This window comes from Triticum aestivum, chromosome 2A (assembly GCF_018294505.1).
Source record: "Triticum aestivum cultivar Chinese Spring chromosome 2A, IWGSC CS RefSeq v2.1, whole genome shotgun sequence".
NCBI classification, from domain to species: Eukaryota; Viridiplantae; Streptophyta; class Magnoliopsida; order Poales; family Poaceae; genus Triticum; species Triticum aestivum.
In genome coordinates this window covers 306,709,462-306,781,550 of record NC_057797.1, presented here as the reverse complement: position 1 = coordinate 306,781,550, position 72,089 = coordinate 306,709,462, and the positions used below count along the sequence as shown (strand labels likewise).

Below are 72,089 nucleotides of genomic sequence, written 5' to 3'. Positions count from 1 at the left end.
TACAAGAAGGCAGGAAAGAGAGCTCCTCGGAAAGTTTTATGGTACATTCCGATCACTCCCTATCTGCAGCAGTATTTCGTAGATCCTAAGGAAGCAAAGCTCATGCGCTGGCACGCGGAGAGGAAGAAGCCCGACGATGGAGATGATCCAAAGCTGAGACACCTTGTAGATGGTAGCCAATGGAGAGCATTCAACGCCGGATATGAATTTGTTGCAGAGGATCCAAGGAATATCGTGCTTGGTACAAGAACCGATGGCATGAATCCGTTTGGAAACCAGAAGACCAACCACAACACGTGGTCGTGTTTGTATGGATGTACAACCTCCCCCCATGGAAGTGCATGAAGACAAAGTACATACACATGAGCATGCTAATTCAAGGGCCGAAACAACTGGGAAATAGTATTAACCTGTATATGAGGCTTCTGCATGAGGAGCTAGACAAGTTATGGAAAACACTAGCATGGACAAGAGACGCCAGCAAAGGAGAGTATTTCCATATGAGAGCCGCGCTGATGGCGACGGTGCATGACTATCTCGGTTATGGGTACACCTCAGGCCAGGTGTTCCACGGATACTGCGGATGCATGAGGTGCATGGATGATACAACGTCTCAGCAGCTTATGCCAACGAAAGATGGCGGGTTCGGGAAAATCGTGTACATGGGGCATCGTAGATGGCTCGAGAAGAATGACCCATGGAGAAAGTGTGGAGATCTATTCAATGGGTTGGATGAGCATCGAGGACCTCCATGTAACAGGAGCGGCACCGAAATCGATGAGTTGTTGAGAAACTGGGAACAATGCCCCGCGTCGGGAAATATCAAAAAGGCATTGGAGCCGCTGCTGAAGGTATGGAAAACGAGGTATGTTTTATGGGACTTGGAGTACTGGCCCAATCACGACACGCCTCATTGCCTTGATCAAATGCATATCACTAAGAATGTCCTCGAGAGCTTGCTTGGCACACTAATGAAAATGCCGGAGAAGACCAAGGATGGGCCAAAGGCAAGGAATGACTTGGAATATTTGAAGACCAGGAAAGATCTCCACTGTGAAAAGCTGACAGAGGAGACAGAGATGGAGATGGGGGAGGGGAAAGGGGCAGAAAAGTCAACAAGAAGGAGGAGAATTATTGCCCCCATTCTTGCTTCACCTTAAGTGCGAAGGAGATCGACCAATTCATCAAGTTCCTTATGGGAATCAAAGTCAATTCCGGTTACTGTAGGAAGATAAGTTGATTTCTAGACCCCAAGAAGAAAAGGTTCAGCGGGAAGAAGTCTCATGACTATCATGTGATGACAATGCAGATACTCCTGGTTGCCATTAGAGGGATAATGGAGAAGCATGTACATGACACGCTTACTGGTCTCTGCAACTGGGAGCTTGACTATGCTAGAATGCACGATGTGACGATGTTCTTGTCAGATGGGCCAAGGACGTGGTAATAGAAAACAAGTATTTCACCACCATGTCCATACCCGACGCGAAGAGCACTCCAGTGAACGTTAATGTCATCGCCAAAAAAGAGCCATGTGTACATGCTAAGCACATGACACAATGCTTCTTCATAACCGACCCGACCAATCCAAGCCATGTTGTCGTGAGGAGATCCAACAGGAGCATCATCAAAATGGATGGATTCGCCAACGAGGAAGACTACGACCAATACGGCAACCCGATGAGGGAAGATGACGATGAGTTGAAGGATATGTGAAAAGAAGAATCAATACTACATTACCTAAGAAAATTGTACTCCATGGTTACGGAAAAGTCATATGGAGGGGATTAATTACTCAGCAACGAAAAAGAAAGGGAAGAAGCTCAATGTGAAACGTCGTCGATGCAGCTGATCAGAAACCATCATTTATATATATGTATCTATTTTGTGTACGCACTTAAGTAACCGTTATCGGTCAACTGATATGTTACCACCACATGCATGGTTCCGGTGATATTTGCGCAGTGTGGGAGAGAGGGAGACACCGTTGTCGGGAGAAAAACAAAAAAAATAAAAGGGAGAAAGCAATACAAAAGAAAAATAAAAGTAAACAGAAAAGAAAAGGAAAATAATAAAAGACAAGAAAACTAAAAACTAGAAAAGGAAAATAATAAAAAGAAAAATAGCAGTAGCGCTTGTCTGTGGACCGGAGGTATAGCTAAGTATCTTAGAATTTTAAAAATAAAAATTGAAACAGTTAGCAGTAGCACTAGTTTAGGACCAGCGCAGCTATAGCGCTTGTTTGCTAACAAGCCCTACCGCTATTGTGAGTTAACCCCCCCCCCCCGCACCGCGCAGTCTCAAAATTTCAACAAGTCTTATTCCCCCCATCTCCACCTCGCCCATGCGCCCGCTGTCGACGCCCTCGACTTCCCTGCCGTCGCCCCTGCGCCTGCCCTCGACCTCGCCAGCCATCGCCCCTATGCTCGCCCTCGACCTAGCCGTCGCTGCCCTCGACCTCGACACCACCGCCCTCTCCATCACCCCGTAAGCCTCTCACTCTCCTGTCCCCTGCCCTCCTCTCCCTCTCTCTCTGCTCTCTGCTCTCTGTCTAATTTGAATTTAGCTTAGCTAAGTGTTGGATGTATGAACCCTAGCTAGGAGATGTAGCAGAGAGAGAGCGATTTAGTTTAGGGAAATTTAGCAAATTTAGTTTAGTGCAATTTAGTTTAGGGAGATTTAGTTTAGGGCAATTTAGTTTAGGAAATTTAGTATACTACAATTTAGTTTAGGGCAATTTTGTTTAGGGAAATTTAGTTTAGGGTATATAAAATACCTATAAATAAAAACAGTAGAAAATTGGTTTTTGTAGGTATGAAAAACAGTATCTAAAATTTATAAAAAAGATAGCTAATTAGTTTTTGTAGGTATATAAATTAGCTATCAAAAAATAGTAGCAAAATTTTATGAAAAACATTAGCTAATTAGGGCAATAGCAAATATAGCTAGGGCCATCTTTTTAGCAAATGAGCAAATTTAGCTAGGGCAAATTTGTTTAGGGCATTAGCTAATGTTATAGCTAATTAAATAGGGTTAGTGGCAGAGAGAGAGAGAGAGATCATTTAGGAAAAAATAGTAGCAAATAAAACCCTAGATGATGTTTTAGGAGCATATAGCCTATACAATGTTGTTGTTTTTAACACTTGGCTAATTTGAGAAGTCCTGGAAATCTGTCATATGATGTTTCCATGTTCTCTTGAGATAGCATCAAATCTGTTATATGAACTTGTGACATTGTCGAAAAATATCTGAGTGGCCTATGTTTTGCCAAAATGTTGATTCATTTCCGTTCTGGCATATTTCGGGCTCTCCATATGTCTACTTTTTAGCAAAGTTTGTGCTGAAAATTTCCGTGATTTTCGGCATGACTTGTGCTGGAAACTAGGACATATGGAGTACTCGGGATTTGCCGGAAGGGGAATGAATCAACATTTCGATCAAATATAGGCCCCCTTTTCTCTTCATTATATATTTAATTTATAATTGTTGAATAGGAGACATGTCTACCGACGCCAAAGTCGTGGGTTCTGCTCGCCTTGCAGACCCCATCGATGCAGCAAATCAGTATTTCGATTACCTGGACGAACACCAGATGGGGTTGCATGGTGGCAGCAGTGGCACCAACCTCGACACCGACCCCGACACCGGCACTAGCACTAGCACCGGCAACGACACCACCCCTGAGACCGGCAACGATGCTGTCGTAGCCGTTAAAGCACCGAAGAAGAAGAGGATACGAAGACCAAACGAACTTGGCATCGGACAATTTGTGGTCAGGAAGATGCACCTCAAGAAGTTAGAGCCAACGACGCTGGAGGAAGCGTGCTTTTGATGGGGCAATCAACTTGGATGCATCCTCAGGGAAACCGTCAACATCAATGATGAGAGGTTGAAGCTCATACCACATATGGAGCACATGCTCCTAAAGAAGTTGCACAATAGGTTCTTGTTCCCCGGCCGGGATGAAGTCAAATATAAAGATCCGTGGGACGATGTCGCCATGATGAAGATAAAAGATAGGGTGATGGTGACGTTCACTAATGGATTGTCCTCCTGGAAAGTTCGGGTGAAAAAAGTGATTGCGAAGAATGAATTGTGGTCCAAGATTCATGCTGATAATCCATCAATAACGGAAGAGGACTTTGAAAAATTAAAGGAGAATTGCGGTAAAGAAGAAGTCAAGGCAAAGTCGGAGAAAATGAAGATGCTTCACGCCAGGAACATGCCTCCCTACCACCTCGAAAGCCGTGGTTACAAGGGTAAGAGGCACGTATGGTCCAAGGAGGATGCCAAACATGAAATTCACGGAATCCCAGACCCCTTTGTGGATTCACTGACCCGCTGGAGCATGACAGGATCAGGGCCCGGTACAAGTGGGACAAAGTCAAAAGAACTTTTACACGGACCTGAACACGAGGGAGTTCATGATACTTCTCGTAATTTTTATATTACCACATTATAATATTAGCTTCCAATCAATTCAACTTTAAGTTTTGTCACATTAGTAAACCATCCATGTTCCTTTTGCAGAAAGAGCGCCACAAAAGGCAACCGAAAGCGACGAGTCGTCGAAATTGTCGGTGAGGCCCAACTAGGACACCCCATTCAACCGGGCCCTAAACATACTGAAAAAGGTCCCGGTGGACATGTCGCCGTCCTATGGACGTGTGCACGGCGTCGGAGATGGAACCTCGTGGAAGACGTGCTACCGCAACGAGCCAGAGGAAATAAGGAAGAGACGGTTGGTCGTAAATCAGCAGACCATCAACGAGAAGGTCGCGAGTGCGCTCAATAAGACCAAAGCCGAGACCAAAGAAGAGTTGGTCAGGCTAGTTAATGTAGCGGTTACTGACGTGGTGCAATGCTTGATTCCGGCAATTTTCGATTGGTCGAAGAACAATCCAAATGCACGGCCGAAGGGCATTCCCCTTCCCAACTTTGTCGGGGTCAATTCGGCGAAAATCACGACACCAGCACCTGCTCAAGCAACCGCAAAAGGTCCCGCTCTTGTCCATAGCAGCCCGACCTCTATCTCTTGCATGCTCGGCGGGCATTCATCACTGGCTGAGCTCGACGCCCTCACCGTAATTATGCGTCATACCCTTTTCACCAGCATGTCTATAGTCTTCCATTTTAGTTGCCTTTTGGATGTTTGACATCGCAAACATGTCTCCTTCGTAGGCCGACGACACCCCGTGCACCCTACTCTACAACATCAAGGGCCAGATGGTGGTCGTGGGAAAGGCAATGACCGTGAAGCCGAAGGACCGCATGTTCCACAACCGAGATATGCCCAATGGCATCTTCAAGGTTAATGTGGCTAGTGTCTTAGCGGGCTTCGAGGATTTGCCTCCTCCTGTACTAGTCGATGACGACGAGACCCCTACGATGATTGGCGCATGCAAGACCTGGTTCTTGCCTTGGCCGAAGTCTCTTCTTTGCTCGAGGCGCCCAGTATCACGGCAACGCCACTTTCTTGAGAAGGTATGAAAACCACCACACCTACCAAATTACCTGCACCTGTCGTGGTGGGTGATAGCGGACGACGTGAGGGAGAGCCTCCATTAGTGCCAGATCATGTCGCCCCCGTTGTTGAAGAAGAAAATGTTGTTGATGATGATGACCAAGACAAGCATTTCAATACCTCCTATGATGATGGAGGATTGATGGCTCAGGACGACGAAGCATCAGGCTAAGAGCGTGGATATGATGACTTGCTGCTTCCCGATTTGCCGGAGCCGGAACATCCTAAGGCGGAATGCAAAAAGTCCCTCTTCAAGCGATCCTCGCAGCACACGCCTCTAGAGGCCGCATGTACCCAGCAACCCCCCGAGGGCCATCCATTGATTAGCCCGACGACACTGGGGCTGGTGGTTAGGGAAGTTATGCTGGGATCACAACCGCCACCCACCAAGAAGCAAAGGACGAGGCCAGACAGGAAAGGCCCTAAAGGCGCCCGAGCTGCTTCAAGTAGCCAGCCGCCTCTGAAGCCCCGGGAGGTAGACAGAATACCTATCGAAGGTGCAAACGTTTCCAAGTCTTCGGCGAACCAATCCTACCTGCCAAAGCACTATAGCACATACTGAACAATGATCTAAAGAGACTCCATGAAGATGTGCTGGCCAAAGAGAAAAGCCTTCTCATCTCAGAAAAACCAGGATACCCGCTGTATGTCAACTACTTCATCAGGATGGAGAATATACAATATATCTGTGTCGCGGACCTGTTCTATATGCACGAGAGCTTCTTGGCAGCTTGCAAAGAGCACCATGACAATGTGAGCAAGTACGTCGGCGACTTCATGATCGCTAATAAGGACAAGGAAGCGATTCTCTTGCCTTATCCTCCCATGTAAGTTATCCGCACATATCCTTTCATAATTGTTATTCATTCCTTTGCAACCATGGAGGCTAATTTGAGGTGTACTTAATTTGTGCAGCGGGGGGGGGGGGGGGGCGTCGTCCTCATCGTTCTATAGCCGGAATACTCCCAAGGAATGTACATGGACTCACCGAAGAACCTCAAGAAAAAGGATTACAAGCACATAAAGAGTGTTGTCGATAGTGCCATGTTAACCTTCAGGCTGTCTGGTGGATACATCAAGGTGAGAAAGTACATGAATCACGGGCTGGCTTTCAGTCATAAGACCGTCTTCTGCTACATCCAGCAACCACACACCAGTATGGTTGATGGATTCTACCTCATTTATCACCTGCTCGAGTACAGAAGGGATAATCAACGCCTTTGCATGTGAGCTACTACCAATGATGCCAAGATTGTTAGCTGGGCCACAAGCATAGGAAAGACACCAGATCATCGAATCAGAGCTGAGTTTTGTCACGTACAATGTGAACTTGCCCAAGTGATCATGAAGCAGGGCCTCGAACCAATAGGGATATTCTACAATGGGCCAATCACACGGGAAGATGTTCGAGCACTGCTACTCGCTCAGCGCCTGGACCTGAATCCTTCGAAGAAGCTCGGGTACTTCCTCCTTGCATATGAATATGGGATAACCGACATGGAGTACTGATTGTCGATGACAATGTGTCACTACTGCCTTTCTATGGCAAAACTTTGAATTTATGCACTGTGAAACTATGTGATGTAACTAAACCATGGTCCTGAACTAGAGTAGATCACTCTAGTTAATCAGTGTGGGTATGAGGAACTTCGTCATTTATGTTTACTATTGGTTTCTTGTATTTTGCTAATTATGCCTCTTTGTTTTCTTAAGTACATTATGTTGGATATTATCGTTCAATTCATCAACTCACGATGCAGGTACATAGATTAGAGATGGCGAAGGACTACTACGTCGTGTACATTGGGAGGGTTCCAGGAGTCTACGACCACTGGTCAGCCGCTCAGGCCTTTGTGTACATGTACACGGGTGCTAGCCACAGAGGGTTCAACAGCAGAGCCGAAGCGGATAATAGTTACTTGAGGTGGACACTCCAGCATGAGCAGGGGCGGGACCGCTGGTACTACATAGTCGCGCTTTGGCTCATGTTGATCGCTCTTCTCTTCGACATCATGGTTTATATAGAGATGATGAAACTTGTGTGTGTGCCATGACCATGTAGTTGCACTTATTCGAGACATGACATGATCGCACTTGTGTATCACTATTTTCGAGATGTGATGATATTTGTGTTGAATGATGATGATGGTATGATGAGACTAGAAATACATCAGAGGGGGTGTAAATCTGTGAAAGCATGAATACTAGCAGTAGCACTGGAAATGATCTACTAGCAGCGCTGGATTAGCATCAGCGCTTCATTTGTACAAGCACTACAGTTAAGTAGTAGCAGTAGCACTGGTCAGGGCGGTACTACTGCGAACCATACTTACCAGTAGCACTGCCCATACCAGCACTACTGCTACAACTTAGCTGTAGCACGATAGCAGTAGCGCTGGACCCAACGCTACTGCTATGCATATTTCAAGCGCTACTACTAGGATTTTCCTTAGTAGTGAAACACTGGGTGTGACACTCCCACCGATGGTGCGCTTCGGCAAAATCCTAACACACGCCATGCAGCAGTGACAACTGTGGACAGGGTGTGCGGCCGCCTATTATGACCAGCGGGTCACGCGTGCCGTTAATATGGAGCAGTGGGAGTGAGGTGGGCGGTGGTCGAAGGGCTGGCTCGCCTCCCGGTGAGCCTGTGCGGCGGACTGCTGGCACGCCTATCGTCATGTCACACAGCCACTAGCATGCCCCATGGTGAGTGCTAGCGAACACGGGCATGCCCCGGCCTCCCGGTCTGTCTACTAGCATGCGTCTCGTCAGCTCATGCATGCTCGTACGACACACGGGACGCGTGCCCGACATGTATTATATTGATTTTCCTTTTTGATGATTAATTTTGCCACGTTATTGCACGACACTTATGATATTGGTTGATAATTATTTATAATTTCCTATATGTAAGAAGATTATATCAAAACTTGTCTCAAATTTCAAAAAAATATCATAGTCTATTTGGTATCCATATGACACCATGATAAGTTTCAGGAATTTCAACTTAGTTTTGGATTTATTGGATTTTCACATCAAGATTCTAGATGTTAGAAATTTCTTGCATGGGGACTAAACATGCACCCAGGGACATGTACACCTATGATTTTGCATTCCATTTTCATGCACTATCACCGGTCTCATGTAGATCAAATTTTATTTTTGCACATTTAAATCCCTGGGAAATCAATCAATGTATAAAAAGCGGAAATATGCTATCTATTTTTTTCAATTTTTAACACTAAACTCCTTTGGTCACATGTTCGCTGCAGAAAAAGATTGACATGCATATTTGGGCCACTTGTACACGGTGGTCCTAGGACACTCACTCGCATGGGCCCACGAGGTTGTCGTCCAGCACTATGACATGCGATGAGAGAGGTTAATTTGACCAATAAGGTGGCCGGGGGCAATACTATGCGTCATATAGGACACCCACTCGAGTGCGATGCTTCCATCCGTGGGCCCGCGAGGTTGTCCTACATCACTTTGACCCAGCAAGGAGGTCCCTTTTTGGGTTGTGTTGCGGTAGGAGTATATAGTATGTGTCGAAGAGGGGACGAGGGGGCCGGGACATCACATATATACTACACACACATCATGAATCGATCTCACTCTCTGTGGTGACTTTTCGGTTTCCGAGGCAGGTTCCGCAAACAAGTTGTGCATATTGGGTATTAAAAACATCACCAACACATTGGACCACGCGTAGACGATGGTTGTCACTCATTCTCCTGCGACTCTTCCCACCATGGGCCTGCGAGGTCGTCGTCTATCTAATATATGACACAAAAAGAAAGGTCATTTGATGAACAAGGAGGATTATTTTCGGGTCATGTTATGGCACGTACGTAGGAGTATATATTACACGTCGAAGAGGGGAGGGAGCAACATATTTATACTATGTGTCATGAACCTCTGTTCATGTGGGGACATAAAGGTTTCCAAGGCAGGTGCCACATCAAAGCTCTGCATATATATATTTGGTATTCAAACATCACAACCACATATCTCCATGTTTCGCCCACAAGCAAGCGATGGCGGTTGTCCTCTAGCACTCACTCACGGGGTTATCGGCGAGAAGCTTCGTCCATCTATGTGTGCCCGCTTGGTCAACCACTTCGACCGACAACGGTAGATGTTAATTTGACTTATAATTAGGAGGGGATTAAATTTTGGTTCGTCTTATACGGTTTGGTACATGCAACTATACTTCGCGCGCATGTGTACGCACGAATCCCTCCCACCGGGTTGAAGTGGGGGGGCGCAAGCACGTGACGCATCATGAACCAGATCTGTGTGGGGACTGTGCGTTTTTCGACGCATGCATGCACCACATGAAAATTGTGTGCTTATGGTATTCAAACATATATGCATGCATCACACATGTCCATACATATGTTTGGGGCACATACATGAAAGTGGTTGTCTTTGGACACTCTCCCTCGCTTGTTTATCATCGACGGCCTATATATTCGTGGGCCCATGTGGACGTCTCCATCACTTCGACTAACAACACGAGAGAGGTTACCAGGGTGGATTCTTCTCCTCTTGGTTCGCGTTACCGTATAGTCGTACGCCGATCATGGTGAGATTCGAGACCTAAGTTCGAGGGCTCGCATACACATGAATCAAAGTTGTGCATTGGGTATACTGAAACACTACATGACACTTCATACATATGTTTGTGCCATCTGCACGCAATGGTTGTCTTCAGGCACTCCCTCGCGTGGTTATCGGTGACAAGCTAGCCTATTTTGTGGGGCCGTGTGCGGAACGTCAGTCCATGACTTTGACCCCACAAACAAGAGAGGTTATACGACCAACGTGGTGATTTTTCTTGGTCAGTCTTACGATAAGCCTTTGTGAGATACCCCCTCCGACTGATTCAAAGTGTGTGGGGGCGGGGCACATTACTACTTCATACTAGATGACCCTCCATGGGGTCGGGGATGTCCGGTTAATTTGCGATGCACATGTGCCACATCAAATTTGTGATTTGGTTATTTAAATAATATAGCACATCGTTTCACACACACACGCACGCATACACACACACACACACACATCGGGCCACCCACAGGTGTGGTCGGTAAGTGGTCTCACCAACCTAACGCCAGAAGAACAAATCTATCGGCCCGCATATGGTCCACATTTGATCGGAAGCAAAGGGGGAGCGGGGGTTGATGTACTCCTTTCGGTTTTGTGTTATGGTGCGGTGAGATGTCAGACCTATCTATTTGGGGACATGCGTTCATAGCTAGGATTCCCCTCCCAGCAACACGAAGTGTGTGTCTGTGTGTGTCTGAAAGATTGTTACGATAAAGAAATTAGCGACAAAAAACAACAAGATCTTTGTCTGCACAATGAACAAGACATCAGGTCACTAAGGGATGGAACTAACTTTTATACCTTGTCTTTTTAATTCTTTTGCGCCATTTCAAATCTGGAGAAGATATTTATGCATATCCTTGTTTTCAGGCCTTTCGAAAGCAGTTCACTAATGATTACCTCTCAAACCACCTGTATGGTTAGGAGGCGAGGAAGGTTTTCATACAACACGCATGGTTCAATATTGAAGTGTTCCTAAAGAGGACCAAGGATGGGCAGCCAATTATCCACACGCACTGGCCTAAAGTTGGAAAGACCTTCGACATCAGTGAAGGCTCAATATTCGTGTCGCGGGATTTCCGCGGCCACCTATGGGACCGGGCGGCCCCTAGTTGGTTCGGTGGGGGGATGACGCGTTGCACAAAGAGTAGACCAGCGTACGACCGCATGGCAGAGAGCACACAATCAATTTACCCAGGTTCGGGCCACCGGGAGGCGTAAGACCCTACTCCTACTTTAAATGATTGATGGAAGACTGGATGTGGTGGTGCGTAGTACACTTGCCCGGCAAGGTTAGCCCGAGGCGACTACGTGTATGTGGTGGCTTGAGGTTGTCAACTTTTCAACCTTCTAACACCTCCTACAAGTGCCATGGGCCTCCTTTTATAGATTAAGGGGTCACCACAGTGTCAAAGTGGTCATTATCCACTGATATGATAGCAAATAGTGTTATCATACCTAACTCGACGGGCTGACAGGGTGCATTAAATGCACCATGTAGTGTCACATTACTAGGACCCCAGCAAGGCCACCGGGGTATCTCGCCAGCTTCACTCTTGCTCTCTTGACACGTCGCAGGATGGGTGCCATCTGTAGGTTTGTTTGTAGGAAATGGCTGCGATGTGGCGAATGGCCGCCACTTAATCACCTTGCGGCTTGACACCGCACTGATTGATGACGTGGGTCGTGCTTTGAGCGGTAGGTGGGGCGGTTCTGCCCCCGCGGACCCCGGTAGGCTCTGACAGGGGGGCTTAGTTGCTTGCTTTGGGTGGTGGCCTCGCCCCTTGCTAGGCTCCTCGGGCTCAATTCTTGGTCCATCTGAGTTGCATGTTGGTTCTTCGATTCTCTTGGTTTTCCAATCTATGACTTAAGCTCGTGCTTCAATCTTGATCTTGTGCCTCTGCACGGTTGGTCAACAGACCCAGGGTATGTTGCACCGACAATTTGCCTTCCGCTTTAGTAGTTTTCCATATGAGATTCACTTGTCCATATACCATCTATGATGCTGATTTCAAAAGGTTATAGATGTTGCATGTGAAATTTGGTGCTGGTGTAGTTGTGTAATGGGTAGCTGAGTGCTGAAGCTATATGATGGTGTACTCTAATGTATTTCAATTATGAAATACTACTTCCTTAATATGGAAATGAAATAAATTTTGTGCTTAATATGGCATGTTAATTAGAGTAATAAATGGATTATCAATAATAGGGCGATTAGCCTCCTAATTGGGTTTTTCTATTGCAAACGGCTATTGAGAAAACACCATGGGCGATGGCCTCAGGCAACACACATAGTTTCTAGGAATAAACCATGTTAGATCAATGAACAATCACACATGACACCCTCTTGAATTTTTTTTTGCGTTAGGCCACCTTTCGCAAACATTTACGACATAAAAAGTGTGTGTTGGACAGCCTTTGCAACACAGTTTCTTCTACGCACCCTGTGTGATGCATTCAACAATGCAAATGATAAAATTGTTAATATCGTGTGCAATGGCAACGCGATCACAAACAATTTACTGGGGAAAATTGTGTGTGATGTACCTGTGAATTGAAACATTTTCCCTGGAATGACTATGTGGGATGTATATACGAACAAAAACGTACTTCTTGGATTAACTGTGTGGGATGTACATACAAACAGAAACGGATTCCTTGGATTCACTGTGTGGAATGTACATACATACGAAAATGTTTAGCGGCGACTGACTAGGTGGGATGTCCTTACGACCGGAAACGATTTGGCATGTATAATTGGTTTTTTAGCACAACTGTATGTATAGTCGTATTTGATCGCTCGTCCATCGCACATGACCTCATTTGCCGAGCGTGTGTGCCAGGAGGGCATAGTCCCGACGGTTTCTGGGTCGTGTGGGACGGACCCCCCTATCACAGTCACTCACTAGGAAACAGTTCAGTATGCTTTAGTAGAAACTAGGGGATCTGTAGATAAAGAAACAACTAAGTTAGTTTTAGTAGAGAGCTTTTTGTCACGAGAAAGTTATTTGTCGCTAGGAAATCGATGACTAGACCGGCATTCACTATTGCAATTTTATATGAGGGCGAGGCATAAGCTAACATACTTTCTTTTCTTGGATCATATTCACTTATGATTGGAACTCTAGCAAACATCCGTAACTATGAAATATCATTAAGGTAAAACCCAACCATAGCATTAAAGTATCAAGTCCTCTTTATTCGCATATGTCATAGCCACTTATCCGTGTTTGTGTTTCTATCACTCATACAACACAGACAATAAGAAAACAATAAACATATTGCAAACCCTATAGAGGGGATCCCTCACGCTTGTGCGATACAGAGAGCACCATAGGACAACACCAATAATAAAACATGCAACTCAACCCAATCACAATCATTAATAAACCCATAGGACAAAACGGATCTACTCAAACAACATAGGATAGCCATACATCATTGGGAAATAATATATAGCGTTGGGCATCATGTTCAAGTAGAGATTACAACGGGAAGAAGGGGTGTGACACCGCTGCATAGAGGGGGAGAGAGTTGGTGATGATGGCGGAAAAGTTGTTGGTGTAGATTGTCATTGCGATGATGGCCCGGCGGCGTTCCGGCGCCACAGGGAGAGAGGGGGGGAGAACCCCCTTCTTCTTCTTCTTCCTTGACCTCTCCCCTAGATGGGAGAAGGGTTTCCCCTCTAGCCCTTGGCTTCAATGGCGGAGGAGGGGCGGGAGCCGCTCCGAGATTGGATCTCTCTCTCTCTCTCTCTCTCTCTCTCTCTCTCCCTCTCTCTCTCTCTCTATTTCCTTCTGTTTCTGTGCTCCCAGATAATGGCCTTTCACCGTTTCTTAAATTCCCGGAGATTCGTAACTCGGATTGGGATGAAATTCTAACACGGTTTGTATCAGGATATTAACCTTCTTGCGCCAGAAGAAGGGCACCAACCGCCTTACGGGGTGGCCACAAGGACTGCGGTGGCCCTCTGTCCTTGTGGGCCCCTCGTGCATCGTCTTGTGTTGATTCTTTTTCCCAAAAATCACATATATTCCAAAAAAATCTTTGTAAGTTTTTATCGTGTTTGGACTTTGTTTCATATGGATTTTCTGCGAAACAAAAAACATGCAATAAACAGGAACTGGCACTGGACACTGGATCAATATGTTAGTCCCAAAACTAGTATAAACAGTTGCCAAAAGTATGTAAAAGTTGTCGAACACTGACATGGAGAAATAAAAAATTATAGATATAGCGGAGACGTATCAGCATCCCCAAGCTTAATTCCTTCTCGTCCTCGAGTACGTAAATGATAAAAAAGTTAATTTGTGATGTGGAATGCTACCTATCATAATCTTGATCATATAATCTAATCATGGCATGAATATTAAGACATGAGAGATTCAAAGCAATAGTCTATCATTTGACATTAAGACAACAATAATTCAAGCATACTAATAAAGCAATCATGTCTTCTTAAAATAACATGGCCAAAGAAAGTTATCCCTACAAAATTATATAGTCTAGCTATGCTCCATCTTCATCACACAAAGTATTAAATCATGCACAACCCCGATGACAAGCCAAGCAATTGTTTCATACTTTTGATGTTCTCAAACTTTTTCAACTTTCACGCAATACATGAGCATGAGCCATGGATATATCACTATAGGTGGAATAGAATATGATGGTGGAGGTTGTGTGGAGAAGACAAAAAGGGAGAAAGTTTCACATCAACTAGGCAAATTAATGGGCTATGGAGATGCCCATCAGTCGATGTCAATACGAGGAGTAGGGATTGCCATGCAACAGATGCACAAGAGTTATAAGTGTATGAAAGCTCAAACTGAAAACTAAGTGGGTGTGCATCCAACTTGCTTGCTCATGAAGACCTCGGGCATTTGAGGAAGCCCATCATCGAAATATACGAGCCAAGTTCTATAATGAAAAATTCCCACTAGTATATGAAAGTGACAACATAGGAGACTCTCTCTACGAAGAACATGGTGCTACTTTGAAGCACAAGTGTGGTAAAAGGATAGTAGCATTTCACATTCTCTCTTTTTCTCTCATTTTTTTGTTTTTTTGGGCCCTCTCTTTTTTGGCCTCTTTGTTTTTTTTCAATCCGGAGTCTCATCCCGACTTGGGGAGGAATCATAGTCTCCATCATCCTTTCCTCAATGGGACAATGCTCTATTAAGGATGATCATCACACTTTTTTTTACTTACAACTCAATATTACAACTCGATACTAGAACAAAGATATGACTCTATATGAATGCCTCCAGCAGTTTACCGGGATGTGCAATGATCTACCGTAGAAATGACATAAAAATGGACAAGCCATGAAAATATCATGCTAGCTATCTTACGATCGTACAAAGCAATATGACAATGAGTGCTCAAGTCATGTATATGATGATGATGGAAGTTGCATGTCAATATATATCAGAATGGCCATGGAAAGGCCATGATAGGTAGGTATGGTGACTGTTTTGAGGAATATATAAGGAGGCTTATGTGTGATAGAGCGTATCGTATCATAGGGTTTGGATGCACCGACGAAGTTTGCACCAACTCTCGAGGTGAGAAAGGGCAATGCACGGTACCGAAGAAGCTAGCAAGGATGGAAGGGTGAGAGTGTGTATAATCCATGGACTAAACATTAGTCATAAAGAAGTCACATACTTATTGTAAAAGTCTAGAAGCTATCGAAACAAAGCATTAGACGCATGCTCCTAGGGGGATAGATTGGTAGGAAAAGACCATCGGTCGTCCCCGACCGCCACTCATAAGGAAGACAATCCATAAATAAATCATGCTTCGACTTCGTTACATAACGGTTCACCATACGTGGATGCTACCAGAATCACAAACTTCAACACAATTATTTCTATAATCCACAATTACCCACTAGCATGACTCACCACCTTTATATCGCAAAACTATTGCAAGGAATCAAACATATCATATTTAGTGATCTAGAAGTTTTATGTAGGACTTTATGACTAACCATGTGAAGGACCAATTCCTGTCAACTCTCCAAATAGATATAAGTGAAGAAAGAGAGTTCAATTCTTTCTACAAAAGATATGCCCATGCTCTAACAAGTATAAGTAAAGCAAAAGAGCATCTACAAATGGCGGTTTCTACGCATAGAGAAACATCCAATCCAAACTTCAAATGATATAAGCGAAGCACAAGAAGCATTCTACAAAGCCATACTCAAAAGATATAAGTGATGTGCAAAGAGCATTCTATAAATCAATGAAGGACTATCTCATACCAGCATGGTGCATTATTAAAAGAAAAATAAAAAGCACACGACTCTCCAAGATTTATGCATATCATGTGACGAATAAAAATATTGCTCTAAGTAAAATTACCGATGATCGTTAGAAGAAAGAGGGGATGCCCCGGAAGGCATCCCCAAGCTTAATTTCTTGGGAGTCCTAGAATATTACCTTGGGGTGCCTGAGGCATCCCCAAGCTTAGGCTCTTGCCACTCCTTATTCCTTCATCCATCGTGATCTCACCCAAAACTGGAAAACTTCAATCACACAAACCTTAACAAAACCCACGTGAGATCCGTTAGTATAATAAAACAAATCACCATTTTAAGTATTGTTAAAAACTCATTCATTTTTTATTTTTGCATTGTAGCTACTGTATTATAACTTATCTATGGCTTATAGCACCGATAAAATCAATAGTCTCATCAAAACGGGCAAAACAACGCATCAAAAACAGAATCTGTCTTAAACAGGATAGTCTGTAGTAATCTGAATATCAACCATACTTACGTAACTCCAAAAATTCTGAAAAATTAGGACAAAATAAAAAAAATGTGTATAGAAGTACTGTGCAAATAGTTTCAGAAATGTTTGACTTTCTAGTAAAAAATGTAAAATCACGCACTACAGCTAAAGTTTCTATTTTTGCACCGCACAAACCAAACAAGCAATCTAATCATCCTAAAGGAAAATCTTGGCACATTATTTTTATAATACAATGGATTTATACAAGGGGATAATTATTATTTTTTTGAAGATTTTCTGTAATTAATATCCACAAAGTTTCCATGGGCATGAACAAAGGTCAAGGCATGCTCCCATTTTAACAATTTACTTTCACTTTCTTTTTGAAAAAGTTTTAGGTTCCCCTCTTTATTTTTTTTATTTTTAAACTTTTTAAAAGCACTCAACATAAATAAATGACTCTCTAAAAATTTTGGGTTGTCTCCCTAGCAGCGCTTTCTTTAAAGCCATTAAGCTAGGCATATAGTGCTCAAGTAATGGATCCACCTCGATCCCAAGGTATAGCAAAGCCAATTTTAATTAACAATGCTTTGCACTTTAGTAGTGAGCACAAACTAACATAAACCATGTAATGACTAGGTCTAACTCTCTTCCTATGCATCGGCATGTCATAAAAGAACAATTCATGCACACAAAGTAAAGGCCAATGCATAATATAAACAGTTTGTTCCAATTTTATCGTATTGGAAACATAGAGAGGCAGAGATGTAGTTCCTCTCTCATAATAATTGCAAGTAGGAGCAGAAAGCACATGCATATTATATTTATCAAAATCATCATGTGCAATAGTAGAATGCAACCCATCAATATAGTCCTTAGTAAGCGCAAACTTCTCCGATATAGTGTAGTTGGGAGAATTCAAAAGGATAATAGGACTATCATGCATGGGTGCAAGAGCAACAATTTCATGTTTCACATTACTAAGCAGTATAACTCAGTCATCTACACCCCTCCACCATGATTAGAACCCTTGAGCCATCGGAACTCCTTCACTAACGTCCTGGATCAACTGAGCCATCCCACTATAGTATGTGGAAATTACTTACGTGTCCCCGACGTGGCCCACTCGACCCACAATGATTGGGCAGCTGCTGTGTAGAACGTGTTGGACCTGCTATCGTTAATTGGGCCGTCCTAGTCGATGGTCAATGGAGGCCCGCTCGAAAGTGCACAAACTTGGCGTGTTCCCTGTCTATCCATTCCTAAAAACGCTTCTTCCGTCTTCCCTCAAAAAATTCCATCCCTAATCGGCGTGCCCAGTCACAGCGGCGCCCGTTGCCGTCGTCCTGCCTCCCAGTTGCGAGCTGCTAGTGCAGATGTGCATCGGCGTACGTGTCCTCTACCATCCATGCAGATCTATTGGTGCGTCACTGCGTCCCATCTTACCAATCTCCTATGGTATGTTGCATTCTTCCATGGTGTCCATGGTGGCTGCACGCGGCACCGACGTCCTTCCTTGGATGTCCCTTGGATGCTAGGGTTAGTGTAGTACGGCCTCCTACATTCTGCGCCTAAAGTTGGACCTCGACCATGAGGAGATGGTGGGCACAAACTGATTTTAATCTTAGTCAAAGTCAACCATTAAGGACACCGACGAGGTAGAATCGCATGAGCCACTCCTTCGCTGAGCCATCTCCATTGCATAGCTGCTACGTGGGGTGGTGGAACGCTCTACTCTGATATCTGCTGCTCCAAGGCTGGATTTTAAGGCTAGGTGACCTGCTTATGTAGATCTTAGTAGATTCGAGCAGTTTCTATTTGCCTAGTGAAATTAACACTAAGTATCCTTGCATGTTTTAACTCATTTTCCCAAGAAATTGAATAAAAAGAGTTCAGTGTAATGCCTATTTGGTTTAAAGAGAATGTTCAAGATATTTGTCTGATAAAGTAAGAACGATGCATATAATCGGAAAAAATAGTTCCGTTTGCCATGCATGCTACTCCCTCCATTCCTAAATATAAGACTTTTTACAAATTTCAATACAGGCTACATACGGATGTATATAGACGTGTTTTAGAGTGTAGATTCACTCATTTTGCTTTGTATGTAGTCTATATTCGAATCTCTAAAAGGCCTTATATTTAAGAAGAGCGGGAGTGCATCTTTGTATCCTACTTTTTAGGTTCAGGAATCGAGAGATCTACCATGTAATTTTAAGTGGTTTTCAGATTAAGAATTTGCTTTGAGTTGTCACCTGACAATGACATAATCATTCCAGCATACTGTAGCAAAGATTCCTCATGTTAAACCATCTGGTTTTTGCTATTTGTATGTGCAGCGGGATAAAAATTCTCGATTGATAAATAAAATAAAGTTACACGAACAATACAAAATCGACTTTGCCCCATCACTTCTTGTGAAATGGGTTCATTCCAGCATGTTGATTTTCATGATCTTATGCCTAAAGCCCTGAACAAATGTAACCCACGCGCCATCTACATCGAGGCACTGTAATTGAAAGTACTCGAAGTCTTGACATATATCCTACTACTTTTGTGTATAAAATTCTCCTCTTTTATTAGTGGCATAATATGAGAAAAATATGTAAACTTAACTTTCATATTTCATGTTTTCAGATGTTTATGATATTATGATCATTATATATTATACAAATATAAAGGGCGACCGCAACAACATGCGCCATTATGATCTAGTAAGGGACTATAGCAAGTTCATCTCCATAAGCATAATTCATGTTGGCATCTTGTCCATAAGTATAGCAAGCATCAAGTTCATCAAAAAGGGATATTCCGAAAGAATCAAAAGGATCATAGCAATCATCATAGCATTCATCCTTCGGTATGCACGAAGGGAAATTAAACAATGTATGGGATAAAGATGTACTCTCATTAGAAGGTGGCCATGGGTGATCAATCTACTTTTCCTCCTTTTGTTGATCGCTCTCCTCCTCATCTTTTTCATCTAGTGAGCTCACAATTTCAGCAATTTCTTCTTCCACGGTTTCTAGCAAAATATTAGTCTCCTCTTGGACAGCGGAGGAGCCGTCAATATATGGCTTAACATAAACATTGGAACCATAGTTTTCATAGCAATAATTAAGTATGGCAAAACTTTAAAATTTGTAAAGAGTAGCATCATACTTTCCAATCAAAGAAGAAATTTCATAAGCACCCCTAAAAGCAACAAATTCTTCAATTTGTTCAATATCAAAGTAATTATGAACACCCTTGGCATAAGAAGATAAGATTCCATTATCCGTAAACTCACATTGGAAGCGAAGGTGTTTTCTAGGGTCCTCGGAACAACAAGTAAAATCATGTATTTCGCATAAATTCAAAGAATAGCAATACAAACTATTAATATGATGCCATAAAAGTTTCCCTTTTTTAGATAAACAATGTCACACAAAATAAGCATGCTCATTTAATGATTTTCCCTCAACTAGGCTAGTTGGGTTTTCAGCACGAGCACAAATGGATCGAAGATGATCCAAGTAGAAAGCTTTAGTAGTATGATAGATTTTGGGTGGTTCTTCAACCATTGGTTTAGCAAGTACAACTATTTTTTGGTCTTTTGCGTTTCCTAACCATAAATAAAGATGGAAAACAACTTAGAATAGAAAATAAAAACTACTTAGTGATAAAGCAAACAAGCACACACGAGAATATTCACCTGATGCTATTGCTCCCCGGCAATGGCGCCAGAAAAAGGTCTTGATAACCCACAAGTATAGGGGATCAGTTGTAGCCTCTTTCAATAAGTAAGAGTGTCAAACCCAACGAGGAGCTAAAGGTAGAACAAATATTCCCTCAAGTTCCATCGACCACCGATACAACTCTACGCATGCTTAACATTTACTTTACCAAGAACAAGTATGAAACTAGAAGTACTTTGTAGGTGTGAAGAGATAGGTTTGCAAGATAATAAAGAGAACATAAATACAAACTAGGGGCTGTTTAAATAAATAAACAACTAATTTAGTTTTAGTAGAGAGCTTTTTGTCACAAGAAAGTTATTTGTCCCTAGGCAATCGATGACTAGACTGGTAATCACTATTGCAATTTTATGTGAGGGAGAGGCATAAGCTAACATAATTTCTCTTCTTGGATCATATGCACTTATGATTGGAACTCTAGCAAACATACGTAACTACTAAAGATCATTAAGGTAAAACCCAACTATAGCATTAAAGTATCAAGTACTCTTTATTCCCATAAGCCATAACCTACTTATATGTGTTTGTGATTATATCACTCATACAACGCAGACAATAAGCAAACCATGAACATATTGCAAACCAAACAACAGGGATCCCTCACTCTTGCGCGACATGGAGAGCACCATAGGACATCACCAATAATAAAACATGCAACTCAAACCAATGACGATCATCGATGAACCGATAGGACAAAACACATCTGCTCAAACGTCATAGGTTAGCCATACATCATTGGGAAATAATATATAGCGTTGAGCACCATATTAAAGTAGAGATTACAACGGGGAGAAGGGGTGTTACACCATTGCATAGAGGGGGAGAGAGTTGGTGATGACGGCGGCGAAGTTGTTGGTGTAGATTGTCATTGTGATGATGGCCCCGGGGGCGTTCCGGCGCCACCGGGAGAGAGGGGGGAGAGACCCTCTTCTTCTTATTCGTCCTTGAACTTCCCCCTAGATGTTAGAAGGGGTTCCCCTCTGGTCCTTCGCTTCCATGGCAGCAGAGGGGTGGGAGCCCCTCCAAGATTGGATCGCTCTCTCTGCTTCCTTCTGTTTCTGCGCTCCCAGATTCCGGCCTTTCACCGTTTCTTAAATTCCCAGAGATCCGTCACTCCATTGGGATGAAATTTTAGCACGATTTTTATCCGGACATTAGCTTTCCTGGACTAGAAGAAGGGCACGAACCTCCTTATGGGGTGGCCACAATGACCATGGGCGTGCCCTACCCCCTTGGGTGCGCCCTCCGTCCTTGTGGGCCCCGCGAGCATCGTCTCGTGTTGATTCTTTTTCCCAAAAATCATATATATTCCAAAAAAATCTTCATAAGTTTTTATCACGCCTGGACTCTGTTTGATAGGGATTTTCTGCGAAACAAAAAACATGCAACAAACATGAGCTAGCACTGGGCACTGGATCAATATGTTAGTCCCAAAAATTGTATAAAAAGTTGCCAAAAGTACGTAAAAGTTGTAGAATATTGGCATCGAACAATAAAAAATTATGGATACGACAGAGTCGTATCATTATCCACCGTAACGGGTCACCATTAAGCTATCGGGTTCCGGTTTGGATTCGATAACCCATTAACAGCCCGGACCAATGGCAATTTTCCACGTGTAAAATTCTAATTCATCGATGAACTACGTGTCGGCTCAGCGTTGAGACAGATGTCAACCGTCCATTTGACAAGAATGGCCAATGAAACGTTGACACATGGGACAGCCCAATAGAGGCCCATATAGGTTTAAAAGTCGGCCCACAAGATTCCCTTTGATCTAATGGGTCGGCCCATTAACAACCTAACATTTTCTGGACCAAATTATAGCCCACATCAGATACGAGCCATTAAACGGCTGCAATATTCTGGGCCAGTTTACGACCCATATCAGATCCGGCCCGTTAACAGCCTGCAATAGTTTGGGCCAAATTACGGTCCACATATGATCCCGCCCGTTAACTGGCCTTCGTTTCTTGTGCTAAATTACGGCCCATAACAAATACAACCCTTTTAACAGCTATTGTACCATTGGTCCCATTGGCGGCCTGATTTGCTCTTCCGCCTCTTAATGGCCTGTTTAATAGTTTGACCTGATATTAGTTTCAGCCTGTCTGCGGCCCTATCTACATATGGGCCTCTTTCGGCCCGGTTTCACTCTCGGCCATTTAAAGGCCCGGGTTGCACCTGGGCATAATTATGGTCCGTAGTTACTTTCGGCCTCTTAACGGCCGGTAGTCTTCGTGGATACATTCTAGCGCAAATTGCCTATTAGCCCGTTAAAGGCCCTTGAGAGTGTTAGGACTAATTTAGGCCCATTATACATCTGGCCTGCTTCCCGCCCGTCATGTAATTGGGTCATCCAAGGCCCAAAAATATTTCACCCTGTTAATGGCCCGTCACCCGAATGGGCCAATAACGGGCCAATTTATACTAAAGTACGATGTCGGGTTGTGATTTGTTCGCCACAATTAAGGCTGAATCTAGTTTTCAGTCTGCTAAAAAGCCTATTTAATTTTCGGGCCCAATTAAGGCAAGCAGTTTACCCGGCCTTTTAAAGGCCCGAAACTAATGACCCAAGATGGTTGTAGGCCCATGGTACGGCCCGTACTAGCGATTGGCGACCGTCCAATTTTAGTACATAAATTATTATTTTATAAACCTAACCTATTAGTTCATTGTGCATCGATTGGAGATTATGACCTTTTCTCAAAGCGACGACAACAAAAACAGCAAATAAATTACAACATCATGACGAAGAATAAACCTAGACTATATAACAAAGAAATTACAACATATTACATCCCCTGGGCATCAAAGTTCACCGCCAGTGATAATAAAGGGCAACCAGACAGTAGATTACATAAACTGGGCAGGTCGCCACCAGTGGAAGTTAATAGGACGGCAAAAGAATAGACAGAACCAACATCACTTCAACACAGTTCAAGAAAGGTTAGCCCGGCCCAGGAGCTGCAACGCAAGCAACTTAGCAACCTGATGAGACTATGTTTCTTTAGCGCTTATATCCACCAACTTAAGCTGCATAGCATCAATAGACATCATGTACTTACGGTTAATCTTTCATAGAGATTGTAGTTCCAGTTAGATTTGAGTGGAAGCATGTCTTTCTACTTGAATTTTAGACTGAAGAAGTCGAATAGATTCAGGTGGGGACTTCATCGAGTTTGTGTCACAGAGTAAGTTCGACACCACATCAAGATATGACTTCGTGGTTGTATCCCTACGCTCAAGATGTGTTGCCTTATTCTCTAGAATACGTGTTAGAGCGACAAACAATGGGTTCGTCTCGCTATCATTGTGGCAGTTCTTCCTAGCAGTAGTGCTATCACCCTGAAAGAGAAACAAGAAGGTAGATAACAGGTTTTTCACGTATAAGCATCAGGGCTGTCAATTCATCTCATTTCTTTGTCAGAAATAACGAGACATGGTTTAAAATATCATTAACATAATAGGCATTGTTCATAGTTAAGACGACAGGAAACGGCATTGTGCAAGAGCGGCTAGCTTCACCAGACCACTGGATTACAGATCAAGAACACAAGCATACATGTAGTTCTAAACAACGTATAAGCATGAATGGTGAGTGTACTATCAATTTATACCATTTCAAATTGGTAAATAAAGAAACACGATTTAAATAACATTAATATAATATGGCATTGTTCACAGTTGAGACATAGAAGGATATGACATTGTGTTGTTGTTGGTAGTTTCACCACACCACTGGATTACAGATCAAGAACACAAGCATACACATAGTGCTAAACAAGATAACTTGCTATGTTTAGTTTAATTTACATTGTATGAATAAGGAACTAGATTGTACAACTAAAGACTAAAATTGAGAAGGACAAACTTATGTTTATGTACTTCTTCTTCATAAACTTTGAACAAGCAATTTGATGCAGACGAAAAAAATAAACAACATTTGCACTAATAGCTATCCAAATATACACAACAAAGTTTGAAGGCTCAAGGAGGACAAACTGACATTAATAGTGAAGACAGGATCTACAAAGCCCTTGTCCATATTGATGGGGGGTAATTCAAGAAGTTTACTACACACTCTTCTTCAAGAGCATTGGCTTTATTCTACATTTTGTTAAGAGTAAATAAAGATGTGAAAATAGAGGAACAAATGGCGATTATTTAACTTAAGATGCAGAGTACAAATGTAAATACAACATATAGGCAAAAGGCACTGACAAGAGCAATGCAGAGCTAAACTTCTTCAGTAATATTGATTTTATTTAATATTTTGGCAAGAGTAAATGTAGATCTGATGTGTAGAAAATGCAGGACAAGGGAAAATAAGCTGCAAAGTGTACATGAAGAACTTGCTGACAAATATAAGTATGGTGATAAAGGATAGCAGATACTTACAAGAACAATGCAGAACTAATTTTTTTCATAAGCATTGGGTTTACTCTACATTAATTTAAGCATTAATATAGATCTGATAATTTGGAGCGAATAGTGGATAAGCAAGCTATAATGCACCACGATGTCACATAATCCATCAATGTAAGGACAGCGATAGGACAATAGGTACTCACAAGAGCAAAGCAGCGACCGGCATAGTTGCGATATCCTAGGTTTTGCGGCGCTGGTTCTATCGCCAATATACGTCGAGTGCTATGTGATTTCTCCGGTAGCACCACCTTTATCAAGGACTTTGCTTGTACTCCTTTAGGTTCTGCAATCACCCTCTTCCTTTTGGATGTCTGAAACACAAGAACATCATTTGAATGGAAAACATGGTATGATGACAAATGGAATAGGTGTTGATAATGGATGGGCATGGCATCTTCACATATATCATGAGTAAACTAAGCAGATGGTGGTGAAACGAAGCAAAAGAAAAGCAAGACACCTTATGCAAGATATGTGCAACTAATAAAACCTTACCAAATTAGAACATGCACCTTATTGGGTCAACAGGATAGGCCATCTACCTTTGACTCCTTGAGCTCAGAATAGTCATTAGGATCATATTCTGAATACGAATCTATAGGTCGGGAGCATGTGGGTTTCATTGCATTCACAATGGACCTTAATCCCTTGATGCCAAGTTTGTTACCCATTTATCTATTCTGCAATATTCTTTTGATGTGTGCATTCTTATATTCATTGTGAGTACATGCAATATCTGAAAAGGATGAAAACATAAATAGTAGTGAGATTATCTTTGTAATGCAGAGGATATTGTATTATAATGGGGGCTCCCTATAAACCCTTGTGTGCTATAAATGGATGCTGATGAGAGAGCCCATGTGTGTTGTAATATGGTGAGTAGATTAATATAATCTGGCACAACTTCAAACAAAAATAGGCTCCATGTTGGGAGCTCCAGATGTAAGGATAGTTGGCAGATGATAGGTTCATAATATACCTTATAGAAAGTTTATTGCCAAACCATGATAATGAGAGCGCAAAGCCAGTAGGGAGATTGTAGTGTAGATAATAGGGGTACACCATAACCACCATAAATAAATCAGGAAAGCAGAACTGGCTGGAAAATACTGGGTTTTGCCGCTACTAATATGCAGCCTATCGATCACCTATAGGCCAGCTCTGTTCATCTGAAGCCGCATGGATGTTACTATCAGTTTGTTCTATGAAAGACAACATGGCTCCCACCATTTCTGGGATATTATGGCAGACCAACTCGAAGTCCGAAATCATGTAGTAGAACCGGCCCAATAGAGCTGTCGACTGCAGATGTCCCTCCTCCCCTTCCTGACAAGTAACATACTGTACTTACTAAAGAAGAACATAAGAGGAATATATTAAAGAATAGAAGGGGAAGCATATTATTGAGATTCCCCTTCTTTCTATACAATGTTGGTTGCCCACCCATGATGAATCAGAGCGCCTAAAGAAATGCAATTCTATGATGTCTCTCTATATGTGGCAACATGCATTTGGAAACTCAAGTGGGAGCATTAGCTAACCAATTAAATGTGTGTCTGTTAGCTAATGTCAGTATCAAATCACATTCGTATTTGAAGAACCTTAGGACGTATGATTGGTGTGTTATTTAGCTTTAAAGGGTGGACAGCTGCTAGTAGGACACAAAGCACCTACGTAGATCATAGTGTAGATATAATGGGAAAAACCTAAGCATCAGGAGTAAAATCAGGAAAGTGAAAGTTGTTGGAATATATGTGCTAGTATTTCCGGTATGGCTAGAAAGGCTTTGCATACCAGCTCTCTACAACTGAAGCCGCAGTACTGTTACTATCAGTCTAACTCTCAGAGGCGACACACACGATTGAATATGAAGAGTTGCGAGCATCCATGACAATCGACATGAAGACCAACACGAAGAGTTGTAAGCGTCCGTGATAAGTGACCGAATAGACCTGTACACTGCAAATGTCCCTACTCCTCTTCACTACAAAGAACATACTGTACAACTATTATACACCCTCTCTTCCTAAATGTTGGGTAATGTAGCATGCAATTTTAAAAATATTCCTATGCTCACGCAAGATCTATCTACGAGATGCATAGAAACAAGAGGGGGAGAGTGTGTCCATGTACCCTCGTAGACCGAAAGCGGAAGAGTTTGACAATGTAGTTGATGTAGTCGAACTTCTTCTCGTTCCGACAGATCAAGCACTAAACGTACGGTATCTCCGACTTCTGCACATTTTCAGCTCGATGACGTCCCTCAAACTCTTGATCCAGCAAAGTGTCGAGGGAGAGTTCCGCCAGCCGATGGCGTGGTGACGGTGATTGTGAAGTGATCTGCTCAGGGCTTTGCCTAAGCACTACATGAATATGACTGGAGGCGTAAATTGTGGAAGGGGGCGCTGCTCATGGCTAACAACTGTTGATGTGTGTTCTAGCAATGCCCCCCTCATATATATATATATCTATATCTATATATATATATATATATATATATATATAGCTGGACTATTCTATTACTAGTAACAGAATATTATTATGTTACCATCGATTTCTATAGGGCGTGACTCGCAGACCACAGTAGAAACTCCCCGACCCGTCATCAATCTAACCCGCCTCCTACCGCCGGAGGCAACCGTCGCGGGCGAGCGAGCGACGGCGGCAGCCGGAGTGAGGGAGCCCGCGGCACCGTGACGGGTCGCTCTTCCGACCCACGCGCTGACGCCGGCCGGCCGTCCGCTCCTCCGCCGACCAGCTACGCACACCGACCCGAGCCGATACGAGCTGGGTAAAATCCCACCCACCGCCAGCTCCCACCAACGAATGGCCTCCGCCCCTGCTTTCAGCGCGCCGCCACCGGCCTCCTGCCACACGCGCCGCCGCCATCCTACCGTCACTGTTAGGAACCCAGTAGTATATCTCTCTCGATCTATTACACTGGCTCATGAATTCGAGTCTCAAGTAGCGATTACAGTAGCTGGTACAAAAACTGGGAGAAGGGGATCGAGGGATAGAGAGGAACAGGTGCCGCCGCCGCCGTTGCCGTGATCCACTGGATGAGTCTTCCCTTCTGCGCCAGCGTGTAGGTATAGGGAGCGGTTGGCAGATCACACCCACTCTGGCCCATGCACCTTTGGGTTGGGCCGTCGCTGGCGGTTGGGCCGTGGCGCATACGGGTCCGGGAGGCTGTCAGTTGCTGGAGCCCTCCTGCCAGTGGCCTTGACACACCCTCCTTCTTGTGATGAGGCTTGCCCCCAAGCCTCAGCTTATGGAAAGCGGGCTTGAAGTTCTTGCTTGTCTTCCCAAGTGTCGGTGATCGCAGCAGGGTCCGACCACCTAACCAGTACCTGTTCCACCATTGCTCCTCTCTTGCGGCGCCAACGTGTATCTAGGACAGCAGCTGGAACTGCAGGTACATCAGAAGGTGTTGGCAGTGTTTGTTGAACTTGCGTACCTGGTAGAACAGCTCGCCGAAGCATGGATACGTGGAAGACCGGGTGTACGGAGGCGTGCGCTGGCAGCGCAAGCTTATATGCCACCTCATTGATCTTGGCGACAATCTCATACGGTCCATAGTAGCGAAACGAGAGCTTGTGGTTTGCTTGTTTGGCCACTGAAGTCTGAACGTATGGTTGGAGTTTCAGAAAAACCTTGTCGCCGACCTCAAAGGTTCGTTCAGACCTCCTCTTGTCTGCTTGCTGTTTCATGCGCAAGCACGCTCGTTGAAGATGTTGCTGGAGCAATTCTTGAATAAGGGTGCGCTCGTCCAGCCAAGTCTGTAGTGCTGGGACGGAGCAAGCATTGGTAGCAGTAATCCCCCAATGGCGTGGTTCATGGCCGAACATGGCTTTGAATGGGGTCATTTGGATGGCTGAGTGTGGAGCAGCATTATACCAAAATTGCGCCAAAGGAAGCCAGTGGCTCCATCTTTTTGGACATGAGTGAGTGAAGCACCGGAGGAAAGTTTCAAGACATTGATTGACGCGCTCGGATTGCCCGTCGGTCTGTGGGTGGTTGGCAGTGCTCATTCGAAGCTCAGTACCAGCATGGCGGAAAAGTTCTTGCCAAAAATGGCTTGTGAAGACCGGATCACGATCGGAAACAATGGACTGAGGGAACCCATAGATGGGATAGATGCGTTGCATGTAGAGAAGAGACACTCGAGAAGCAGTATATGGGTGGGTGAGTGGAAGGAAATGAGCAAATTTGGTCATTTTGTCGATCAAAACCCAAATGCAGTTTGCCTGACCTGATTGGGGAAGTCCGTCAATGAAATCCATTGTTATCATATCCCATGGTGCAGAAGGAACTGGGAGAGGTTGTAGCTGCCCCGGGGAAGCAACCCGTTCAGATTTCGCTTGTTGGCAGATTGTGCAACACTGGACGTACTGGAGTATGTGATGCTTCATCTTGGGCGAAGCAAAGAGCCGCCGGATGCGTTTGTAGGTGACAGGGAAACCCGAGTGCCCGCCAACGGGACTGTCATGAAAAGCAGAGATGATTCGTTGTTGTAGAGAGGTGCTCCCGCCAAGCCAGATGCGGTCGCGAAATCGTAGCACTCCCTGGGACAGAGCGAAACGCCCCTTGGGGTCTGGCTTAACAGCTAGTTGTTCGAGTAGGCGTTGTGCTTGTGGATTGGCATTGTAACTGGCCACAATGTCGTCAAGCCAGGATGGCTGACAACTTGAGATGCCCAAGACTTGTTCTGTTTGCTGAAGGCGAGAAAGGGCGTCTGCCGCGCTGTTCTCGCTTCCCTTCTTGTAGCTGATCTTGTATTGGAGCCCCAATAGTTTTGTAAATGCACGCTGTTGCCACGGTGTGCTGAGTCGCTGTTCTTGCAGATACACCAAGCTGCGCTGATCCGTCTTGATCACAAACTCTGCAGACTGTAGGTACGGTCTCCATTGATCAATTGCAGCGATAATAGCCAAATATTCTTTCTCATAGGTAGATAAGCCTCGGTATTTTGGGCAGAGTGCTTTGCTCATGAACGCGATAGGGTGCCCCTCTTGCTGCAATACCGCGCCGATTCCTGTATCGCACGCATCCGTCTCCACTGTAAACTGTTTCTGGAAATTGGGTAAGGCAAGGACTGGGGCGGATGTCAGGCTCGTCTTGAGGAGTTGAAAGCTCTGCTCAGTGTTATCCGTCCACATAAATGGTGTCCCTTTTTTGAGGAGATTGAAAAGGGGACGTGCCAAAATACCGAATTGCCTGACAAAGCGGCGATAGTACCCAGCTAGACCCAAGAACTGCCTCACTTCTTTGACATTGGTCGGCGTCGGCCAAGCTGCCACATCTTTGATTTTGCTTGGATCCGTGGCAACGCCTTCCGCGCTGATAACATGCCCCAGATAAGAGATCCGCTGCTGCCCAAAAGCGCACTTGCTCAGCTTCACCTTCCATTGATCACGGCGCAAGAGGGTGAAGACCTGTCGGAGGTGTTCTGCATGTGCCTCCAATGTTTTGCTGAACACTAATATGTCGTCGAAGAATGACAACACACACTCACGCAGTAGTGGCTGTAGAGTATCAGTCACGGCTTCGATGAAAGTGGCTGGCCCTCCTGCTAGCCCGAACGACAGCACCTTGAACTCAAAGTGCCCCGAGTGCGTTTGGAAAGCTGTTTTGAATTCCTCCCCCTCTGCCAATCTTATCTGGTGGTACCCGGCGCGCAAGTCTAGTTTGGAAAACTACTTGGCGCCGTGTAGTTCATCCAGTAGCTCCTCAATCACTGGCACCGGGTACTTGCCCACTACTGTCATTGCGTTAAGGTGTCTGTAGTCGATGCACAATCGCCACGTTCCATCTTTTTTCTTGACTAGGATCACCGGCGAAGAGAAAGGGCTATGACTGCGTTGTATAATTCCAGCCTTCAGCATCTCTCGCACTTGTTTTTCTATCTCATCCTTGTGCTCTGGCTTGTGCCGATATGGCCGCAAGTTCACTGGTTGCGCGCCGGGCATGAGAGGTATCCGATGATCGCACGCACGGCGCGGGGGCAGCTCCGTAGGCTCACCAAAGACATCTGAAAACTGGTCGACGACGGCCTGGATGTTGTCAGGAGTTGGTGCATAAATTTCATCCCCCTCTGTGATTTGGCAGAGCTGAATGACCTGGGACAAAGCACCCTGTCGCTGAAGAGAGTACAGTTGCAGGCCGTTGATTTCTGAACATGGAGCAACGCCATCTGAGTGACCTTGCAAATGAGCTGGCCCTTGCGGTGTGGTAATCAACATATGCTTGCCACGCCAGTCCACGTTCATGGGGCTGTGTTCTTCTAGCCAGTCCATGCCCACAATGGCATCATAAGCTCCAAGCGGTAATATCTTCATATCGGTTATAAATTCTTGGCCATGTGTTGTCCAACAGCACTTGGGAATGTGAGATACACAGCAGAGTTCGCCTCCGTCGGCTACCTTGACACGGCAGGGCCGACGCAAGTGTACCACGCCTGACAGTGAGGAAGCGAGGCCCGCATCGAGGAAGGAAGTTGAACTCCCCGAGTCCACCAGAATGAGGACCTCGCGCCCTTGCAGCCACGCGTGTAGGCGAATTGCCTTTGGGGCTGAACTGCCAGTGAGAGCGTGACGGGAAATTGCCATTGCTGTCTCTGTATGTTGTTCTTCGCGTCTTGGAGTGGGTGGACCGTCCGGGCTGTCAATGCTGAAGAGTTCCAGGAGCTCCTCCACCACGTGAAGTTGAACGCTGGTAGGACAGGTGTGCTCTTGCCCCCAGCGCTCGCCGCACTTGAAGCATAGACCGCGAGCGCGCCGATACTCACGCAGGGCCTTGAGCTTGGTTCCCTCGGCGCGGCTGGCGTCGACTGCCCGTCGGTCGGTGGCTGTCGTTGGAGTAGGCGGGCGCCCTTGAGGTGGAGGCGGGGGCAATACCATGGGCGTGCTTGCGTTGCCCCGCCCCGCCCAGTCAGTGGTGTTCTGCCTCGCTGGTGGAGTGCGCACACGCTCCCGAGCCACTCCGTCCGCCACCTCCTCCTGAAGTAGCGCCAGAGCGCAGGCCGTGTCGAGGTCCGGTGGTCGCTGAACCAGCACCACTGCACGGATGTCGGCGCGAAGTCCCTCCACAAAACGAGTGAGATAATAGTAAGGGTGAATTGATTCGGAATAAGCAGATAAATGGCTGATAATCAACTCAAACTGCTCAATATACTCAGCTACGGTAGTTTTCTGCGTCAGGGAATAAAACTGACGAATCAGTAACTGGTGTCGATCACGTCCAAAACGCGTACACAACAGCGACGAAAACGACTCCCAATCGAATTCAGAAAGTTTTTTCTGAACTGATTGCAACCACACGGACGCAGCTCCCGTGAAGTTCAGAGATGCCATAGGAACCCAGTACCTCTCCTGAATTCCAAACATGTGGAAGTATTGTTCGCACAGTGTCTTCCACAATCGGGGGTTCTCTTCGGTGAACTGGGGAAACCCGATCGAAGGATGGGCCTGCCCGATCCCCGCAAGCAACTGACTGGCGTGCGCGTAAGGAGACGTGATGGAAGGTGAGATCAACGGAAACTGACCGTTGGCCGGGGTGGCCACCGACGCGAACGCTGGTGCCAGGCCCCAAGGTATGACGTCGATGCCGTGGTCGATTGACCCGAGGGCGTCGCCCTCCGCGCTCTTGCTGGTGCCGACGTGGTCACGCAGAGGCGCCGGTGGAGTAGGTAGTGGCGGCGCGCGTGCCATCGCGAACTGCCCTTCTGCAGTCGGAGCTGGTCGCGCCTGTTGAAGTTCGGCGACCGCGACCGCGAGCTGGTCCACGCGCTTCTCCAGATGAGGCCGCCACTGGGCCAGATCGTCAAGCTTGGCGATGTGGCCGCGGATGTCGGCATGGATCGCGTCGAGGGAACCCGTGAGCTTGTCGAAGTAGTCCTTGAAAGACGGCTCCATGGCAGAGATCCGGTCCTTGATCGATTTCTGTAGCCTGGTCTCGATCAAGTGCGCCAGGACGCGGATCAGAGGCTCTGAATACCAGATGTTAGGAACCCAGTAGTATATCTCTCGATCTATTACACTGGCTCACGAATTCGAGTCTCAAGTAGCGATTACAGTAGCTGGTACAAAAACTAGAAGAAGGGGGTCGAGGGATAGAGAGGAACAGGTGCCGCCGCCGCCGTTGCCGTGATCCACTGGATGAGTCTTCCCTTCTGCGCCAGCGTGTAGGTATAGGGAGCGGTTGGCAGATCACACCCACTCTGGCCCATGCACCTTTGGTTGGGCCGTGGCGCATACGGGTCCGGGAGGCTGTCAGTTGCTGGAGCCCTCCTGCCAGTGGCCTTGACAGTCACACGCGCTGCCGCTGGCCTCCCGTCACAAGCACCACCGCCGTCCTCCCGCAAGACTCGCCGCCGTCGGCCCCCGCTTCCACCCGCCATCAGCCACCTTCGAGGGCCACCCAGTCACCTTCACTGCCGCCACGAGCGACTCTCCTCCTCCCATGGATGCGGTCGCCGCCCTGCGCCTCCTGCTGGCGACGATCCTAGTGCTCCTGCCTTCTTCCAGTGACGCGCGCCGTTCAATGCCACCACCACTGCCAGTTCAACGCTGCCTCGACAAATCCTGTGCGTCAACCCTCTGGCTGACTTTGCTTCTCTCAACTTCAAAAAGGGTTTAGTTCAGAAGTTTGAAGAAGAAAAAGAGGGTCATTTCAGAACTTGTGTGTGGTGTCTGTACTGCCGCTAACCTTGTTTTGCTTCTTTACAAAGCCTCTAGGAATATTAGTACTGAATTTTTTCTGTCAGTTCCAGCCGGCAAGTGGCCCTGCACAACAACATGCATCAGTTCTACAGGGGAGTGTGGGTCAGTACCATGCCGACAAGTCAGGCAGACGTCCTTTGCATCACGAACTGGTGCAGTTTGATCTTGCGCAAGCAGGAAATTCCCTAATGCCGAGTGTGTCAGTACCACCCTACACATCAGCAATCATTATCTTCTTGCAGCTTCCATTGAACAATTAATCCAAGGAATTTTGGGTGGAGCAACATTTGTCGGTCTTAGGAATCTCGGTCATTATTCACCACTAGCCATGGTGATGGTCATTGCTGCTCTTTCCATCGCATGGGAGCCGGTTGTTGTTGCCCTTCAATATCTCTATATCTGAACTATTGTTGCTTGCTATCTCAGCCCTCTCAAAACTGTTCGATGATTAGTGTACAAAGAAATTAAATACCTTTTTGTGTTTCTTTTTTAAGTCATTATATGCTCTCAAAACATTTATGTTTATGCCACAAGAGAGAGAGAGAGAGAAAGAGAGAGAAAACCAGTACGTGTGTCTCACACTCTATTACATAACATTTTAATTATCTTCGCCACAAAAGCTTCATTTATCCAGAGAAGTTCAAAGTAAAGATTAGTTCACACTTTAGGTTTGTCTCCTTTGGTGTATTTGTTCAGTTTTGACTCCTTCGGTTTTGGTTGCAGAGAAAGTTCAAAGTTCATGCTCCTTTGTTTTTTGTTAAGTCAGGCAGAGTCAGGTTTTGCTCGGGCACCATCTCATCTCGTCCGTTCAGCAAAAACCTCCAAATAATTTTACACTTGTGGTTTTGCTCGTTGGTTTAATTCTTCAGTCCACACTCCTTGGGTTTTTGTTCTAGAGAAGTTAAAGAAAACCTGCAGAAGTTTGTGGCAAGTTATGTTTCATTTGAAGCAGGAACATCAACTGCCAGACCGATGGTGTCTTGTATAATTCGTACCAATTGATTCATATGTTTGATTCTAACCCTTTAAATTTTACTGGACTACGCAGCCCAAGGACATGGTGTTGTAGCTGTCCGGCGAGCAGAGGCAGGCGGTGCTGAAGCGCAGGGGCTTGTTGCTGCCAAGGGGCCGAACGACGCCCATGTAGTAGAGCGGGTAGTACTGCCTGGGCGTGTCCACCTGCGACGTACAGTGGCGTCGAGCACGAGCTGCACGCCACGCTTGCCCATGCAACCCGCCACCTTCTAGCCCCGCATCCTGCCGGCGATCGTCTCCACATCAGTTTGATTTGGGCACTTGGGCCAGCGGCTTAAAAGTCGACTGATGCCATGATTTGGCATTTGCTCTATGAATAGTGAAATAGTGTTGTGTATTCTTATCAGTTCATGGTAAGCACCCGAGTCGCCTTGGCCGCCTACTCATCCTCCACCTTGGCCGCCTACTCATCATGTGCCGGTCATTGGTACAGATTGCCATCATGATACATGTATTGGGGGCTGGAGCTCATGTATTACTCCTAGGTAAGTTTAGACAATGAATAAGTTCAAGTATATTAATAATTAGAAGTTCAGGTATATGGAATCTGATGCTTGTTGTGTGCATACGAGGGCCAGTTCATCTATGTGTTTGTTGTTTGTCTGAAGCACATGTAAATTTAGTGTCATTGCTCAAATGCAAGATTAATTTTGTTGGTGTATGAATTTTCCACGGCAATCTAGCAGGAAAATGAGTGAAGGGGCATGTGCTTCTGGAAAAAATGTGTATGTTCAAAATGGGAGGCACAGTACATAGGGATGTTGTCCATCATCATTGATTAATTAAATCACATGCGCACACACACACAAACATCATTGATAGAGCCTTTTTCTAATTCCCTCGTACACGACGACAGTACAATGATAGAATAAAAATCAGTTCAAAAATATATATGCTGGAGGTTTGTTGGAATGACAGAAAACATTAGTTTTTTCTATACCATTGCTTTTATTGCTAGATGTTGTAGTCACTTATTTTCTTGATGCCATCAGGTGTTTTCTTAAATGCTTCAGTCCAACAAAAAGCTCCACAAAAGTTCATAGTTTGTTTTCAGAAAAGCTCCATGGTATTTCTTCGGCTGCAGCATGTACATGCATCCCTAAAAAATGGTGAGCATACCCCCAGTTGCACGCTGCTGCCCCCATGCTCTGCATTTCTCTTCTTGGAGCCAAGCTATTGTTGCTAATGCGTCTGGATTTGAGAAACAAGATATAGAATAAAAGGGACGGGTGAAGAGAGAGCAAGTAGAGGAGAAAAATTGTGGGAGCCAGGCTTCTTGAAATATTGCATCCAAGCTGATTCTGGCTACCTCACGAGTTAACAACTAACTTATTTTTGTGTGGTTTGTGCAGTCTTATAGGTGTTTATGTTCATGCCTACAAGCGATCTGTTGTGAAGTTAGGCAAGATGAAGCTGGGACAAGTCCGAATCGTGTGGCAGCGCCTCTAGTGATTACTACTACAAAGCAGAAAGGATCTCTGTAAGTTACTCCCTCTATCCCATAATGTAAGACGTTTTTTGACACTACACTAGAGTCAAAAAATGTCTTACATTATGGGACAGAGGGAGTAGTTAATAGCACCATGTCGTGCCTCTTGTGCTGCAAGACTACTAGTTCTTCAACTAAAAAATATATACATTGCACTTCATCTTTACAGAGCCAAATCCCGATGCGCCTAGCCGCTGCTCGTGAACTCCGCCTCCATCAGCTCCACTTCACCAGAGTCGTTAGTCCACAGGAATAGGGGTAGCGGATCCCCTATAGCGGCCAAATCCCGGTGCGACCAGCCGCTGCTCGTGAACCCCGCCTCCATCAGCTCCACTTCACCAGAGCCGTCAGTTTGCAGGAGTAGGGGTAGCAGGTTTCACCCGACATTCGACGCCTTCTTCCATATCCAGAAATCTTGTTTTTTGAGTTCAGTTCTTCGTCACATGTTTCACTAGCTGGAAATGCATGGTGTTCTAAAATTGCTTGCGGACCACTAGCTGAAATTGCTTGACGAAGAGAGGAAAGGTTGTATCTTCATCTACTATTTTTTCAGATATTCATATGCACGAGCACGACTATATTTGCATGTTATGATCTAGTGGGAAGCATTAACATTTTGGTAGTCCTTCTGCAAGGCCCAAACCCACTATCGTGCAAGAAAAAGAAAGCACAGCCCCAACCATCAGCTGCTCAATCATCAGGTAATTAATCAGCACTAAAACATACGTGTCTAATCCAATGTTGCGAAAGCAAGCTTGGAGTTGCCTAACTTATCTTTAGGTGTAGAACTGATAGTAAGATGGAGAAGAGATAATGCAACAAAAATCTTAGATAGGGAAGTGAAGTCCATTGCGCATTCTGATTTTTTGTAGCTCCAGACATCAGTTGTATTGAGGCATGGATGGCTCTACACCTGAAGCACATATATCTGACAAGCATGATCACATGTTCCCTTCAGGGTCTGATGGCCGATGGAGGCGAAGCGAAAGACAGTTAGGAAGCGCAAGAGAATTGGCAAAGACAACAGGTCCATGTGTATTTAATAGCAAGTCCATGTATTACTACATGAGAAGTACTGCTAGTGAGGCTTCACTGCCCCATTTCAACAAACTTGTATACGCAATCCTGGTTTGACAAAGTACTCTGCTGCTGGTTTCAGTTCCCTCACTGGATTTGCAGGCTCACGACCATCATCTAACACCCTGTCTGTGCCACCGATTTGAAGGAGATCCGTGAGTGTGTACTTCTCCTGGTATACAATTTCGTTCCTCCCTATATTGCAGTCATTTTGGTTAGTAAACTTGTATGGATGAAAAAGAATTGTGCCAGGAAGTTCATATCTTAAATCTAGATAAGTTCGAAAAACAAACCACGACCAGTTTGAAAAAGAACCACCCTTGTGCCACAGGCAGTTCACCTCCGGCACCACAGTCCGTTCACCGCTGGCACCACAGTCCGTTCACTGGTGACACAGGGGCCGTTCAATGACGCAATGGTGAGGTCTGGCCTTTCCCCTTCCTCTTTTTATGTAGCCTCCGAGTCGAAGTTCACCTCCATGTGCTCCTCCACTCGTAGCTCCCAGCCTACCATCGAGCAAGTTCGTACCGTGCACGAGATCAGTTCAACCTGTGCACTTGGTACATTTGTGGGAATGTCTGAGCAAAAAGAGAAACCATATATTTTTGTGCAACATTTCGACCCTGCATCCCATGAGTTCCTGATTTATTTATTTTGTGCAACAGTTCGACCTCGACGCTTGTGGCAGTCCGACAAGGACGAGTGTGGTCTACGGTCAAGCAATTGGTTCCCAAGCGAGTTCCTGGCTGAAGGTGGGCTTCCATGCTGAGGTGTGGAACGCAATGTACATGGAGATCCTGATGGAGTACGATGATGGCAATGTGGAGCAGGTGGACCTCATGGAGTTTGGCTGGGCTGGCAGCGGTCGGCGGTGGACGCGGGTGCATGAGTTGTGGGGCTCCATCTGCCGCTCGACCACCGCTTACTCCCACTATGTTCACTGGTTTTGTTTTCATTGTCACGCCTGTTCCTCATCGACCTGCAGCAGCAGGAGACACGAGATCACCTCCAGCACCACTGGTCACATGAAGGTCGCCAAAATGGTATATTCTCCATAAAAATAGGTGTTTGCTTATATGTATTCTCTATTGTTGAATTATAGCACAAACATTTGCTGAAACGGGGTGCTCGGGACGTCTATTTTAATTCCTGAAACACAAACTAGGTGCTCTCAGTTCAGTACGTGAACAATCATCAGCTCGTGAAAAAATACATATAACATGCCTTGTTGTGTGGGATTCGGGGGCTGCCTAGTCTGGCTAGAGTTTTCAAGTATAACAAGTGTGATAGTGGCAATTTTCAAAAACTTTAATAGTTCAAGTACATAACAAAACATAAGTCCACTCTGTAAAAACAACAGTAGACGTAGAAAGTTCAGTTTTGCTATATGCGTAATGCAGATGTGTTCTTTTGTGGTGAGGATTTCGGCACTAAACTATGCAAACAATTTAAAAGTACTCAAGTCCAACTTGCAAATCCGTAGCAGTCCTATAGTGCAACATGCATCAAATTCACAAACAGTAAACCTGACTTGAAGCAAATTCGCATCTGGTTGTTTATTTTCTAGCTCATCGTTTCTAATATAAGCCAATGCTTCTATTCTAATCTAGTTGTTTATTTTGTAGCTCACGTTTTCTAATATAATGTTAAAAAGTCCACTAGATGAAAAATTCGCTGTGTTAGCTAGATCAGTACGAGTGCTCATTAGTAAAACAAAAGTAGCAGTACTCATCATTACGACTTACACAAATACTAGTACTGATCAGTATTATAGAGAACCAAGCTTCACTATGGATATTACTGACCATTGGAATTTATTAGAATAATTTAATGTTTTTGTAGCTCACCTCTAATTTGTTTCAATCTACTGCTCTTTTCTCTCACTATTTTCTTTCTCTCTGTACTGCATCACGAGAGAGGTTTGGACGGACGCTGATCACTAGCACACTGTGACGCCGCCGATCACTAGCACGAAGGACAGCAACAGGTTGAGAATGAAGTACATGACGTAGACAATGAGGATGATTGAAACATGGAATCCGTACACATAGCACCAATTGCAAATTCAAATTTTTTGTCTGATGATTTGATTGCTACTTCTTAAAGAAAGTGTACATAACAGTTAAATGTTTCTGCAAGAAAGGAAAATTTGTTTGAATTAAAAACATTGATCAGTATGAATAAAAAACAATGATCAGTTCGATAGTGCTCTCTCCTGCCTATTTTGGTTGATGCCATGAATAGTGAAAAAATTGTATGGGAATGTTTAATTATTACTAGCATGTAAGTTCAAAAATTAAAACGCAGTCAGTTTGTCTGTGAAATTTGAGGAAGTCCGTCAATGGAACCGAGGAAATTATGCTCAAACAAAAAACACAACACATTTATTTGGGTAAAAAATTATTTTAGTTCAGCTACACAAACCATGCAGGTTCGATAATGATGATACCATAAGTTCGGACAAGGAAACAAATATGAATTTAAAACCAAAAACTTTCACTTCTATAAGTTCAAGTGCTCATCCATACACGGTAATTCAAGTTGGTAAAAGTTCAAGTCGCAAAACAAAAGAAGTCCAGAACATCATTCCAAGAAATGTGAGTTAAAAAAGAAACAAAACATTTTTATTTTATAAAAAATGTCATCAGTTCAACGATACAAACGATGCAAGTTTAGGGACGATGATATCGTAAACCGTTGAAAGGCCTGACATGCTACTGGCAAACGCCTTGGCTGAGTACCACTTCCCCTCCTACTTGCTCATGAGCGGCCACATTACACCCCAGGAGAGGACGACGCCGAAGAGGAGGGAGAGGTTGACGAGGTGCGAGCAGATCATCCCGGCGCCAACATACGTCAGGCTGAAGTCGAAGAAAAATCTGGCCACGGAATCATTGAGGATTTAAAACAGTGAACTCTCTCATGCATTTTCATTTTTCAACCATCGAAACTTAAAAATTGTTTAGCGAGAGAAAAAAACAAGAAGTCATATAGGCGTTATGTTTACTTCCAGGCTTTTAGCCCGAAGGTGGGAAACTGGAGGAAGCCGCAGACGCCGCCGTCGGTGTAGAACTACCGGAAGGAGCTCCAGAAGAAGTTGATCCCAAAGTACTTGAGGAATCCCACGGACTTGCTGCCTGTTGCGGTAAAGGTTGAAAGAAATTCTGAATCTGTCCGGGCCATCGGTTTCTAAAGCATTTTTACACAGTTAAAACACGATTTGATTCATCGTAGCTGGGAATAAGAAGATGTCCTTTTCACGCAAAGGAAAGGAAAAATAAAAAGGGTCGGACCTTGCATTCTTATCTCCTTGAGGTGTGTGGAACCCGTTTATGAGGATGGCAGTGGCAGTCCCACTTGGATAGATTAGATTGTAGTTGATCATCAGTACCTGAAAGTGTTTAGTTTCACCACCAAATCGTCAATTAAATTGAAGATCGATTGCGACTACGGAATCAATTGTAAATATCTTTCTCATCAAGAACAAAAAAATGCAGACTAGCTAGGTTCAGTCAGTAACCGCAACCCTGGTGCTACGGTCTTGCGAGCAATGCCAAAGTTTTAGTTATTCTGATAGTACAGCAGCGACCTAGGAAAATCTGGAAGCGCGGCTCACCATGGACACAGAGAGATCAGAGAAGGGCGCTGGAGCATGGAAATGGAATTAAGCCCATAGTTTTAATTTCTTTATGTCCTTATAAATACAACAAATCAACAAATCATGGTGATACCTAATCGAATTCAACAAATGAACAAATCAATCAAGGGGCGGTTGACCATTGGCCATCTCTCCTTCTTTTACAGCAAAAGCCTCAGCTTCTTGGTGGGTAGAGGGCTCTGCACCTCCTCCTCGTCCCACCTCATCACCCCTGCGTTCTCCGGCATCGACAGCAGGTTCAGGTCGAAGTTCCTCAGACGGCAGAGGACGCCAACACGGAGACGGACATGGACATGGAAACGGAGGTGCCGTCCCAGTAGTGGCAGTGCTTGTGCCCTCCGAGCGCATGCCCGGTCGTGAAGCCCCGGTCACAGACGGTGCACTGATGCGGGCCGCCGCTACTCTCGCCCGAGGACGCCGCCGCGCTCGCCTCCGACCCACCGCCCGTGGACGCCTGTGCGGCAATGTAGCGCTCTCTGGTGGGCGGCGGCTTGCGGTGGCTGGACTTGTGCCCGCCGATCGCCTAGTATGACGCATACGCCTTCCCGCAGACCGCGCAGCTGAACCACAGCTCCTAAGCCCGGGTAAGGGACGGGTTCCACGCGCCCGCCTGCTGCTCCTTGCTGGTGGCGGCGAGCGCGGTGAGGCAGATGGCGAGGTAGTCGTCCTTGTTGAGCACCGGCGTGGCGGTGGGAACCAAGGAAAGGGAGAGGAGAGGTCGGTCTAGTCCACCACCATCCCGCGGACCGTCACCTGCTCGCACCATGGCGGCACGTGCTCCACCGCCCACGAGGCCGCCGTGCCGAACATGGAGTCGGCGCCCGCGAAGGCCCTCAGGGCGAGCAGCTAGAGCTCCTCGACGGCAGCGGCAACTGTGGCGACTGTGCTGTAGGGATGAAAATGCCATGAGTCCGGTAACATAGGTCCAAACCGAGAGCATCAGTTCGACAAAAATGAGAGCATCAGTTCAACCCCTTGAATTCGTCAGTTTAAGAAGGGTAACAGAATAATATGTGTGTGTGTGTGTGTGTGTGTGTGTGTGTGGAGGGGAGGAGAGGAAGCCAAGGGGGCGCCCCAAGTAGGTGGAAACCTACTTGGGTGCTTCCCTATTAGGCCTCCCCCCTTCCATATCCATCCGGAGGGGGAAAGGAAGGAGGAGGGAGGAGAGAAGGAAGGGGGAGGCCGAATTGCTCCCCTTCCTTTCTCTCTTACCCTCTTTCCTCCCCCCTTATTTGGCTTACATGGGGCGCATCAGCCTCCTATGGGCTGGTCTGTCCCCTTCTTGGACCATTAGGCCCATGTAGTTGCCGGGGGGATGCCCGGAACCCCTTCCGGTGACCCGGTATGTACCCGGTACCCCCAGAACACTTCCGATGTCTAAATATCATCGTCCTATATATGAATCTTTACCTCTAGACCATTTTGAGACTCCGTGATCTCATTCGGGACTCCGAACAACATTCGGTCACCAAATCACATAACTCATATAATACAAAATCATCATCGAACATTAAGCGTGTGGACCCTACGGGTTCAAGAACTATGTAGGCATGACTGAGACACTTCTCCGGTCAATAACCAACAGTGGAACCTAGATGCTCATATTGGTTCCCACATATTCTTCGAAGATCTTTATTGGTCGTACCGTAATGACAACGTATGTTACTCCCTTTGTCATCAGTACGTTACTTGCCCGAGATTCGATCGTCGGTATCTTCATACCTAGTTCAATCTCGTTACCGGCAAGTCTCTTTAGTACGTTACTTGTCATTAGTACGTTACTTGCCCGAGATTCGATTGATTCTTTTGTCAAATCGAAGCTCTTCAGTTGAAATTTCAGTTTAGATTTTTGCTCCTGAGTTTTACCCTTGCATCTTATGCTTGAGTGCTTATGTATGCTATTGTTTGTTTACGATAGAGTTTCCGGAGTGCGAGGCTTCCTACTACGAGTCACTAGAGTTTTTAGATCGTCAGCAAGGCAAGTAACACTTTGATCATACGCCTTTATTACCCAGTTTTTATGCAGTAGTTTCAATCCTCAATCACTGCATGGTTAGGGCTTGATTACATGTGGGTATTAGGAAGTGGTTGATGAGGTAGAACCTATTGTCCTTTGTTCAAACCCTGGGATTTGCTACGTTATGCTTATACTACTATGCTATGCTCGTAGACGTGGTTTAGTTTTCAGAGAATTCATGACAGGTGTAAGAGATTATTGTTAACTAAGTGTTAACTTAAGGTGGCTATTTTAATACACATCTAGGTGGATTGGTTTGTGGGCACCTTGGGAATCCAGTGTTGTCCAAGCAGAATCCCAGGGTATCCATGTGATTTTTCCAATGGTTTGCTACACAGGCTCAAATGGATCATTATGTTATTCATGCTGGAAACTTTCGTGTGCAGCCACAAGACATTATGTGCTCTGGCATAGTTGAGTATATTGTGTGATCTCTTACAGTGGTAGACTAGTAGATGTAGGGGATGTTGGTGGTACTGTCTACCCGTCATAACGAGCTAACGCTTCTGAAAGACTGTGTCTCGGTCATCCGTTTCTCAAACATCATGTAGTGCGAGAAATCCAATGGAGGAGATCGAGTCTTTTGGGGAAAAGTGCGCACACCTCTGCATAGTGTACAAACTAATCATGATTACCCGTGTCCCCAGTTATGGACATCTTGAGTATCTGGTGCTTGAATTATTTTGTTGATCTCATCACTCTACTTAATTAATTTGTTGGGTTATTGAGTATTAATTTGGGATTGAGATGGGGTTACCATTCTCAATGTTTTCAAAAAACTTGGTAGTTAAATAAAAGTATATTCCTTTGTTGTAGGGAAAAGCTAGCTTTCTGCAAATGATAACCATAGAGCCTCCACCAGCCATATATGCATATAGTTAAAACTGTTACTTGTTCATTGCTATATAGTGTTATCTTGCGAGCATATTCCATGTGCTGACCTACACAGGCTGCAATGTATTATGTTGCAGAGTTTTCAGACGAAGAGTAAGGTGCGCTAGGTCATTATCGTGCACTCAGCTATGCCGTTGGAGTTGATGGACTCATTTACCTCGAAGCTTCCGCCGTTATCTTATTTAGATGGCCTTCAGCCATATTATTGCAGTAAGTTCTCTTTTGAGATATTCATTGTAATAAGTGTGTGATTGCACTCTATTATAAATCCTCGAGTATTGTGTGTCAGCATTACCGATCCAGGGATGACACTTATGCACAGAGATTTGACCGTTTGAGATCGGATCGCTACAAGATGGTATCAGAGCACACGTAACTGGTGGACGCGACCACTAGGATGAGCCATAGCACAATCTTCTCTACTCATTTCTGACTCTTCTCCCTTTTCTACTCTATAGATGGCAGACCCAAGGAACAAGTTTACTCAACCGGATGATGACACCCCGTTTGGACAACACTTGGAGGAGGCCACTAAGTACCTGAGCATCGGAATACCAAGCTTCACGGGGACCTACACCGCCACTCTACCTGAAGAAGAGCACCGGACAATTCGAGTACATGTTCCAGAAAGGACATACGCACCAGTTACTGATCCCTTAGAGTTATCCTTTGATGCACCAACCTGGAGACTAGGAAAGAGCATGGCAGCCCATATCGCCATGGGACGCATCGGCGAGGTATACCACAAGGATCTTAAGGACACCATCTACCAGATATGTGGATGCCGAGATGAGCAATGGGAGATGGTTTGCACCAGGAGGGTGTGACGCCCTCGATTCAATCGTACACTAATCATACATGCAAATGTCTACGATCAAGACCAAGGACTCATGGGAAGATATCACAACACAACTCTAGACACAAATTAAAATAATACAAGCTTTATATTACAAGCAAGGGGCCTCGAGGGCTCGAATACATAAGCTTGAATACACAAGAGTCAGCGGAAGCAACAATACTTGAGTACAGACATGAGTTAAACAAGTTTGCCTTAAGAAGGCTAGCACAAAAGCAACATCGATCAAAAAGGCAAAGCCTCCTACCTGGGACCCACCTAACTACTCCTGGTCGTCGGCGGTCTTCACGTAGTAGTAGGCACCCTCGGGGTAGTAGTAGTCATCAGTGGCGTCGTCTGGCTCTTGGGATCCGTCATCTGGTCGCAACAATCGGGTATGGGAGAAAAAGAGGTAGCAAAGCAACCGTGAGTACTCATCCAAAGTACTCGCAAGACTTACATCAGGTCTAAACTAAGTATGCATCTGTATCAAAGGAAAATGGGATGTATCCGTGGAGTAAACTGCAGAATGCCAGAAAGAAGGAGAAAGCCTAGCCTATCGAAGACTAGCATCTTCAAGCATCTTGCAGCAATGCATAAGACAACACTGCGCGCCGGACTCATCGTCATTGAAGCCTGGTTCAGGGGCTACTGAGGGAGTCCTGGATTAGGGGGTCTCTAGACAGCCGGACTATATCCTTTGGCCGGACTGTTGGACTATGAAGACATAAGATTGAAGACTTCGTCCCGTGTCCGGATGGGGCTCTACTTGGCGTGGAAGGCAAGCTAGGCAATACGGATATGTATATCTCCTCCTTTGTAACCGACCTTGTATAACCCTAGCCCCCTCCAGTGTCTATATAAACCGGAGGGTTTTAGTCCGTAGGACAACATACAATCATACCATAGGCTAGCTTCTAGGGTTTAGCCTCTCCAATCTCATGGTAGATCAACTCTTGTACTACTCATATTATCAAGAATAATCAAGCAGGACGTAGGGTTTTACCTCCATCAAGAGGGCCCGAACCTGGGTAAAACATCGTGTCCCCTGCCTCCTGTTACCATCCGCCTTAGACGCACAGTTCGGGACCCCCTACCCGAGATCCGTCGGTTTTGACACCGACATTGGTGCTTTCATTGAGAGTTCCCCTGTGTCATCGCCATTAGGCTTGATGGCTCCTTCGATCATCGATAACGATGCAGTCCATGGTGAGACTTTTCTCCCCAGACAGATCTTTGTGTTCGGCGGCTTCGCACTGCGGGCCAACTCGCTTGGCCATCTGGAGCAGATCGAGAGTTACGCCCCTGGCCACCAGGTCAGGTTTGGAAGCTTAAACTACACGGCCGATATCCGCGGAGACTTGATCTTCGACGGATTCGAGCCCCTGCTTAGTGCGCCACATGGCCATGATGAGCATGATTTAACTCTGCCATTGGACAGTGTCCAGGAGATCGCACCGGCAACCGCTCCGACCCTCAATTCTGAGCCAATTGCGCCATCCATGGACGGGTGGATAGACCCCGCCACGGAGGCCACACTCTCATCGGTGATCATGCCGAGAATCGACCTTACCCTTCACGGGAGCCGTGACGCTGAACTACCGGATTCCTCCCCGACCACGGACTCCCAACCGCCTGCGCCCGTGCCTATCGAATCCGATTGGGCGCCGATCATGGACTTTACCTCCGCGGATATCTTTCAGCACTCTCCCTTCGGCGACATACTGAACTCATTAAGGTCTCTCTCCTTGTCAGGAGAGTCCTGGCCGAACTATGTTCAGCAGGATTGGGATGTGGATGATGAAGAAATTCTCCGCCCACCCACCACCCACTTAGTAGCCACTGTCGATGACTTAACTGACATGCTCGACTTTGACTCCAAAGACATCGACGGTATGGACAACGATGCGGGAGGCGAAGAGGAACCACTGCCCACAAGGCACTGGACAGCCACCTCATCATATGATTTATATACATGGTGGACACACCCAAAGAAGGCAATGGCGAGGAGACAGCGGAGGATGACCCCTCCAAGAATCAACCCCAGCGCCGGCGTCAGCGGCGCCGCTCTAAGTCTCGCCAAAGCAAAAGCGGTGACCCCGCACATGAGACAATAGCACTCCAGACAGTATCGAAGACGACAGCAATCCCCTCCAGCAAGATTTAGGGCAGGAAGATGGAGAAGCCAGCCCTCCAGAGAGAGCGGCAGATGGAGAGGCGGAGGATGATAATTACATGCCTGCCTTCGAAGACGAGGCAAGCCTCGATGATGACGAATTCGTCGTGCCTGAGGATCCCGTCGAACAAGAGCGCTTCAAGCGCCGGCTTATAGCCACGACAAATAGCCTTAAGAAAAAGCAACAGCAGCTTCAAGCTGATCAAGATTTGCTAGCTGACAGATGGACTGAAGTCCTTGCGGCCGAGGAATATAAACTCGAATGCCCCTCCAAGAGTTACCCAAAGCGTAGGTTGCTACCCCGACTGGAGGAGGAAGCACTCAAACCTACATCTCCAGCATATGATGCGGTTGACCGGCCACCTCGTGGCCGCGACAGAGAGGCATTTCAGCCAAAAACTCAGCCCGTACCCCGACGCCACTCAAATAAAAATGACAAGGCATGGGGAAACATTCTAGACCTGCGAGACATATTGGAGGACAAAGCAAAACACGAAAGATCAATCTACGGATCACAAGGACGCACCACTATGTGAGACGATAACCATCACGCCGGATACAGTAAAAGTAAATCCGGTCGGGACGAACGTAGCGGGCAAGACTCATTTGAGCTGCGTCGCGATATAGCCCAATACAGAGGCGCCACACACCCCCTATGCTTCACAGACGAAGTAATGGATCACCAAATCCCAGAGGGTTTCAAACCCGTAAATATCAAATCATACGACAGCACAACAGATCCTGTGGTATGGATCGAGGATTTCCTCGTGCACATCCACATGTCCCGCGGTGATGATCTACACGCCATCAAATACCTCCCACTCAAGCTCAAAGGACCAGCTCGGCATTGGCTCAATAGCTTGCCAGCAGAGTCCATTGGCTGTTGGGAAGATCTGGAAGCCGCATTCCTCGACAACTTCCAGGGCACTTATGTGCGACCGCCAGATGCAGATGACTTGAGCCACATAATTCAGCAGCCAGAGGAATCGACCAAGCAATTCTAGACACGGATCCTAACAAAGAAAAATCAAATCGTCGACTGTCCGGATGCAGAGGCCCTAGCAGCTTTTAAGCACAACATCCGTGACGAGTGGCTCGCCTGACACCTTGGCCAAGAAAATCCAAAATCCATGGCAGCCCTCACGACACTCATGACCTGCTTTTGCGCGGGAGAAGACAGCTGGATGGCTCGCAGCAATAACATATCAAAGAACCATGGTACTTTGGATACCAAGGATGGCAATGGCAGGTCAAGTCGCAACAAACACAAGCGCCGCATTAACAGCGACAATACCGAGGATACGGCAGTCAATGCCGGATTCAAAGGCTCTAAACCCGGTCAGCGGAAAAAGCCATTCAAAAGAAGCACTCCGGGCCCGTCTAGTTTGGACCGTATACTCGACTGCTCGTGTCAAATACACGGCAACCCCGACAAGCCAGCCAACCACACCAACAGGGATTGTTGGGTGTTCAAGCAGACCGGCAAGTTAAATGCCGAAAACAAAGATAAGGGGTCACATAGCGATGACGAGGTGGAGCCCTGGCAGTCGAACACCGGAGGACATAAGAGTTCCCCCCCACAAGTGCGGACGGTTGTCACACCCTAGCTAGTCATGCATTAGAGTGTTGCATCATGTCTACTCTTTCATCAGAAACTTGAAATGGGGATTTGTGAAACCCTCAGAATCATTTTTGAAAATGATCCAAATAAAAATTTCTCCAAAAAGGTCCAAGAAAATGCTCATGTTACTCTCTGAAAATATTGGACAGAGATAAAAATCAAACCAATATTTTTAAGAGCTCATAGGTATTTATTTTGGGCATTTGGAATTAATGCATAATTATTTGCATTGGAAATATATTATTTATATATATTAATATATGTCCAAATATTATGCCATTTATAAAGGAGCTCTGGAATAATATATCTAGCTCCTGCAAAAATTGGCATAAGTTAAATAAATGATTTAATATATTATTTAAATCAAAACAAATGTCAGAAATTAGAAAAAGAAAAATAAATAAAAGGGAGAAGCTTACCTGGGCTCCTCCCTGTGCAGCCCAGCCAGCTGGCCGGCCCAGCCAGCAGGCGGCCTAGCCCACCACTGCAGCCCTCCGTCGTCTTCCTCCCCTCGCCCCGAAGCTGCTGCGTGCTCGCACGCGCACGGCCGCGCGGCCACCTCCTGCTTGCCGACGAGCTCCTGGCCGCGTGGACGACTCCCGCAGGCCGTCCCGACCCCCCCTGCTCTCTCTCACTCTCCCGCGGTTCTTCCCTCCTCTCCCTCGCTCTCTCTCTCACACGGCCGAACACCACCGTCGCCGCCGTTCACCATAGCAGCCGACACCGGCCACCCCTCGCTCCCCCGACTAGCCCAAAGGCTCCGCCTCGACCCCCTCTTCCTCCCCACCGCTCCACGGGCCTCCGGAAGCCCTGCATCGCTGCCACGTCGCCGTTCCCCTCCTCAGGCTCCGACCATCATCGCCGTCGAATTCGCCGTCTCCAGCGCGTCCCCGAGCCCGCTAACCATCCCTGCAGCTCCGCGGTGAGCCCCCGGGTCGTTTTCCCCTTCTCCCCTGGTCTCGTTCGATCTCTAGGCCTTAGCCCCATCTTGGCCGAGAGCTCCACGCCGCCGGCGATGTCGCCGTCGTGGCCACAGTCACCGTAGCGCCCAACCGAGCACACCCACGTCTTCACCGCACCGCATAGAAGCCGTAGGTGCCAACCCCGCATCCCCGCAGCCGTTGTAGCCTCGACCCCGAGCTCAACCGAGCTCCGGCAGCCGCCACGGTCGTCGCCGTCGTCGGTACCGGCCACCCCAGGCTCGGCCACCACCACCGTTCGACGCGCGGGAGCAAGAGCTCTCCAACGAGCCCAAGCACGGCCTCGCCCGTGCCCTGTAGCGCGATCCCGTATCGCGCCGCCGTCTCGGGCCTCGCCGGCGTCATGTCGCCGGTGGGTTTGACCCACCTTGACCACGGCAGGACCCCCCTGAGTCCCTGACAGGTGGGCCCAGCCCTGTAGCTAATTAGGATTAGCGCTAACCACTGTTAGTTAACCCCCTGACACTGACCAGTGGGCCCCAGCGCCTCTAATCCCTAATTAGGATTAATTTAACCCTGTTAAACCCCCCTGTCACTGACGTGTGGCCCCCACACGTCAGGTTTGACCCCAGCCAGCCGCAGTTGACCACTGACGTCATGCTGACGTCATGCTGGCGCAATATTTATATTTCTGGATTTAATTTAAATCAGGAAATTCCAGAATATTATTTAAACTTCAAAAATTCATAACTTTTATTCTGTAACTCCAAATTGGACAAATTATATACGAAAAATGATCAGAAAAATCCAATCTATCCATCTGTACTATTTTCATGCATGATCAAACAAGCTAAATTGATGTTTTAAGCAGAACAACGAAAAGCACTTTAAAAGGCCATGCATGAGTTTGAAATTTGAGTCTTTGATTCAAATTTGTTCAAACACTTGTGGTCTTAGTTGCATTAGCCCAACACACTCATATTGCCATGTTTCATGCATGCATCATATTGTTGCACATTGTTTGGTGATGGTTGTGTATCGGTGTCCTTTGCGACAGGTTCTGCCTCCGAGGAGTACCGTGATTACCCTAACGAAGAACCGTATCAGTGCATCGAACCATCAGGCAAGCAACCAACCATTTGATCATATCGATACAATCCCATGTTCTCGCTCCTGCTCTCTTTTACTGCATTAAGACAACGCGTTTCAAACTGCTGTGTGCTACGGTAGTTGAACCCATTTCCTCTGCATGACCTGTCATTGCCACAGTAACTAGATGAAACCCTCTAGCATGTGTAGGAGTTGATTGAGCCATATGTATGTGTTGTTCCTACCTTGCTATGCCTGCTATGCTTAGAGTCGTGTCAGGTCTGGTTCATCTGGGTGATGGGCTAGAGTGAAATGATTATGTCGGTAATGAGAGTGGTGTGGTGAACACGATTTGGTAAAGGTATCGATGAGAGGCCATGTAGGAGTACATGGTGGGTTGTTTCATTGAAGCCGACCTTAAGCACCGAGATCTGTATGTGTGATTTAAGAATTAGCTACTACCATACATTGGGCCCTGAAATATGACCCCGCTCGACTTCTTATTCACCCTAGCACTCTGTCCAGGAGTTGCAAGTAGTTTCTGGTGTTTGTAGTCTACTGGAGGCCGTGGACAGCGCTGACCGTAGGGGTGGGCTGTGATGCGGTAGGTACGTGGCCGGGTGTACCGAATACCCGTTAGGTATCTCGGGAACCCTGTTCACATCGTTCGGGGCCGTATGGGAAACCTCGGCCGGACTCCCTGCGGATGGAACCTGAATAGGCGATAAACCTGGACTAGAGGCTTAAGTGTTTAGGTAGGTCGTGGTCTACACCCACGTCGGCTTTCGCTTGAAGTCTGCCGAGCACATGTCGTGTGCAGACGCTAAGTGGTGGAAACATGTGTGAAGAAGTACACCCCTGCAGGGTTATCATAATCTATTCGAATAGCCGCGTCCGCGGTAAAGGACTACTTGGTTGCCTATACAGTTCATAGACAAGTAAATGGAAACTACTAAAAGCCTCAAGATAAGTGTGAGTGCCGAGGATGGCTCTTCCGTAGGAAGACGAAGGTGGATCCTCGGTAGTGTATTGAAGTGGTGAGTAGTGGACTCGTGTGCGCAAAACCATTTCAAATTGAAGTATCGTAGGATAGCCTAGCCAAGAGTCAAAGCTGGCTTGCTGCAATAACTCCACCAACCCTTCTTGATACTATGCATGTATGTAGGATCTGATGTAAGTCTTGCTGAGTACCTTTGTACTCATGTTGCTATAATCTACATTTTTACAGAAGACGCTGCAACCCCTTCTGATGGGTTCTATGTAGACGTTGACATCAACGAGTAGGCTAAAGACCCAGGTGGTGACCCTGAGCTTGTGATGGACCACGTAGTATAGTTAGGCTTTCCAAGCCTCTTTTATTTTACTAGTTGTCTGTACTCAGACAATGTACTTCCGCTGCTGGTTTGTATGACTGTATGACTTGTATGTTGGGTCGTGAGACCCGTACCTTTGTGTATGTTATGTATGGCTCCCTGAGCCTTAAATAAAGTACTTGTGTCGTAGAGTCATGTTGTGATGCTTCGTTGTATTTGCACATATCGAGCATATTGTGTGTATGATTGAAATGCTTGGTATGTGTGGGATCTGACTATCTAGTTGTTTATCTTTAGTAGCCTCTCTTACCGGGAAATGTCTCCTAGTGTTACCGCTGAGCCATGGTAGCTTGCTACTGCTCTGGAACACTTAGGCTGGCCGGCATGTGTCCTTCTTCATTCCTGTGTCTGTCCCTTCGGGGAAATGTCACACTTTGAGTACCGGAGTCCTGTTAGCCCGCTACAGCCCGGTTTACCGGAGTCCTGCTAGCCCAGTGCTACAGCCCGGACCCACTTGCTGATGACCGACACGTTCGAAGCTGGGTCATGGATGCCTGTCCCTGTAAGTCTGTGCCACTTTGGGTTTACGACTAGTCATGTCAGCCCGGGCTCCTTATCATATGGATGCTAGCGACACTATCATATACGTGAGCCAAAAGGCGCAAACGGTCCCGGGAAAAGGTAAGACGACACCCGTGGGGATACCGTGCGTGAGGCCGCAAAGTGATATGAGGTGTTACCGGCTAGATCGATGTGACATCGAGTCGGGGTCCTGACAGCGTTGGCATCAGAGCCGGACTGCCTGTAGGTTCTCCAAGCCAAACTGGTCGATGTTGAGTCTAGAAATTCTTTAGTTATATGTAGGGGAATTGTTTGTGGGTTGGAACGTAAGACTCTTTTTACTCCTTTATCTAATGACATTCTGATCTGAGTCAGTCCATTCTTCCACCGGGGGTTAAGGAATTAGGATCTATTCTCTCTATCAGGATCACATGTTACTAATCAGTAGTACCTTATAAGTTTGATGGATACAAGCCTAGTTCAGTTCTACTACCACATTATGTTGTTAGAATGGATTCAGAACTTTGATATGATGATGTTGAGTGTGTACGAAATCCTTTGTCAAATGTCTCAAATCCTTCTTGAGCATTTACAGCTGTTATGCTGCCGAAATTTTGCTAGAAATTCTAATGCTTTTGCATTATGATTGTGCTTTTAGATGGCCACTCGCGACCTCAATCAAGTGGTTCGCCTGACTCGATGCCTAGATGTACCCGGCCATACTGCCAAGTTGGTCAGGGTAATGACTGAGGCTGGATACCGTTGGTATCCTGAGTACACGGTCGAAGAGCAATTCCGAGACTTTAATCAAAGCCAGTATCTCTGCACTGTCAGGATATTTCCATCTTATCCTGGATCCACCGAGCCTCTTCACTACTCCTATGGACTCGGGGTTACTATTGAGATGGCTGTGCAGGACGCCGCCTACTCTATGATGACCATTATGCGAGTCAGATCTGGTTTATTTCGGGATTCTGATTTCCGGTATATGCCAGGATCACTTCCGGGAGCACAAGGGTATCTCCAGGCTATCTATGCTGATCCCACTCAGGAGGATTCACGGACTCGCACCACTGCTGAGATGCTCGAGGATAAGGACCGTGAAAATCGAGCCTTAAGGTTAGAGCTCTTCAATACCCGTGCTGACCACTGGGCCACTTTGACTCGGTTCGCACCGGCGGTGCAAGCTGGATTTTCAGATATGCACGATCTCTATCCTGTGAGATCTGCTCTGCCAGATGTGATGGGTTGGCGTGATGTAGGAGGCATCACCCCACCTCGCGGTCCCCGCAGGCCACCGTCTGTTGGTCCAAGGCCTCATCCTAGCCCCTATGGTCCACAAGCTCCGCGAGATCGTCTGTTTCCGGATGATCATGTTGAGCTTCCAGGCTATGGAGGTGACTTCTACGAGGACTACTACGGATCGGTCTGAGTTGGTGGTAGTATCACTAGTTCGCACTAGTTGTGTCGTCTATCGTCCCGCATGACTCGTGGGATATGACCTAGTTTGTACTTTTCCGGAGGTGTAGAAAAATAATGTATAGGAGCTTGGAATGCCTCCGATGAGATGTAATCCTCTTTCACCGTAATAGTACTTTGTTTGGTCTTGCACTAAACCCTGTATGGTGTGTATGACGATGGAATAAAGAAGCAGTTTCTGTATTTTACCATGTCATACGGATGATCATCTTGCATTTCGAGTTATTCCTTACATTTTATATCCTATGTCGGAATTTTATCATCCTGACTAAATCATTGTCTTGTTTACCTAGGATGGTCAACACGCGCACTAACCCTGCTCCTCAAGAGCAGGCCGAAGGCAGTGAAGTCAGGGATGCAACTCTGCCTCATCCTCCTTCCCTAGCCGAGGTTATGATGGAAGCTGAGAGAAACAAGCGGGAGACCAACCGTTTGTTGGAGCGTATTGAACAGAACACGGCACACCATCAGAGGACTAACGTGGTGTCACTCAGTGATTTTATCAAATTACATCCACCCACGTTCCACCACTCCGTCGAGCCTCTCGACGCTGATGACTGGCTTCGCAGTATCGCTCACAAGCTGCGTTCCGCGCTGGTAGCAGAGGCTGACAAGGTCACCTTTGCTGCATATCATCTTGAAGGCCCCGCCAGTCTATGGTGGGAGAATTATGGAGCTATGCGCCCGGCGGACCATGTCACTACTTGGGCTGAATTCAGCGAGGCTTTCCGTGAACATCACATTCCGGAGGGTCTCATGGACCGTAAACGTGAGGAATTCTGTAACTTCACCCAAGGCCGACTCTCTGTGGATGTTTACAGCAGGGAGTTTGGTAACCTCGCACGATATGCAACTGAGGAAGTTTCTACTGATGCGAAGAAGCAAGCAAGGTTCCGTAAGGGCCTTAGTCCTGAGCTTCGCCGCGACCTCCGTCTGCATGAGTGCACATCTTTTCAGAAACTTGTCAACAAGGCCATTAGTGCTGAAACTGGTCAGACTGATTATGACGCAACACGCAAGCATGGCCGTGATATGGGTTCCTCATCCGGTGCTGGTCCTCAGAAGCGCCGCGTGTGGGTACCCAACACCGCCCTGCCACCCAGGTTCACACCGAGGCCACCTTTCCAGGCGCCTCGCCCTGTTCAACAGTCTGCTCCAGCCAAGCCCTATGGGGGTCCAACTAACAATGCTCCTCCACATACCAGTTCCGTGACTTGTTTCAAGTGTGGGGAATCTGGTCACTATATGCGTGAGTGTCCCCAGACCAACCCGAATCAATCTGTTAAAGCTGTTGGCCATGGCAAGCTGACAGGAAAAATATTCCACGCCAAGCCGGTCACCGCTTCACGTGGCCATGTCAACTGTATCTCTGCCGAAGAAGCTCAAGAGGATCCCAACGTCGTTCTCGGTACGCTTCTTGTTAATTGCCACCCGGCATCTGTTCTTTTCGATACAGGAGCCTCTCATTCTTTTATATCCGAAAATTATGCTCGTTTGCATAACATCGCATTCGGTGATATGCCAACCTCTATGGTAATTCAAACTCCGGGATCCAAATGGCAAACTTCTAGAGTAAGCCATGGAAATGAAATCCAAGTCGACAGACTTGTTTTCCTCGCGTCTTTGATAGCCCTTAAATCTTCAGATATTAATATCATTCTGGGTATGGACTGGATGTCAGCTCATCATGCCCAAATTGATTGCTTCTCTAGAACTGTTCAACTCACCCATCCTTCGGGTAAGATAGTCAATGTCTTGACCCGAATAGCCAAGCGACAATTATATTCTCTTAACGCCAGCCCTTTGCCAGACCTTGAGGACATTCCGGTAGTCTGTGACTTCCCGGATGTCTTCCCAGAGGAATTGCCAGGTGTTCCACCTGACAGGGATGTTGAATTCGTAATAGACCTCATTCCAGGAACCGTTCCGATTGCTAGAAGACCCTATAAGATGGCACCACTAGAACTAGCCGAGCTCAAGAAACAACTCGATGAGTCCTTGAAAAAGGGTTTCATCCGACCTAGTTCATCTCCGTGGGCTTGCCCCGTCCTCTTCGTCAAGAAGAAGGATGGTATGGACCGGATGGTTGTAGATTACCGACCTGTCAATTTGGTCACAATCAAGAACAAATATCCGCTTCCCAGGATCAACGACCTGTATGATTAGCTCGCTGGATCCTCAGTCTTCTCCAAGATGGATTTGAGGTTGGGCTACCATCAAATCAAAATCAGAAACGGGGACATTCCTAAAACGGCCTTTGTTACTCGTTATGGCCAATACGAGTACACCGTCATGTCCTTCGGTTTAACCAACGCTCCAGCCACCTTTTCTCGGTTAATGAACTCAATCTTCATGGAGTATCTGGATAAGTTCGTCGTAGTTTATCTCGATGATATACTCATCTACTCCAAGAACGAGGAAGAACATGCCGAACATCTAAGGCTAGTGTTGAAGAAACTTCGAGAGCATCGCCTTTATGCCAAATTTTCTAAATGTGAATTCTGGTTGTCAGAAGTGACCTATCTGGGTCATGTAATATCTGGTAAAGGTATTGTTGTTAACCCTGAGCGAGTTCAAGCCGTCCTTAATTGGACTCCACCCGAATCGGTCAAGCAAGTTCGGAGTTTTCTAGGCTTAGCGAGCTATTGTCGTCGCTTTGTCGAGAACTTCTCCAAGGTTGCTAAACCTCTAACCGAACTCCTCAAGAAAGATAAGAAGTTCGAATGGACTCTACAGTGTGAGCACAGCTTTCAGGAACTGAAAAGACGCCTGACCTCTGCTCCCGTACTGGTACCGCCAGACTTCTCCAAGGACTTTGTTATCTACTGCGACGCCTCGCGACAAGGACTAGGTTGCATTCTCATGCAAGATCGACACGTAATTGCCTACGCTTCACGGCAATTGCACCCACATGAGGAGAATTATCCTACTCATGATCTAGAGCTTGCAGCCGTAGTCTATGCACTTAAGACCTGGCGGCATTACCTCCTCGGTAATCGTTGCGAAATATTCACTGATCACCAAAGTCTGAAGTACATCTTCACCCAACCGGATCTGAATCTCAGGCAAAGACGTTGGGTGGAGTTGATCACAGACTTCGACTTAGGAATAACCTACACCCCAGGGAAAGCCAACGTCATGGCTGATGCGCTAAGTCGTAAATCTTATTGTAACAACCTGATGTTACAACAAAGTCAACCGCTTCTCCATGAGGAATTTCGGAAGCTTAACCTTCACATTGTTCCTCAAGGTTTTCTTTCCACCTTGGTAGCAAAACCTACTCTTACGGATCAAATCATCGCTGCCCAAAAGCGAGATAAGGGAATATCTAAAATCAAAGAGAACATTGCTAGCGGAGGTGCTAGTTGTTTCTCCACAAATGATCATGGTGTTGTGTACTTTGAGAACCGTCTAGTGGTTCCCAAGAACCAGCATCTACGGCAGTTGATCCTTAAGGAGGCTCATGAATCTCCCCTCACTATTCATCCCGGTAGTACTAAGATGTATCAGGACCTACGCCAGAGATTCTGGTGGACTGGGATGAAGAGAGAAATTGCTCAGTATATTGCAAATTGCGACGTCTGTCGTCGTGTAAAAGCAGAGCATCAACGGCCTGCTGGCACCCTTCAACCCTTAGCTATTCCTGAATGGAAATGGGATAAAATTGGTATGGATTTCATTACCGGTTTTCCCAGGACCAAGAGAGGGAATAATGCTATTTTCGTCGTGGTCGATCGTCTTTCCAAAGTAGCCCATTTCTTACCTGTTCGTGAGAGTATAACCGCTAGCCAGCTGGCAGACTTATACATCTCCCGAATAGTGTCCCTCCATGGTGTTCCTTTGGAAATTAACTCGGATCGAGGAAGTCTTTTCACCTCTCGATTTTGGGAAAGTTTCCAAAATGCTATGGGAACCCGTCTCTCCTTTAGCACCGCCTTCCACCCTCAATCGAGTGGTCAAGTGGAACGCGTCAATCAGATTCTAGAAGACATGCTTCGAGCCTCTGTTATCTCATTCAGAATGGACTGGGAGAAGTGCCTTCCATTTGCCGAATTCGCTTACAACAACAGCTATCAATCTAGCCTGGGATAAAGCCCCTTTTGAAGTTCTCTATGGACGACGGTGTCGAACACCCCTTAACTGGTCAGAGACTGGGGAAAGACAATTCTTTGGCCCGGATATGATTCAGGAAGTAGAAGAACAAGTTCGCATCATTCGTGAAAAGTTGAAAACAGCCCAATCTCGTCAAAAGAGTCAATATGACCGAAAACATAAGGCTATGACTTTCGAGATTGACGAGAAGGCTTATCTTCGGGTCACCCCTCTGAAGGGAACCCATCGTTTTGGTATCAAAGGCAAATTGGCTCCTCGTTACATTGGACCTTTTCGCATTCTCGCCAAACGAGGAGAAGTTGCCTACCAGTTGGAACTACCTCCGCATCTCTCCAGAGTCCACGATGTCTTCCACGTTTCTCAACTCAGGCGTTGCTTCTCGGATCCTATCCGTGAAGTGGACCACGAAACGCTTGATCTCTAAGATAATCTTACATATCGAGAGTACCCCATTCGTATCCTCGATCAAGCCGAACGTACCACCCGACGTCATAATATCAAGTTTCTCAAAGTTCAATGGTCGCACCATTCTGAGGATGAAGCAACCTGGGAAAGGGAGGATCATCTTCGACTCGAGTATCCCGCCTTCTTCCCGGAGGAACCCAAATCTCGGGACGAGATTCTTTTGAGTGGGGGTGAGTTGTCACACCCTAGCTAGTCATGCATTAGAGTGTTGCATCATGTCTACTCTTTCATCAGAAACTTGAAATGGGGATTTGTGAAACCCTCAGAATCATTTTTGAAAATGATCCAAATAAAAATTTCTCCAAAAAGGTCCAAGAAAATGCTCATGTTACTCTCTGAAAATATTGGACAGAGATAAAAATCAAACCAATATTTTTAAGAGCTCATAGGTATTTATTTTGGGCATTTGGAATTAATGCATAATTATTTGCATTGGAAATATATTATTTATATATATTAATATATGTCCAAATATTATGCCATTTATAAAGGAGCTCTGGAATAATATATCTAGCTCCTGCAAAAATTGGCATAAGTTAAATAAATGATTTAATATATTATTTAAATCAAAACAAATGTCAGAAATTAGAAAAAGAAAAATAAATAAAAGGGAGAAGCTTACCTGGGCTCCTCCCTGTGCAGCCCAGCCAGCTGGCCGGCCCAGCCAGCAGGCGGCCTAGCCCACCACTGCAGCCCTCCGTCGTCTTCCTCCCCTCGCCCCGAAGCTGCTACGTGCTCGCACGCGCACGGCCGTGCGGCCACCTCCTGCTTGCCAACGAGCTCCTGGCCGCGTGGACGACTCCCGCAGGCCGTCCCGACCCCCCCTGCTCTCTCTCACTCTCCCGCGGTTCTTCCCTCCTCTCCCTCGCTCTCTCTCTCACACGGCCGAACACCACCGTCGCCGCCGTTCACCATAGCAGCCGACACCGGCCACCCCTCGCTCCCCCGACTAGCCCAAAGGCTCCGCCTCGACCCCCTCTTCCTCCCCACCGCTCCAGGGGCCTCCGGAAGCCCTGCATCGCCGCCACGTCGCCGTTCCCCTCCTCGGGCTCCGACCATCATCGCCGTCGAATTCGCCGTCTCCAGCGCGTCCCCGAGCCCGCTAACCATCCCTGCAGCTCCGCGGTGAGCCCCCGAGTCGTTTTCCCCTTCTCCCCTGGTCTCGTTCGATCTCTAGGCCTTAGCCCCGTCTTGGCCGAGAGCTCCACGCCGCCGGCGATGTCGCCGTCGTGGCCACAGTCACCGTAGCGCCCAACCGAGCACACCCACGTCTTCACCGCACCGCGTAGAAGCCGTAGGTGCCAACCCCGCATCCCCGCAGCCGTTGTAGCCTCGACCCCGAGCTCAACCGAGCTCCGGCAGCCGCCACGGTCGTCGCCGTCGTCGGTACCGGCCACCCCAGGCTCGGCCACCACCACCGTTCGACGCGCGGGAGCAAGAGCTCTCCAACGAGCACAAGTACGGCCTCGCCCGTTCCCTGTAGCGCGATCCCGTATCGCGCCGCCGTCTCGGGCCTCGCCGGCGTCATGTCGCCGGTGGGTTTGACCCACCTTGACCATGGCAGGACCCCCCTGAGTCCCTGACAGGTGGGCCCAGCCCTGTAGCTAATTAGGATTAGCGCTAACCACTGTTAGTTAACCCCCTGACACTGACCAGTGGGCCCCAGCGCCACTAATCCCTAATTAGGATTAATTTAACCCTGTTAAACCCCCTGTCACTGACGTGTGGCCCCCACACGTCAGGTTTGACCCCAGCCAGCCGCAGTTGACCACTGACGTCATGCTGACGTCATGCTGGCGCAATATTTATATTTCTGGATTTAATTTAAATCAGGAAATTCCAGAATATTATTTAAACTTCAAAAATTCATAACTTTTATTCTGTAACTCCAAATTGGACAAATTATATATGAAAAATGATCAGAAAAATCCAATCTATCCATCTGTACTATTTTCATGCATGATCAAACAAGCTAAATTGATGTTTTAAGCAGAACAAGGAAAAGCACTTTAAAAGGCCATGCATGAGTTTGAAATTTGAGTCTTTGATTCAAATTTGTTCAAACCCTTCTGGTCTTAGTTGCATTAGCCCAACACACTCATATTGCCATGTTTCATGCATGCATCATATTGTTGCACATTGTTTGGTGATGGTTGTGTATCGGTGTCCTTTGCGACAGGTTCTGCCTCCGAGGAGTACCGTGATTACCCTAACGAAGAACCGTATCAGTGCATCGAACCATCAGGCAAGCAACCAACCATTTGATCATATCAATACAATCCCATGTTCTCGCTCCTGCTCTCTTTTACTGCATTAAGACAACGCGTTTCAAACTGCTGTGTGCTACGGTAGTTGAACCCATTTCCTCTGCATGACCTGTCATTGCCACAGTAACTAGATGAAACCCTCTAGCATGTGTAGGAGTTGATTGAGCCATATGTATGTGTTGTTCCTACCTTGCTATGCCTGCTATGCTTAGAGTCGTGTCAGGTCTGGTTCATCTGGGTGATGGCTAGAGTGAAATGATTATGTCGGTAATGAGAGTGGTGTGGTGAACACGATTTGGTAAAGGTATCGATGAGAGGCCATGTAGGAGTACATGGTGGGTTGTTTCATTGAAGCCGACCTTAAGCACTGAGATCTGTATGTGTGATTTAAGATACAGCTACTACCATGCATTGGGCCCTGAAATATGACCCCGCACGACTTCTTATTCACCCTAGCTCTCTGTCCAGGAGTTGCAAGTAGTTTCTGGTGTTTGTAGCCTACTGCAGGCCGTGAACAGCGCTGACCGTAGGGGTGGGCTGTGATGCGGTAGGTACGTGGCACGGTGTACCGAATACCCGTTAGGTATCTCGGGAACCCTGTTCACATCGTTCGGGGCCGTATGGGAAACCTCGGCCGGACTCCCTGCGGATGGAACCTGGATAGGCGATAAACCTGGACTAGAGACTTGAGTGTTTAGGTAGGTCGTGGTCTACACCCACGTCGGCTTTCGCTTGAAGTCTGCCGAGCACATGTCGTGTGCAGACGCTAAGTGGTGGAAACATGTATGAAGAAGTACACCCCTGCAGGGTTATCATAATCTATTCGAATAGCCGCGTCCGTGGTAAAGGACTACTTGGTTGCCTATACAGTTCATAGACAAGTAAATGGAAACTATTAAAAGCCTCAAGATAAGTGTGAGTGCCGAGGATGGCTCTTCCGTAGGAAGACGGAGGCGGATCCTCGGTAGTGTATTGAAGTGTTGAATAGTGGACTCGTGTGCGCAAAACCATTTCAAGTTGGAGTATCGTAGGATAGTCTAGCCAAGAGTCAAAGCTGGCTTGCTGCAACAACTCCACCAACCCTTCTTGATACTATGCATGTATTTAGGATCTGATGTAAGTCTTGCTGAGTACCTTTGTACTCATGTTGCTATAATCTACATTTTTACAGAAGACGCTGCAACCCCTTCTGATGGGTTCTATGTAGACGTTGACATCAACGAGTAGGCTAAAGACCCAGGTGGTGACCCTGAGCTTGTGAAGGACCACGTAGTATAGCTAGGCTTTCCAAGCCTCTTTTATTTTACTAGTTGTCTGTACTCAGACAAGTTACTTCCGCTGCTGGTTTGTATGACTGTATGACTTGTATGTTGGGTCGTGAGACCCGTACCTTTGTGTATGTTATGTATGGCTCACTGAGCCTTAAATAAAGTACTTGTGTCGTAGAGTCATGTTGTGATGCTTCGTTGTATTTGCACATATCGAGCATATTGTGTGTATGATTGAAATGCTTGGTATGTGTGGGATCTGACTATCTAGTTGTTTATATTTAGTAGCCTCTCTTACCGGGAAATGTCTCCTAGTGTTACCGCTGAGCCATGGTAGCTTGCTACTGCTCTGGAACACTTAGGCTGGCCGGCATGTGTCCTTCTTCGTTCCTGTGTCTGTCCCTTCGGGGAAATGTCACGCTTTGAGTACCGGAGTCCTGTTAGCCCGCTACAGCCCGGTTTACCGGAGTCCTGCTAGCCCAGTGCTACAGCCCGGACCCACTTGCTGATGACCGACACGTTCGAAGCTGGGTCATGGATGCCTGTCCCTGTAAGTCTGTGCCACTTTGGGTTTACAACTAGTCATGTCAGCCTGGGCTCTTTATCATATGGATGCTAGCGACACTATCATATACGTGAGCCAAAAGGCGCAAACGGTCCCGGGCAAAGGTAAGGCGACACCCGTGGGAATACCGTGCGTGAGGCCGCAAAGTGATATGAAGTGTTACCGGCTAGATCGATGTGACATCGAGTCGGGGTCCTGACAGCGTTGAATTAAATCAGGAAATTCCAGAATATTAATTAAACTTCAAAAATTCATAACTTTTATTCTGTAACTCCAAATTGGACAAATTATATATGAAAAATGATCAGAAAAATCCAATCTATCCATCTGTACCATTTCCATGCATGATCAAACAAGTTAAGTTGATGTTTTAATCAGAACAAGAAAAGGCACTTTAAAAGGCCATATTTGAATTTGAAATTTGAATCCTTGATTCAAATTTGTTCAAACCCTTCTGGTTTTAGTTGCATTAGCCCAACACACTCATATTGCCATGTTTCATGCATGCATCATATTGTTGCATATTGTTTGGTGATGTTTGTGTATCGATGTCCTTTGCGACAGGATCTGTCCCCGAGGAGTACCGTGATTACCCTAACGAAGAACCGTATCCGTGCAACGAACCATCAGGCAAGCAACCAACCATCTGATCATATCGATACAATCCCATGTTCTCGCTCCTGCTCTCTTTTACTGCATTAAGACAACGCGATTCAAACTGCTGTGTGTTACGGTAGTTGAACCCATTTCCTCTGCATGACCTGTCATTGCCACAGTAACTAGATGAAACCCACTAGCATGTGTAGGAGTTGATTGAGCCATATGTATGTGTTGTTCCTACCTTGCTATGCCTGCTATGCTTAGAGTTGTGTCAGGTCTGGTTCATCTGGGTGATGGGCTAGAGTGAAATGATTATGTCGGTAATGGGAGTGGTGTGGTGAACACGATTTGGTAAAGGTATCGATGAGAGGCCATGTAGGAGTACATGGTGGGTTGTTTCATTGAAGCCGACCTTAAGCACTGAGATCTGTATGTGTGATTTAAGAATCAGCTACTACCATACATTGGGCCCTGAAATATGACCCCGCTCGACTTCTTATTCACCCTAGCTCTCTGTCCAGGAGTTGCAAGTAGTTTCTGGTGTTTGTAGCCTACTGGAGGCCGTGCACAGCGCTGACCGTAGGGGTGGGCTGTGATGCGGTAGGTACGTGGCACGGTGTACCGAATACCCGTTAGGTATCTCGGGAACCCTGTTCACATCGTTCGGGGCCGTATGGGAAACCTCGGCCGGACTCCCTGCGGATGGAACCTGAATAGGCGATAAACCTGGACTAGAGGCTTAAGTGTTTAGGTAGGTCGTGGTCTACACCCACGTCGGCTTTCGCTTGAAGTCTGCCGAGCACATGTCGTGTGCAGACGCTAAGTGGTGGAAACATGTATGAAGAAGTACACCCCTGCAGGGTTAACATGATCTATTCGAATAGCCGCGTCCGCGGTAAAGGACTACTTGGTTGCCTATACAGTTCATAGACAAGTAAATGGAAACTACTAAAAGCCTCAAGATAAGTGTGAGTGCCGAGGATGGCTCTTCCGTAGGGAGACGGAGATGGATCCTCGGTAGTGTACTGAAGTGGTGAGTAGTGGACTCGTGTGCCCAAAACCTTTTCAAGTTGGAGTATCGTAGGATAGTCTAGCCAAGAGTCAAAGCTGGCTTGCTGCAATAACTCCACCAACCCTTCTTGATACTATGCATGTATGTAGGATCTGATGTAAGTCTTGCTGAGTACCTTTGTACTCATGTTGCTATAATCTACAATTTTACAGAAGACGCTGCAACCCCTTCTGATGGGTTCTATGTAGACGTTGACATCAACGAGTAGGCTAAAGACCCAGGTGGTGACCCTGAGCTTGTGAAGGACCACGTAGTATAGCTAGGCTTTCCAAGCCTCTTTTATTTTACTAGTTGTCTGTACCCAGACAAAGTACTTCCGCTGTTGGCTTGTATGACTGTATGACTTGTATGTTGGGTCGTGAGACCCGTACCTTTGTGTATGTTATGTATGGCTCCCCGAGCCTTAAATAAAGTACTTGTGTCATAGAGTCATGTTGTGATGCTTCGTTGTATTTGCACATATTGAGCATATTGTGTGTATGATTGAAATGCTTGGTATGTGTGGGATCTGACTATCTAGTTGTTTATCTTTAGTAGCCTCTCTTACCGGGAAATGTCTCCTAGTGTTACCGCTGAGCCATGGTAGCTTGCTACTGCTCTGGAACACTTAGGCTGGCCGGCATGTGTCCTTCTTCGTTCCTGTGTCTGTCCCTTCGGGGAAATGTCACGCTTTGAGTACCGGAGTCCTGTTAGCCCGCTACAGCCCGGTTTACCGGAGTCCTGCTAGCCCAGTGCTACAGCCCGGACCCACTTGCTGATGACCGACACGTTCGAAGCTGGGTCATGGATGCCTGTCCATGTAAGTCTGTGCCACTTTGGGTTTACGACTAGTCATGTCAGCCCGGGCTCCTTATCATATGGATGCTAGCGACACTATCATATACGTGAGCCAAAAGGCGCAAACGGTCCCGGGAAAAGGTAAGACGACACCCGTGGGGATACCGTGCGTGAGGCCGCAAAGTGATATGAGGTGTTACCGGCTAGATCGATGTGACATCGAGTCGGGGTCCTGACAACGGTGAACATGATATACGCAACCCACATCCCCAAGAGGGAGCGGAAGCATGCGCTAAGGGACGTATATGCGTTGGAGCCAGTCGCCCCAAAGTTCAACCCATGGTCCTCTTGTCCGATCACCTTCGATCGCAGGGACCACCCCACTAGTATCCATCATGGCGGATTCGCCGCACTGGTCCTAGACCCAATCATTGACGGATTTCACCTCAATCGAGTCCTTATGGATGGCGGCAGCAGCCTGAATCTGCTATACCAGGACACAGTGCGCAAAATAGGTATAGACCCCTCAAGGATCAAACCCACAAAAACGACCTTCAAAGGCGTTACACTGGAAGTGGTCTTCGGATCCCCGGATAACTTCCGAAGCGAAGAGTGAATCTTCGATATAGTCCCGTTCCGCAGTGGCTATCATGCACTGCTCAGGCGAACCGCATTTGCGAGATTCAATGCGGTACCGCATTATGCATACCTCAAGCTCAAGATGCCAGGACCTGGGGGGTCATCACAGTTAATGGAAACACAGAGCGCTCCCTCCGCACGGAGGATCACACTACGGCCCTCGCAGTAGAAGTGCAAAGCAGCCTCTTAAGGCAATCCACTAGTTCGGCGATTAAGGACCCGGACACCTTCAAGCGCGCCGGGAGTAATCGGCAACAAGACCGCCTGGCACGTTCCAAGCTCGCATAGCAATGTGGCCCCCACCCCGGTCCTAGCCAAATGGCGAAATCCGTGCCAAGCGTACATAATTATGCATTAAAAATACCATGGGCACAGGTGGGGAGGGGGGCATGACTACGGCATGCCCTAAGACGTGGCTCAACCGCACTAGGGCTTCCCGCTTTGTTATTTTTCTCTTTCAGGACTTTAGTCTCTGGAAACATTGTCCGGTAGCATGATTGCCGGACACATGATGCAGCAACCAAGGAGGCAGAAAGCTACGTCGCACCACGGAACTCCCAGGTGGATTACGATAACGAGTGAATACTTGCTTTAATACCATTCCTCAGCTTGCCCTTGGAGGGGACATGTCAAATAGTCCTACTTTTTTCTTACCGCACCACTTGTATTATTCTGCTTTAATGCACCTTTTTGAATAAACAATGCATAGCACTAGACTATTATAGCATTCTTTATTCTTCTTTTTTTATATATACATATGTTCATTCATGATATCCAGCACCCGTACACTCTGGTACGGCCAATACGCTAGGGGCTTAAGCATACCCCATAATACGGCATGAGAAGTCCGAACACTTTAGATAGTGTGGCACCCCGAACTTATAACATTATATGCATCAGCTCCGAATCATGTCTTGGGTCAATAGTTGGGTTTGCCCGGCTCCCATGTTTTGGTACCTTACGTTCCGCTATATCGGATAAGGTAGCACTGGGAGAACTACTGCGATTGTGCCCTGGTTCAGCTGGGCTAAGCACCTCAGTAGAGAAAGCTAAAACTGACTGTCATGATAAGGAAAGAGACTTGTCGTTTCCCGAGAGGTTTCGAGTCCCTAAAGACTAATGCTGCTTAGAGCGAGGAGTCAACTTTGTCAGGCTTAAGGCGTGTATAGCGCCCCAAATTCGGCCTTCCGAATACTAGGGGCTTCGCCAAAATTTAAAATTATAGAATTCTATGGCTAAGTGAGAGTGATAAAGCATTATAGTCTGATTGCCTTGTTTGTTGCATTGAGCACCTCCCTCGAAGGACCCAAAAATGGGAACAAGAGTGCTCAGGTTTATCCCGAACACCCCAGCACTCGTGGCATGGGGGCAGAAGCCGACGACTAGCCATCTCTCAGATTTGATAAACAGCCGAACAGAAGGTAATATTTTAAATTCAAACAAGTGTTGCATAGCGCATATGAACAAGTTTTCATACCACAGGATCACACGAGCAAGTTCATTCAAATATTACATCTTTCGCACACTCGTCCGCTACAAGAAGGGCACCCTTCAAGACACCCTCATAATACATCTCGGGGTGGCGATGCTCCTTGCCCTGCAGCGGCCCCTCCTTCACGAGCTTCTCGGCGTCCATCTTGGCCCAGTGCACCTTCGCACGGGCAAAAGTCCGGCGTGCACCCTCGATGCAGACGGACCGCTTGATGACTTCCAATCATGGGCAGGCATTCACAAGCCGCCTCACCAGGCCGAAGTAGCTATTGGGAAGGGCGTTGCCAGGCCACATCTGGACTATAAAGCCCTTCATGGCCTGTTCGGCCGCCTTCTGCAGCTCGACCAGTTGCTTCAGCTGGTCGCTCATAGGCATTGGGTGTTCGGTCCCAGTATACTGAGACCAGAACAGCTTCTCCGTCGAGCTTCCCTCCTCGGCTTGGTAAAACTTTGCAGCATCCGACACGCTGCGGGGCAAATCTGCGAATGCTCCTGGAGAGCTCCGGAATCGGGTAAGTAACAAGTAATTTACTTTCACATGCTTGCTTTGCATATTGAATGCCTTACCCGCCGCTATCTTCCTCATCCTCCTGGAGGGCCTTTTGGGCTTCAGCCTTGGCATTCTTTGTGCTCTCAAGGGTCGCGGCAAGCTCAGACTCTCGCGTCTTCGAGTCAAGCTCCAATGCCTCGTGCTTCGTCACGAGAGCTTGGAGCTCTTACTGCACCTCGCCCACCCGTGCCTCTTGCTTTTCCCGCTCGGTGCGCTCCCGGGCCGCTTTGTTTTCGGCCTCGGACAATGCTTGCTTCAGGGTCGCCACTTCGGTCGTGGCCCCTGGCAAATTCATGATGATCCTGTCATTTTGCAATCGCATCTTTTTTGTGTGTGTATATATATATATATAGACAAGGTATTACTTACCTTTGTTCTCCTCGAGCTGCCTCTTGGCAAGGCCGAGCTCTTTCTCGGACCCCTCGAGGTCCTGCTTCAGTGCGGCGACCTCCGCAGTCAGTGCGGCAGAGGTCAGCAGCGAAGCCTACATACGCATATAGACATACTTATTAGACTCCTGCAGATATTATTTGATCCTCTATTCGGCTTTTCCTTGCCAACACCAAACAGAGCATTAGGGCTACTATCTATGCGGTAATATTTTCCCTATATTTTAAATACTTACCTCAAAGCCTGTTAGAAGGCTAGCACATGCTTCAGTCAGTCCGCTCTTGGCGGACTGAACCTTCTCGATCACCGCACTCATAATAGTGCGGTGCTCTTCGCTGATGGAAGCGTCGCGAAGCGCTGCCAGCAGGTTGTCCGGTGCTTCTGGATGGACAGAGGTCACCGGCACGGGCGTCTTACCCCTTTTGGAAGGGGGTCGCCTGCCCGAGTCCGAAACCACTGGAGGTTCCGGCGCGGTGTTCGGCTGATAGCCGAACTTAGAGCCCCCGGGAGCCTTGCTCCCTTTGCTCCTGGAGTCCGGAAGGTCACCTTGAGGCGTCTCCGGGACTGTCTCCCCCGGCTCGGTGCCCCTTGAGACAATACCTCGGCATTGTCCGTAGGGCAAGGGGAGGAGGAGGTCGGAAGTGGATCACTATCCATATCCGACGAATTCAAGGAGCCGTCCGACAAGGATACGTCGATACGGGCTTGGGTCGGTCTGCATAATCATATTCGGCGTTAGGAGAAGCAGTGCGACAAAGGTATGCTATGAGTTACTCTAGTATCCGAATACTTACGACTTCGCCAGGGTCTTGGCCCTGAGCAGCCACTCGTCTTCGCCTTCGGCGGCGGTGGTGGAGCAGTCCAGAAGAAGAGTCCTTCCCTTCTTGGACCCTTCAGCCTCCCCGGTTGGGGCGGCCTTTCTTTTCTTGTCTCCCCCGGCTGGAGGGGGAGCATCTTCATCTTCCTCCTCGTCTTCATGGGAGGAGTGCGTCATGGAGTTATCGGACAATGAGTCCGATACCACCTGGCGCCGGGAACTCTTTTGGGTTCCCGTGGCCTTCTTCTTGGTCTTCTCCGGCACCTTATAAGGAGCCGGAGTCAGCATCTCCGTCAGGAGAGTGTCTGCGGTGTCTTTGGGTAGGGATGCCGAAAAGTCAATCTGCTCCGATGCCTCTACCCAGTCCTGTTAAAGGCATGGGAGCTCAGACCCCGCACATGGTTAAGCTATGGGAAATCAATATCCTACCAGGTGTATAGAACTTACCGGATTCCCAGGGCGCTTCGCGCTTAGCCCGCGGTCCTCGGTGAGAGAGGGAGGGACCTCGGCGCCCTTGAACAACACCCTCCAGACGTCTTTATGCATCGTGTCGAAGAGCTCGCTTAGAGTTTGGTGCCGGGCCAGGTCGAGCTCCCATAAGTTGAAGTCCCGTTGTTGAAACGGGAGGATCCGGCGGAAGAGCATGACCTGGACTATGTTGACAAGCTTAAGTTTCTTGCTTGTCATGTTTTGGATACACTTCTGGAGTCCGTCCAGCTCCACCGATGAACCCCAGGACAGACCCTTCTCCTTCCAGGAAGTGAGCTACGTGGGGATTCCGGATCAAAACTCGGGGGCCGCCACCTAGTTGGTGTCATGTGGCTCGGTGATGTAGAACTGCCCCGATTGCCACCCCTTTACGGTCTCCACGAAGGAGCCCTCGAGCCATGCAACGTTGGGAATTTTGCCCACCATGTCTCCGCCGCATTCCGCTTGTTGGCCGCCCACCACCTTCAGCTTGATATTGAAGGTCTTCAGCCACAGGCCGAAGTGGGGCCGGATGCGGAGGAAAGCCTCGCACACGACGATGAACGCCGAGATGTTGAGGATGAAGTTCGGGGCCAGATCATGAAAGTCCAGCCCATAATAGAACATGATGCCGTGGACAAATGGATGGAGGGGAAACCCCAGTCCACGGACGAAGTGGGGGAGGAAGACCACCCTCTCGTGAGGTTCTGGCGTAGGGATGACCTGCCCCGCGGCTGGCAGCCGGTGCGCGATATCCGCGGCTAAGTATCCGGCTCCGCGTAACTTTTTGATGTGCCCCTTCGTGACGGAGGAGGCCATCCACTTGACTCCCGCTCCGGACTTGTTTTGGAGACAGTTGAGGAGGAGGATGCAGACTTGGGCGCTGGAGCTCGAGTGCGTGAGAATGGATGAGCAAGGAGGAAGAAGACGTGGCTAGAAAAAGGTGAGATCTTATCCCTTTATAAGGGCGGACTGAACTATGCGCCCCCACTAGTCTGGTAAAACTCGCTTATCCCCCAAGCGCCGTAGTTGATGGCGCGGTTGGGTTACCCACGTCTGTATTGATGAGAATCTCGTAATAAGGGGAACACGATCTCTGCTTTGACAAGACGTGTCAAGAAACCGCCTCGCGTTATGTGCGGGGCTGGTTAAAGAAAAACGGTTCAAATAATTACCAGGCCGTGGCATGATGTCATGCTGCCAAAACATGTCAGCACATTGGATTTTTGGAAATATTATTCTCTCTACGGTGGTATGTGGAACTTATTTTCCAGGGTCGGACACTATCCTTGTATTCAAATTCTTCTGTGGTGTATTCGAAGGAGGAACCCGCCTTGCAATGCCGAAGACAACACTGCGCGCCGAACTCATCGTCATTGAAGCCTGGTTCAGGGGCTACTAAGGGAGTCCTAGATTAGGGGGTCTCCGGACAGCCGGACTATATCCTTTGGCCGGACTGTTGGACTATGAAGACATAAGATTGAAGACTTCGTCCCGTGTCCGGATGGGGCTCTACTTGGCGTGGAAGGCAAGCTAGGCAATACGAATATGTATATCTCCTCCTTTGTAACCGACCTTGTGTAACCATAGCCCCCTCTGGTGTCTATATAAACGGGAGGGTTTTAGTCCGTAGGACAACATTTTGCTCTACCTCTTGCTCTACCACCCATTCGGCCTTGGCAGCTTCAAAGTCCGCCCACGTAGGTGTGAGGTTGCGAGCGGCGATGAACTCGACATGGTGGGATGCCATCGCTTCCCTACCATTTTGTGTGTGGTCGTGGGCGGTGAGGAACTCGGCACTGCGGGATGCCATCGCTTCCTTACCAGTTAGTGTGCGGTGCGGTGGCATGAACAACACTTGGTGAGCGCTCTGGGGTGGAGTGGCTGGACAACCGTATAGTGCATTGGTTTGTCGAGAGCTCAAGCACAGAAGACGAAGGAAATTGGGATTCCCCTTCAATCCTGGTCATTTATTACCAAGTAAAATGCATTGGCGGTCATCGAACTTGTCTTGATGGCTCACTTTGATCATTGTATACGAGATATGATGATTATATGGTCACTAGCTCAGCGTATAGCTCCGTATTTGTCTGGTTGACTAGTCAAACAGCCCACATGCGCCTTATCAACTCATGTTCTATATCTACTATCTATCTATGCGGGCCTACCTGTTAGTGGAGAAAGAAATAAAAACCAAAATTATGCGTATGTGAGGAATCAAACCACGGACTCGTCGCTGCAACACACACTCATCGGCCAAATGAAAATGAAATACTATGCGTTAAATGCACAAACTGATTTTTTATATTATACGTCATGCACACATTAGCGCACGCCGTCCATAGACGCAAGTAGCATGTACGCATGTAGACACTCACAATCACGCTGTCAAACCATGCTAATGCGTACACGTCGCTTTCTCAATCAAAGTTCTGCTCATGGAGCAACACAAAAGTCGAGCCCATTACCTGCGCGCCATAATGGTGCCTGGCATTACTGTTTAGACATTTGCTGGCAGCCTCCGCGAACACTAAGCATGTATTCACCTGGATCAGCACGGTGCTCCTGAGGCGTGGTGCACGGTGCTTGAGCTCCTGACGGGCGACCCGATGCCAGCCAACCTGCCGGAGGAGGGCTGTCTTCTGTATTGCTGCTCGAACAAGGTGGAGTTAGTGAA

The 72,089-nt window shown here is 46.9% G+C and overlaps 1 pseudogene; it reads right to left on the bottom strand.

Moving 5' to 3' along the window:
* Positions 1-41,165: 41,165 nt before the first annotated feature.
* Positions 41,166-41,791, bottom strand: LOC123191660 (zinc finger protein 36-like; annotated as a pseudogene).
* Between the last annotated feature and the right edge of the window lie 30,298 nt (positions 41,792-72,089).